This window comes from Cajanus cajan, chromosome 7, assembly GCF_000230855.2.
Source record: "Cajanus cajan strain Asha chromosome 7, NIPB_CcT2T_4, whole genome shotgun sequence".
Taxonomy (NCBI): domain Eukaryota; kingdom Viridiplantae; phylum Streptophyta; class Magnoliopsida; order Fabales; family Fabaceae; genus Cajanus; species Cajanus cajan.
In genome coordinates, this window is record NC_138523.1 from 3,081,970 (window position 1) to 3,154,058 (window position 72,089).

At 30.2% G+C, this 72,089-nt stretch overlaps 5 protein-coding genes across 5 annotated transcripts in view; 2 read left to right on the top strand and 3 right to left on the bottom strand.

The window, feature by feature from the left end:
• Window positions 1–5,389: 5,389 nt before the first annotated feature.
• On the bottom strand, window positions 5,390–21,617 carry BLI (protein BLISTER). Its single transcript, XM_020366969.3, has 13 exons — window positions 21,150–21,617; window positions 18,030–18,753; window positions 17,365–17,891; window positions 15,882–16,001; window positions 15,088–15,153; window positions 13,468–13,578; window positions 11,618–11,694; window positions 10,503–10,570; window positions 9,251–9,355; window positions 8,413–8,588; window positions 8,173–8,241; window positions 6,487–6,642; window positions 5,390–6,053 (listed from the first exon to the last, which is right to left on the bottom strand). The coding sequence occupies exons 1-13, from the start codon at window positions 21,225–21,227 to the stop codon at window positions 5,973–5,975; spliced, it is 2,358 nt and encodes a 785-aa protein (XP_020222558.1). The 5' UTR covers window positions 21,228–21,617; the 3' UTR covers window positions 5,390–5,972.
• Window positions 21,618–32,717: 11,100 nt separating this feature from the next.
• On the bottom strand, window positions 32,718–35,079 carry LOC109805056 (GRIM-19 protein). The gene is made up of 3 exons (XM_020367007.3): window positions 34,735–35,079; window positions 33,111–33,182; window positions 32,718–33,018 (listed from the first exon to the last, which is right to left on the bottom strand). The coding sequence occupies exons 1-3, from the start codon at window positions 34,947–34,949 to the stop codon at window positions 32,874–32,876; spliced, it is 432 nt and encodes a 143-aa protein (XP_020222596.1). The 5' UTR covers window positions 34,950–35,079; the 3' UTR covers window positions 32,718–32,873.
• Window positions 35,080–51,806: 16,727 nt separating this feature from the next.
• On the top strand, window positions 51,807–56,691 carry LOC109815627 (chaperonin CPN60-2, mitochondrial). The gene is made up of 17 exons (XM_020380389.3): window positions 51,807–52,050; window positions 52,310–52,334; window positions 52,445–52,576; window positions 52,900–53,059; window positions 53,282–53,457; window positions 53,574–53,669; window positions 53,935–54,039; window positions 54,175–54,261; window positions 54,338–54,427; window positions 54,535–54,615; window positions 54,696–54,764; window positions 54,975–55,052; window positions 55,167–55,262; window positions 55,360–55,563; window positions 55,984–56,089; window positions 56,193–56,271; window positions 56,348–56,691. Exons 1-17 carry the CDS (start codon window positions 52,013–52,015, stop codon window positions 56,460–56,462), a joined length of 1,737 nt encoding a protein of 578 aa, XP_020235978.1. The 5' UTR covers window positions 51,807–52,012; the 3' UTR covers window positions 56,463–56,691.
• A 1,805-nt stretch (window positions 56,692–58,496) lies between these two features.
• On the top strand, window positions 58,497–59,633 carry LOC145949611 (uncharacterized). Its single transcript, XM_083060093.1, has one exon. It carries the CDS (start codon window positions 58,497–58,499, stop codon window positions 59,631–59,633), a length of 1,137 nt encoding a protein of 378 aa, XP_082916219.1.
• Window positions 59,634–64,662: 5,029 nt separating this feature from the next.
• ING1 (RING/FYVE/PHD zinc finger superfamily protein) overlaps window positions 64,663–72,089 on the bottom strand; it is an 8,184-nt gene continuing 757 nt past the window's right edge. The window contains exons 3-7 of the mRNA XM_020348550.3: window positions 70,202–70,389; window positions 69,642–69,705; window positions 69,390–69,495; window positions 64,995–65,157; window positions 64,663–64,912 (exon numbers count right to left, since the gene is read on the bottom strand). Of these exons, the coding sequence (XP_020204139.1) occupies window positions 64,802–64,912; window positions 64,995–65,157; window positions 69,390–69,495; window positions 69,642–69,705; window positions 70,202–70,389 (632 nt within the window). The 3' untranslated portion in view covers window positions 64,663–64,801. The remainder of the gene's footprint in view (window positions 64,913–64,994; window positions 65,158–69,389; window positions 69,496–69,641; window positions 69,706–70,201; window positions 70,390–72,089) is intronic.

Here is a 72,089-nt window from a genome sequence, read left to right on the forward strand (position 1 = left end):
TGTATGTGAAGTAGAGGGTGTCACATATTACATTGGATTGCTTTCTTGTATGTCACTTATTCAAATGTTATTTTGGCATATAACTTGTCTCGTCATTGATTTGAAGAATTGTGTTTACCTACACATGTTGATTTTTAAAGTATTGCATTTTGTTCATTGGTTATAATTGAAGATTCCTTAAGTTATTATGCTATATTCAATAATTTAGAGTCATATTATTATTTGGTTCAAATTTGGACAATGAATGAATATGGATGTCAATCATCATGGACTAAATATGTATCTATGCATGTGTTTGACTATGGACAATAATACTTGTTACGTGTGTATTTTACGATGTATGGTATCGTTTTCAAAAACATTAACACTAGACTGATGGTTAGGTTGAACAATATGGAACATATACTTGAGTGCAGAACATTTGATATTATACAAATGGATCATGACATGTTAGTTTGCGAGAAAGCTTTATTGTGTCTTTAGTTTGATATTAAATGTTTACAAGAATATAATAAGCCACTTATTCTAACGTTATGCAATTTTATTATTTGGTATTTAATGGTTGTACTAATTATTTTGTGTTTAATAGTAAACATTAACGATGTGTTTTATATTAAATGTGTATGATACATAATATTCCTAAACAAGTCAATATTCATAAATATAGAAATAATTGTTGCTTAATAAAAGTCATTACATATACCCAAAAGGGCAAAAGATGATTACATTAAATAATACAAAAAAAAATCATAAGAAACAAGAAAGCGTTAATTGTTATGATTTATGTGTGATTCAAATGTCATGGTTGTTTTGTTTGTTCATATTTTGAATCTGCATTATCAATAGTGTCACTTTCATCTCAAGTTCCAACTTCTTAACCTTAAGATTTTGAAGTTGTGCATCCAGAATATTGACGCTATGGTAATTGAAATCCTTAATTTTCTTTTCAAACACACAAAACAAACGGCAAATCAAAATTAGTGCAACATCTTCCACTACTTCACATTCATCGATGGAAATTTTGCCAAGCAAACATAAGTCTCATATTCTTTTGTGCACAATGTCCCTATAAATTATATTTGTTATTTTCACTAAGTTTAGTTTATGTTAAAATGTAATTTCTTCTACCTTTATGACTTTGAGTTCATTTATTACATCGAGATTATTCAATTTTATATTATAATATTTGTGATGGTATACAAGAGAATGGGTGTCACATTATACATCTCTCAAAATTTTCTATGGCAATATGGTATAAAAATATTTTCCATCAAAATGCCACACAAAATACTTTTAAGTATTCAAATGCTACACAATCATATTTATTCATTAGCATGCCACAATTTTTCTATATAGTGAGAAGTGGAGTGTAATAGACCTGACTTCTCAATGTGATTTTATTTTTACTTTAAATTTTATTTTGTAACAATGTATTTTTGATATATACAAATATATATATAACAATAAATAAATAATAAATTAAAATAAAATCATTTATAAAATAGTAAATACATAAATGTAAATATTTTATTAATTTTTAAAAAACAAATCATTGCAAAAAAAATTATAAGAAATTGTAGACAATCATTTTTTTACTTACTTCAATTTTTTAAACTTGTTGCAAAGGTTAATTTCTGAGTAATTTGCTTAATGTGTATCATTTTTTTTTCAAAAATGATTAATACTCATAATTTTTATGGTAGTAAATTCAATATAATCAATTTCACGTCTTCAATTAGTTTTAAAAAGTCTTCATATTGATGTCCAAAATTACATTAAAAAAAAGTGCAATACTAAAAACTATTCACTTGAATCAAATTTCATTCCTCTCTCCGATTTACAAATAACAAAAAAAAACTTAACATATATAGTGTTTCATTAGCATTATTGTTTGACGAAGATCAGTCGTTGGAATATAACAAAGATCAATGATGTCATGTTTAGAAAATGCGAAGAAATTCTAAAGGTCGCCCAAAATCTACTTATATATATACTGAGATGGATCTCACACAAAAGAATATAGTGTGTGTTTGATTTAGAGTTACATTCAACGTAACCCAAAAGCATCACATTAGTTGCTTTGATATTTTTGTATTGGAAAGATGAAATAGTCCATTTAACACTAGTTAAACGGTTTTCCAAACACGCTTATAGTGCATACATTAATCATTCTCGCCAATAACCATTGCACAAACCTATTTAGCTATGCCTTCCATTTGCACCTTTTACTATTGCAATATCCATGAAAGACTCAAGGTACACAAAAAATGTGCAAGCTCGCTTTGGGAAAACACTTCAACCAAACCAGGTGCTTGATGTGGTTGTTTTTTCAAAATTTGTTATAATTTAATGTTAATCAAACAAATGTATACATCGTCTATATGTAACGTTGTTGAGGAAACAGTTAAAATGTCAACAAGTTTATTCACTACATGGAAACATGATTTGGAAAACACTTTGTTCATAATGGATCAATTTGGACAACAATTTGCATGTGACCTCGAGGTCAACAAGGAGACAAATAATTTCACCGGATACTTCATCAATGGCATCAAAGTTGTCATCAAAAAGCCTTGTAATAAGAACAAATGTTACGCCATATTCCATTATGTTGGCGAAGGAAGGTTTTATACTCGTTTTGATCCACTACAAGACTCTTTAAGCACAATTTAAGCAGTCAAATATGACATTGTTATATGTGACAGACCATCAAATTCACGTGCAACTACGGATCCTATTATTTCATGGCAAAAGCCACTAACAAAAAGCACAGTTAATCATAGTAAGCACAGTTAATCATAGTGCATCTTTGGTATGCTAAATTGCATTCAAAGTTATGTTTTCATGTTCAAAGTCATGTCTTACTATGTGAACGGATATGAACCAACAACTACCCCAGGTTGTGCACCTCACTTTTAGGAAAAATTCATTCCACCATGTCTTCATCAGTTATGCATGTCCATGTTTATTAACATAACTAAAAAAATTATTAACCATATTCAAATTACAAATTTTTATTATTAATATTGGATTATGGTTAATAAATGACTATTTTTCTTTCAATGACATTAAGTTTATCTATCAAATATATGTTGCAATCTTGTATGGTCTATAGACAATTCCAACATTTGTTTGCAACGACGAATTCACACATCATCCTAATCGTGTAGCAATCATATTAATCAATGGGAAACAAACTAAATGGAGTATCCAGTGGTGTCCAAATCAAAGGAAATTTGGAAATGGATGATATGAATTTTGGAGGTTTACAAACTTAATCATTAACGATACTAGGTTTGCTTTAGGTTGGACAAGAAAATGATTTTTTAGGGAGAACATGGGCAACATATCCAACAATCAAAGTATCAAAGCAAACAACTTTATTTATAATATGAATTAAAGTAGAATTTAGAATAATTATATACTAAAGGTATGTTCCATAATGACATTGCAGAAACTAATCTATTAATTAATATTTTCAACTATATAAAAATCGTTTCCAATATTTTAATATAAAGTCATGTTAGTTATTTTTTGATTTAACGAAGTTGAATACATTTTTGTACTAATAATAATGTCTATAAATTATTTAACAAGTTCACTATAAAAAAAATTTATTTATTTAATATCAGGACAAATTATATGTCAAATATGATTGACTAATGATAATGACACATTCAAAATTGACATGTTGTCATAGATGTGGTTTAAAATTTATTTAATTATTTACAAAAGAATACGGACCTTATTTTGTACATTCAAATCGACACACAACTCGAGGTTAACATTCAAATCCTTTTAGAATTACTAAACCTAACAAGTGGCGACAAGATTTTCATATCTATCGATTATTATGTATTTTGTGATAAAAACGGCTAACATAATGAAATATATACAAACCCTAAAAATTGAATTCTTTCAACACTAAATTATTTTCAACATCATTTATTAATGATAAATAAATAAAAATTTAAAAAAAAATTGTACGTATAAAACATCATATATTTAATTATTTATCAATAATAATGTCATCATGGTCAAAAAAAATTTTTTAAAAAAACCATACTTTCATTTGAAGTGACTAAACTAATAAATTAATAATTTATTTTTTATAATTGGAATTAAAAGTTCAAATAATATATTATTGTTTTCAACTTTTGTTCATAATTTTCTTAATAAAAAAGCAAGTAAACTTATCGCATTAAATGCAGACACTAGTTTAACATACGCACACACGGAAAAACTCATATTATATGTTGTTCCATTTTCCCCAATCAAAATTTGTTTGCCAATTACTTCTTTGTTTCCTTGATGGAAGAAAAATGGAATCATTGGCTAGCGTCCTCAATAATCTCAAATCCAAGTAAGCATCAAGGTCAAAAATGTTTTTTACATTTATTATACATTAACCTTTGACCTCATTGATGCGTCTGAATTTTCTTTTCAATGTAATGCATTGGATAATACTAACTCTATGAGAATGCAACAACTCATGCCTCTTGAATTAGGGTCCAACACTAATGATAAAGTAATAGTTCTTCATATATCAACTGAATCCCTTAAAGTTCTGTAAAGCTTACATGAAAATAATATTGACATTTAAACATCGACGGCAATATTTGTTTAATGTCATTCTTCAGCAAGTCCCCTATGATGCATTTGTTCGTTTGGAAAAAAAAGGTTAAACAAAGCAAAAAGATTAAACACTTCATATTGAACTAAGTTGAATGTTTTTGAAACAATAATCAATCAGTATATTTCTTAGACAACAAGGAAGCAAGTAGATGAAATAGATGAAAAATGTCACCTAATGATGTGGAAAATTGTAAAACTTGAAGGACAGTTTGATATTGGATCAAGGACTATTGTAAATAAATGTAGCCCATCAAGGATAAGTGTTAAGCATTAAACATTAACCCCTAAACCTCCCATGGGTTCTTCCCAAACTACTCCTAAGCGAGTATATATGAGGAAGTTTGGGGTATTCTTTATTTGGTCAAAATTAACTGCTTGTAATGAATTATAATTTTATGTGACTAATACAAATTAGACAAATCCACAGGAATCAGACCCTTCATCAGAATTGGTCGATCGAAACTTAGTTTTACACCAAATAACAAACCACAATCACAAAAAACACCTTATTTGGACACTAATGACCATCAATCCATTGACATAACTGCAAACCATGATACATCAAATGACACCGTAAATGATTTATTGGATGATAAAAATGTTCAAGAGCTACACTTGTTAGAACATGTTATGCCACCAGTAAAATATATCACATTCATATTTCATTTTTAAGTTGCACACACATTTATATTTATGTGTCTAAAACTACTCCTCCCATGAATTGTATGAAAGGAAAAGCATTATACAATATGAATAGTATGAACTTCCCAAATTGGGTATGGTCATAAATAGGTGCTGGAAAGTTATCTCATGAAATCATATCAATATATCATCTTTTGCACTTCTATCTAGAATATACATTCAACAAATGTTATAAAATCTCATGCTTTTTTGTAACAATTGATCTCGTCTCCCCCACTAGGCTTCTAGGTACAGTCTTCCCATAGCCAAATACTACTATACCCACAAAATTTGGAATTCAATCAAAGTGATAAAACCGCAGAACATATTTTATTGTCATCTTCCAAAATAATTGCAGCCGAAATTCACCAATCAATAAGCAGCAGCAGCAGCCCAGAAGAGAGTCATTTCTTTTCAAGAATTTGTTGTATAATTCACTCAAAATTTACAGATCGCGACCTCCACTGTGTTAAGAGGAGGTTTCAAGAACAAAAAGCAACTCAGTAGACTTTGATATGTTACTCGAGGGTCTGGGGTTGAAATGTGCTGATTCTTTCTTTACCTTGGTGGCATACTGGGGGAAACAGCTTCATGACCCATCATAGCAGCTGTGTAAGACTTTGGTGACAACAAATACAAGTCCACTGTAAATCCAATCAAAGAAGTTTGCTGGTTCTCCGTCTTGAAGGTCCACCAGGAAAGAGCTTCATAATCCATCCCAACACCCTTTCCACAACCTAGTACCACAGAAAGAAATATCAATTCCCATTTTTTAATATCAAGTTTTCTAGTCCTTATAATCTCAATAACCATTACTAGAAGTGCATGTTTGGTTTCCAGTTCAAAAACTCCAAACCCACGTTGAATGCAAAAGACAAATTTTTGCTTCTGAGTTTGGTGCATTGGAATGCATAAATTTTCATTTGCATGCAAACGGATTCCCAAACACACTAAATAGTTTTTCAATTTTCAGCATAGACCAACTACTTCCACCTATGTTTATCAAGATACTTGCACTCCTCACAGGTGGTGAAGCTTTGAATTAAAAAATAAAAGCCCGGAATTCATAAAGTCTTCAGAAAAACGTGAGGATAAATGATGCACGCTAGACATGCAGACAATAACAAGTTTTCATAATTACCAAACTATAGTAAACTGAACATAGGTTACCTCATCACCCTCATCTGCATATTGGGTGTTCTCATACGATGCACGAGAATCTGGTTGTTTAGCAGAAATATTTTCATTGATCATGCTTTGAGCAGTCAAAAGCTCTAATCTTTGTGTCTGGACCTCTAGTTTTCGGGACAACTCCTTATTTATTTCCTTCAATCAGGAAAAGAAATTCTACATGGTTAGACTAAGATACAACCATAATGCCAAAATAGACCAGAATGTGACAAACTTATGCGAGAAAATTTTCTAAATTTTAACTACGAATTTTGAGAAGCTGCATGTCTACCCACGTATTTAGTGGCAATACATTTTTGCCAACAATTTACAGGATTTTAGATACAAAAGATTGATGTGATTGATATGGGGTGTAAAATCCAAAACACAAGAATGTAATTCATACAAATAATTATATCCAGTTTAGACTGATAACATTAAGGCTACTAACCTTATTTGGAAAATGTAACCAAAAAGCAAAAGAAGAAATGAATTAAGAAACAACCAACTAAGAAAGCCTTTAACTATTTATTCCGTTGAGAAAAAAAGAATTTAGTTTGGTTTTCGCATTTTTTATTTTTTTAAAATGGTTCCTATAACCACTTTGTGTCATGCATTGGGCTATAGTTATACCACGTCCACAACTATTTCATCTAACATGGTTAGATGCATGCCATATAGTTAAGTAATGATAACTGACAAGGATTATTTTAAAAGAAAATTAAAATTTGCAAGAACACACAAAATAATTGAAAGGCCAAAATTAAATGAAGCGATATACTAAGACAAAATATATTTTAACCCTAAAAAATGTTGGGAAAAATAGCATGAAGTATTTAAGTAGTCGCACAGCACCCGTTTATCATTAGCCAGATAATGATATCCATTTAGTCAATTAAGGGTCTCTCTCTTTGTCTACATATAAATATACATATACATATACATATATATATATATAAATATATATATATATAAAAGAAAGGATTCACTTCCTCCAATAGTAAATTTTGGTAAACTTACTTCACTCGATAATTTATTCTCTATCAAATTTCAACAACCTAACCATTAAATTAAAAATTCTTAATGTATAAATCAAATCTACAAATTTATAAAAAAATTTAAAAATCATATGATACTTCGTTATATAAATTTAAATCAACATATAAAATGTTTTAATGATTTTACCCATCAATTTGAATTAATGAAACGGTGTATCAAAAAGTTTTCAAATTTATTAAAAATTTGTATACTTGATTTAAGCATTAAAAAATTTAATTTAGTAGTTGAATCGGTGAAATTTGATGTTGAACATGAATTATTGGATAGAATAAGTCTTTTATATATATATATATATATATATATATATATATATATATGAATGTTCTAGATTTGGTAATAACATCCATTATGAATCCTATAATAATTAAAACATGTAGGTCTTGTTGATTTAACATAGGGCCAAACAAACTCTAATATTTTAGACAATATTGTTTCTTTCTAATAATTCTCAAAAAGGCAAAAAATTTCACACCATGGCAAAAACAGATGTAAGATCATTGAAATTTATTTTATCAAAGTGCTGTCTCTACGGTGGTATAAACAATAGCAAGTTATGCCAAAAACTATAGAGTAGAATAAGAAAACAAATGCTCCTTGATTCATATAATTGCATTCTAATTGAATTACCTTCATCCTGGAAGACTCGGATGATTCATAAGCCAAGGCTTTAATCAATTCTTCTTTCTCCAATGCCAGCTACACATAGAAAAGAGGTAGACAGGTGAATATGTGGGCTTGTTTGACAACAATTTCACACTACACTAATAAAACATGGAAGCCGGATGCGTGACAAGAGAAATATTCCAAATAGTAATGAACAACGAGAGGTTGGGTATATATTATACACTGAAACAGATCAAATCCTACCTCGGAAATAAGTGCATTAATGTTCGCAACCATTCTCATCTGGTCGTGAGGAATATTCACAGGAGAAACTCCAAAGGATGAGCGACTAGTTTCAGGAACTAAGGACAAACTAGAGGCCTCAGCGGCATTATCATTGATTTCAGGGTTGGAAGTGTTAGAAGCAGGATCTTCATTTGCTGCATTACATATAGGTATATAAACATAACTAGATATTACACCAGTGAAATACTAAAAGTAACACTGAGTATTTTAATCAAGTATCATTCACCAGTCATGATTCATGAGAATCATGAGTTAAATCAAAATCCTTGAATGAAGAGAACAAATGATCCAAAAATAAATTTTATTTGTCATGTGACACAAACCAAATGAGGGAAAATACCAACAAGTGTTATTGTTTTTATTGGCTGTAAAGATTTCAGAAAGAGTACAAGTTTATACATGCTGGAAAGATATATACCAGATGTTGGTTATGCACACAAGTACAGGACATTCTTGCAATTAAATGAACCTAAGCTAGGTATAAAACATCGTATGTATTTTACATAAAATGAAATGAACCTAAGCTAGGACTCGGTATGTTACATATATTCATATGCTATGTCTGCATAACAACTTCATAGACCAGTCATTTTCTTCTTTCTTTATTTTTTCTTTCTATTTTAAGCATATTTTGTCAGTGGATACTCAACAGAAGCATTTCATTTTCTTATTCCCACTTAGAATAATATGCAAACTTGCTCAATTGATGCCAAATACACAGCATATATAAATTAAAAAACCATAAAAAATATCAAGAACAGAAAAAGTAGTAACGCTAAATTGAGGCTTAACAAACCTAAATCCTCTGTAGAAGTAGAAATATCCCTTTTACTTGTTTGACTCTCAATAGACTTTCCAGTTCCTGAAGCCTTTCGCAGCTTAGATAGCAACATCTTCTTTTCTGTATCAGTGCAATGATAAAGAAAGAACATGGAGTTGAGTTCATTATATTTTACTCTAACAAACAAAATTTGCTTGCAATTTTCATATTTAGTGGTCACAATGAATGGTTAACTAGGATTTTTTTAGCATATCTCTATTATTTTCACTTCATAAGGAAAAGAAAAAATTATTCAAAAGAGAACAAAATGAATTAATTACATGATATAAAGTGAACCTGATGGTAGTAATGTGTCCCTGAACATGTAACATTTGTCACTAAGTACACTAAAGACCACAATTGTAGAACACCACTTTTGTAAGATTACCATCAACAATGCAATAATATTAATAGAGTTAATCACCTATACACTGCCAATGTAAAGTTTTTTTACACTGGCAACCAATTATATCTTTTAGAGTTAATTACTTATACACTGTCAGTGTAAAGTTTTTTTACACTGGCAACTAATTATATCTTTTAATTGTGTCATGCACCGTTAAAAGTAAATGTGTTTACAGTGACATGGCACAATTAAAAGATATAATTGGTTGTCAGTGTAAAAAAACTTTACACTGGCAGTATATAGGTGATTAACTCTATCTTTTAATTGTCATGTCACTGCTAAAAGTAAATGTGTTTATAGTGACATGACACAATTAAAAGATATAATTGATTATCAATGTAAAAAAACTTTACACTGGCAGTATATAGGTGATTAACTCATATTAATATCAAGGACTAGAGACAAAGAAAGTACTCGAACAATTAGAGCTTGAAAAATAGATATATATATATATATATATATATATATATATTATATAAAGAGAGAAGCATCATATATGATTATTCCTGTAAGCACTTTCACAAACTAAAGCATTTTAAATTAGGAATTAATTTGGTATGTCAACAAACAGGATAGGAGAAAAACTGAAAACAATACAAAAACATTGTTCTATGTTTTATTCACCAACCTTATAAGCTTCAAAAAAGTATAGACACCAACCTTATAAGCTTCAAAAAAAGTATAGACACCAACCTTACCACCACCAATACAACATCGGCTAATTGGCAGGCCAATAAGAAATAAAAATTACAACTTTGAATGAAACACTAAAGACTGTTTTAATCAAAATGTATAAAGAAAATACAGTTAAAGTCTGATTACCCTCTTGAAGAGCATCGATGGTTGACTGCAAATCCTGGCGGTCTTTGTCTAGGCTAGATATTTTCTTTCTGCAATATTTATTAAGAACAGTTATTTTGATCAGCCCCAGAATGAAATAAAGGAAATATTTTAAAATGCCCAAGAATCAACAAAGGAAGGAAATGAAGAGTCAACCTTATGTCAAATTTCATCAGAACGAGGAAAAATTGTATTTAAATTGGAAAATAAAATGCGGCATTTTTAACCAAATTGTATGATATCAATCCCAAAGTAGTTGTGAAAGTTCAGAAAAGGTAATTTGTAGAATAAATCTGACATGTCTGGCTGCCAACCCAACATTGGATCAGAGTCATTCTGCCAAAGACAAGTACTGAAATGTGATATGTAAAGTGTTACTGTACCAATCACCGTATAGGAGAACATTCCCAAACATATACTCATTGTTTAAAAAATAGTTTAATAAAATTCTCTCAATACAACAAGAAATTTTAATATTTTATTAGGAAAAGAAAGCAGTTAAGAACTTCAAGGAAAAGAAATCTTCATACAAGAAACAAATGCATGGAAGGAAAAACAAAAGTATGAGCAATTGTTTTCAAAATTAGTTCTTCCAAAATAAAATCCACTCATGTAACTCTACACCAATTACCCAAACACGTATGAAAAGTAGTGTATGGAGAGGTTTCTTAAAGGCTTAGGCAGACAATAAAGGATAAGGGGTGGCTTCACTTGTTTTTTCTTTTCATTTTTTGGCTCAAACATCATAACACAATTCAACTCTGCACCAATGACCTTTTTCAAATTTATTTCATTCTTTTCCCAAATTCTATGCTTTAAACTCTGTGCAATGATTTCAAATGTTCTGAGATAAAACAAATTACCATCAAATTTAGATATTAACAACCACAATAGTATTCAAGTAGAAAAATTGCAATATAACAAGAATATTTAATTAAAAGTCGACCTGCAAGATTAGATACAAGGCCAGACTATAACACAAATATCCTTCAACTAAATGCCATCTTTTCAGGCAGAATCCATGGTTGAATATTCAACAAATCACAGTATTGTCATCTATAGTTCATTTGCTCCATACTTACAACATTAAAAATTACCTGTATGAAGAAATTTCTGCTTGTGCATTTTCCAGCTGCTTCTCAAGCTTTAGCTCACTGGATCTTAGTCTGAGTGCCTGAAATGTTTGTGGAACATAACAAATTAAAGCAATAATCTAATATATTTCCAAACCTATCTGCAAAAATCTCCCTAAAAGAGTTCAGATTATACAGACAATTGTGTGTTTAGGTGGATAGACATCACATAAATACTCTGTACTACAGGTTAAATTGTTGATGCAGAAATATTTTTTTTAAACAAGTTAACCTTTTAGGACTAGAAGGATGGACACTGCACTGGTCCACTTTACATTGTATTGAAATTTAATTCAATTATAAATTATTAAAAATGGGGTTACTACCCATTATAGAGGCATTATTAATTAATCAAACACCAATTCTCCTAAAGATTTCACCATTCTGGTGGAGGCTCATGAATGGTAGGTTTTATATCTATATTTCTAACATTCATATTTTGGTAATTGGTAAATTGTTACACACAAATTTACTCCACAGTACAAATTTTATTTCTCTGATATGTGCTACAAATATTCCAAGCTATGATATTTTTACCTTTTTAAGTCTGAATCAAATCGTATATATCAAACACGAATCACTATCTTGCACGAAAGTATTTCTAGGAATTTTTCTTCAATGAGAGTTTTTAGGAATTTTTTTAACTTCTTATCTAATTCAATTTTTATTTATCATAATTATTTCTGAATTAAATTTTAATATTTTTTAAAATAGACTATCAATAAATAAAATAATATTGTGCTATAATTTAAATTATTTATCATAAATTTAAAATATAATTTATATGTTTAAAATATTTATTTATACAAACTTTAAATATAATTTATATAATCGAACATAATATTTATTTGTATATATAATTTATTATAAATTTTAGTTATATATAATAAATATTTAGTTTGTGCATTGCACTGGCTAAAATACTAGTATACTATAGGTTCATAGAACATGCATTCATAACACACAACACAAGACCCAACCTCTAATGTAAAAACATATTCAAAGAAAAATACATACAAAAGCAATACACACATGTAGAAAAGATGAAAATAGCAAAACACAAAAATAATATTTAAGTTTAAACACGATGCCCACTTATAAATTTATAAATACGGTACAGATGCACTGGCAAGGGCCCAAGCAGTCAAACACCCAATGGATAGAGCAGAATCCCCCAGCATGCAGAACAAAAAAGGTGTACCTAATCACTTCCACAACAAACATTTTCACTATAGTAATGAGTTGTGGTGTCAGTGTGATGCAAGTGATTTGAAGGTCAGTTTCAGGTCGGTTTGGCTCTTTTGGGGATGGTGCAACTTCCCATGATATTTTCAACTGGTTCCTAGGATAGTTGGCTTCTCTCATTCCAGCCAACAAGAACAAAGGTTTTAATCAGGAGAATCATTCCAGCCATATAAATGTATGATTCTGTGTGTCGACACACAATTTTGACAATGTATTATATATTATATCCGAAGATTTAAGCATAATGATGAAACAGTCAAAATAGTTAACTTATCTGTTTCATTACGTTTCACAACAATTCCTTCAGCAAATCATTAGAAAAAATTAATAAAATCTTATTTCTTAATTTGTCATTTTGATCTGTTTTGAATAATTGAATAGCATTTTAGTTGTCAATTAATTTCAGATGATTGTAGAGAAGTTAATTAAATGCCAGAAAATGCCTCAACATGAAGACAAAAATTCAAAATTAGTTTCAGTTATCGATTTGATTTCAGATAAACGATGGAGAAAATTATATTTTATTCTCAAAAGTACAAATGGCAAAACATACCAAGAAAATTCAGTACCTTCTCCTCTAAACCAATAACTTCAGATGCCAATAACTTGGCACGCTCATCAGCTGCATGACATTCTAGTTGTGCATTTGTATATTCACTCTTGATAGACTCAAGCTCAACCTGTTGACATGAAACCATTCCATTTTCAACAAAAGAGAATCAAGTCAATCAAAACAATCAATGTGATAGAATTTAACTTCAACTACACAGCTTAGTGCACTAAAAACTCTAGCTCCAAAACATGACCATGACAATCCTATATGTTGGGGAAAAACACCACACTGAGAAGAAATCATTAATGGCCATTTTGGTAGGATAGCAAAATGCAAAACGGAACCCAATATCAATTATTCCAGATAATGAAACTACACAAAAGATTAGAGTCACAGGCAAGTTAATTTAACATGATCACAATACTTTTCCGCTAGAAAAAATTACTGTGGAAAGCAACTCTCATTGACTAATGGAAAAACTGTATGAGAGGTACTTGATGATCGTAAACAACTTTAGCTGTCTTAGCAACTTTCTTAGAAAGTATGGTGAGCCAAATAATCCTCAGTAGTGCACCATTTCAAGATACCGAGATATCAATTGAAAAATGGAAGGGCTTTAAAAAACTGAAAACAGTTATTGTGTATACCAAAATATATTATAAACATTCCAGACAAAATGATACAAAGAGCTTAAGAGCCATCCAATTAATCAAAACTTAGGAAGCACCAACACTGCCTAGCAACAGAGGTGTCGGAGGTGTCTGACATCTACACACCGCCAACATGCAGTTGACATGTGTCAAACACATTTTTGTGGGTGTCTAATTTTTTTTTTTTTGGGGCTTCAACACAGCTCGGACACACCTTAAATGGTTGGACAGTGGACACCGTAATAGACACAGTTACTTCTTTATAACCAATCTTTTTAAAATTATAAATACAATCATAATAAATAAATCTCCTATTTTCCTTTTTAAAGTTTTTTTTTTTGGGACTCTTTATTAAAGATCTTAGCAAGTTGTTTGTTAAATTTTTTATGTAAAGCGACAAAGTTCTAGCATTGTGAAATTTTCTTTTTAATGATAGTGATGGCTCTTAATTACCTAATGTTGATCAATTTAGTAAATTTTATGATATATATATATATATATATGTCGTGTCCTATATTTTAGACTAGCCGTGTTGATGTGTCTGCGTCAGTGTCGGAGCCAGTGCTTCATAGATCAAAACCATAAACTTTCCATTTACTAAAGACATGGGACAGGAATCAGAATGAGCTCAATTCAACAAACTCTGAAGCCATTGCTTAATTCGCTGCTTGATTATCTCTGGATCATGTTTTATATGAGGCTAAGTATATTATTTGAGTTGAGCTTAAATCACTTAATATTCAGCTTGAAAGATTGAGCCAGCTTGATTCTTTTTTTTTAATTTTTAATAACTTAACAAAATTGTAATAATAATTATATATATATATATATATATATATTCAATATATGATTTAGTAATATAGATGGAAGCAAGTGTGCAAATGAATTTGCCAAGCTAGACTATGTATGAATATATAATGAAATACCAGCAGTACAGCCAAAATAATTATGCAGTTAGATAGGGATTAGGTAGAGTTTATACAAACCAGATGAGCTTTGACATCTTCGTGTAACTTCTCCATGTCTGATTTTAATTGGTTGACAACACTTCTCTAGAAAAATATGAAAACAAAAATTGTGATTGCTTCATATCCTTACAGATATCTATTTTCCCACTAAAGTAAACATGAAGCACCAATTTAAATTCAAAACAAGGTTTTAAGCAATGCTGAAATAACAAAGATCAAAGTATTAACACAATTAGTAACAAACTAACCCACAACTAAGGGAAAAAACTACACCAGCCTTGGAAGACATTTACACTATTCCTGTAACCTACAACTAATTAATTTCCTTTTATACACACACAATCACACAGACGAATATGTTCAAATGTTTGATCACATATCAAAGGAGTACAATACAAGTAACCCGAAAGCCGTATAAATAAGCTAATTTTAACTTTTGGAGAAGCTTATTTCACCTTTAATTCTCTTGTAAGTGTTAATAGATAATTTATTTAAACAAGGCCCCAAAAGTCATAACAAATAACGACAGCTCCTATAACGGAAACCTGTTGCTCTTCATAATAAATTATTAAATAATTCAACATGAAATATCACAATATGTTCAATGGATAAACACATTACGTTACATAACACCGAAGCATGTTTTATAATTAAAATTATAATTTTTATTTATAAAAAATAAAAAAAAAGTTGTCACTACCAATGATATAGGTTTTAAAAGGAAAACAGATAACAATGTGATAAAATTAAAGATACAATAGTGCCAAAGTTGAATAACCTTCAAAATGATATACTGTAATCCAGAAACAAACCTGTTGATTATAATTATCAGTCAGGGTTGAATTTTCAGTAGCTAGTGACTCTGCTAACACTCGAGAAGCTTCAAGAGCGCGTTGCAAAGAAAACTTCTCTTTTGTTAGATCTTCAATATGCTGCAGAACAAAAAAGAGGACAAAATATAAACTAATATAACATTTATTGAGAATTTGAGGCATACAAAAGACCTACCGAGCAAACACATAGGCAAAGCACAATGCATGACTACAAAAATTTCACCAGAGAAGAAAAGATAGACTGAAAAGGTACAAAAATTAAAGAAACAAACATATTCAGTTTCTATACTTGTGCATGACTGAGAGAACACCAATTGATAAAGTAATAAAATATACTCCCTCTATCCCATTCTAAGTGTTGCATTAGAAGAAAAAATAAGTCCTAAAATACATGTCATATTAACTTTTCAATGTAGTATTAATTACTTCTTCTCTATATATACCCCTAATAATATTATGTAGAAAAAGATTTTTGTGTTGCATTGTTTCTAGCAAAGAAGATTGATCATAAGGCTAATTTTGTAAAATTATAATTCTCTTTCATCTATTTATTAGCTTTTAATGATTTGTGTAAAATAACCCTAAGATGATACTTATTATGGGATGGAATGAGTAATATTTACACACAATACAGCAATAAACCAAAGTCTCCTATCACACACAAGATGGCAATACTTGCTGTCCCAGAGAAAAGTCTCCTACAGAGTATTCTCTGTCCACAAAATGCAAATAACTTCACACTGCCCAATTACACAACCTACTATCAGATGCATACTCCTAATACATAATTACCAACAGTTATTAACTAACACACTTAACTGCCATCCTGCAGTTTCTGACACAAAATTGTTTCCTAAAGCAGTTATTTTCTACACAACTGCCATCCTGCAGTTTCTAATACAAAACTGTTTTTTAATAGATTAGCAATTACAGAACAACTTATTTCTTATCACATATACTCCTACTAATTAACTACATCCAATCTATTAATGAAACTAACTTGGATCTTAGTTCCCAATCAATGACATATACTAATTACTAACATTCTACTGCTAGAACAGATGAACCAATATGATGAACAATTTATACCTACATTCCTTTGTTTTAAACTAGACATGCATAAACATTACAATCATGAATCATGTAAGGCTGCATCTTAGTTCTAACAAATTGACATTGCTTTCACAACTTAAGCAGAAAACCATCAAAAAGAATTCTCCAATTCCAATTAAAATACATTTTACCTCATATTTGGCATATCAGAGATATCCCTCGTAACCACATGTTCTTACAGCTACAAACATTACTGTAGCTAATAAATCAAGCACAAAACTCAACCATCAAAACCAATTCATTTTTTTTTAAGAATAATTCATCAAAAACATATGCAAAGTAAAGCACTATAACATCACACAATAGGTATCAAGAAAGTAACGTCATGACCATAACTAGCAGAAATCACCTGTTCTAAAGCAGCAAAGTCTTCATTTTGTGAAGGTGAGTAATAATCATGCTTCTTCTCCATGCCATTTTCCTTGGCACTTATCATCAGTGCACCTTGATTGTCATTATCAACAACTGAAGGGGTTGTCAAGTGTTCAAGTGGACTATGAACAGTTGCAGTTGTAAATTTGGGGAAAAGTGGCACAGTTTTAGTCTCTTCAGATGGCTTGCGGAAAAAAGCAGATTCTGATATATCATTGTTGCTTGATTCAAAATGATTGGACATAGAGGAATCTTGCTCAGATTGATGAAATGGAGACCCCGAAGAAGGTCTGGTGACATTAAGAGAATCAAGAAAAGATGGACGGGACCTCCTAGAACTAGATTCCGTTGACATTGAATGTATTGGTGTATGATTAGAAGAATTTCTTGCTTCATAACCTGTGGAATCATATTTTGGCATAGTTGCACCATGACGACTAGGTGGATTATTATCGGAGCTAGTAACTGTTTCTCTAAACTTGGAACTGAAAGAATCATTGATACCTACAATACAACATATATTATGCACAACTTTATCAGCAAAGAGCACTGTGGAATTGTTAGGTTGTATTGAAATGTTAATACAATAAACAAATTACAAAATTTTGAAACAATAGAAGCAAAGGAAAAAAAAATTGTTACCTCCAGAAAGCAAACTATGTGAGTAGCCACTATCTAAAGAGCTAGAATTTGTTGGCTTCATTTGCTGTAGAGCATCCACAGAGTTCTGAGGTGTGATTTTTGAAGAAAAATACGAAGAGAAATTATCAGTAACCGCATAATCCTTCACAGAATTGTTACTCTTGTTTGACTGGTTGTCATTCATCCAATGAAGACTAGATTGACTAGCATTACTATCAAACTCTTGACTTTCTTGCGAGCGTAGAGGAATTCTTTGGTGGTTTGGTGTCCCATATGGAATTCCATCAACACCAACGGCATGAATTCCATATATATCATTCAGCTTATTTGTCTCATTGTTTTGACTAAAATCTGCTGATGCAGTAACAGAAGAAGCACTATATCTCTTACCTTCATCAATATTGGAATGTGCCTCCACCAGATTTGGAGATGATTTATTAAGATCATTCCTTGCAAGAAAAGCTCTACCAGCCAAAGACCCTTGATTACTACTTTGGCTAAACAGATTCAGGGTCTTGTCATCACTTGTCCCCAAAGTTGAATTGCCAATAACAGCCCCTCCAACACCATCAGATGTGGTAACTCCATCCAACTCATTCACACGTACATTTTCAACTTCAAAAGATTGTTTTTTATTCAAACTAGCATCAGAATTGTGAACTTGGCTAGACGATGCAGTCTTCTTGGCCCGCTCTGCAGCTTTCTTTTTACGAAACTCCTCCAGCTGCAAGACCCAAAAAATATACTTGAGATTGACAGAAAAAAGAAAATAAAAGATTTCAGTTTAAAAGTAGTACAAACTACAAAGTAACAAAGCACAAAATAATTTAGATAAAATGCAATATTAATAAGTAGTCAAACTGCATAGAAAATATAAGGAATCCATTAGAGATAAGAAGAGTGTTAGCAACACACTCTTATTGACAAAAAGTTCATTAAAACCTACAAAATCATGAGAGATTCATTAAATAGGATGCAAAACCGATCAAATTTAGTGATTTCCAATAAATTACAACCAATAAGAGGGAATGTGTTAAAAAGAGTGTCAGAGAGTATATTCCTATCACTTCTCTTAGATATAAAAACCACTCATGTGTGCCTTTACATTGAGCTTCGGCTTTTGGTATAGTTCTTGACATGGAATCAAAGCATCTATGACCATGTGGTCTGCAGTTTGATCCTTGTTTCTCCGACCAGATTCATCTAATTAAAAGATAAATTTCAACAGAGTTAGGGTAGATCTATCAATTGCCCACACTTCAAGCCCAGAGGGTTATTGCTCAAGGGGATGTGTCAAATATAAAAAATAAAAAAGCACATTCATGTGTCTTTTGACCCAAGAAGTTAAACTTTAGAAGTTGAATCTAGACAGAAAGGCTGGATCATGCTGAACTATAAATGTGACAATGACACCAATATAGAGCCTCCAACTAAAAATTAGAATAAAAAAATGCAATTTTTATTCAAAGAGAGTCCTTTGTTTCTAAGTGTGATTAACTGAGAATTTCATGAGATTAAGAGGAAGTAATGAACATTTTTATATTGAAGAGATTTAAAATACCAAGAAACTTGGGTCTAATTAATGACTTATGAGACCTCCTTCCCTTTCAATAACATTTTGGGAGAACACATATTCTAGACATAGTGAACGCCTGAATCACTCCAGTAATAACTATAGAAAGGGACTGCAATTGATAAACTAAATCAGGGTGAGTTTAATAATATATACATGTTACATTTACAAAACATATATAGACCAACTTTTGAAAGAAAAAATAACAACTTCAGGCATTTAGCACCCAATTAAAAGTAAAATATTCTTTGAACAGATGAAATAGTTATCAAACCCAAAACTGCTATGGCAGGATAGCGAAAAGCAGTCGTGATAGCTGAAATAGCAGCCACGATCCATGCCACTCCAGGCATGACATCAAACTGCAAAGCAACAGGGTTCTATGGAGTGGCCCATGGCTACGGCACTCCACAAAGCCACAACACCATCATAGTGTGCAATTGACTACTATGAAAAGCCATTTTTCAAGGGAACAACAATCAATATACAACATTATTATTCCATGAATGGCTTCGCTGATTGAATGATACACGAATTACTTTATTATTTTCCATGGTCTATTTTTTAAAATTTATCACTTACCAAATGGGCATAGCAAATTTATCTGCTTGAATTATTTAGTTATTAATGAATCTTATTTTAAAGAACAAGTTTTCATTATGGGTTTAGTATGTAGGAAATAGTATTTTTCCATGGCACAGAATTCAATTTTTGATTCTAGTAGGATGGCTATTAAAAATCTTCAAACAGATGAAAAGTTGAACATACAAAAAAGATAACAGAATCCCTATAAGGGGGGAAAAATACTCTCTAAACTCATCAAACAAACACAACAAAATCCCTAAAAGTTCACTTCTCCTAAATTTCTCCCCTTATTATCCCTAAAACTGAAGGTAGCAACCAAGATTTTAAAACTGGCCTGCAACCACAATTTTGGCCAGAATGTTAAGGTTTTTGGGTGTCCAAAACAGCAATTGTATCCACAGTTTCCCGCAATATCAAGGAATGCAACGAAACTGCGACTGCAAAAACTTTGGTAGCAGCCTAAAAAGAAATTCATAAGTTGCGTAACCCAAAAAAAATGGATCCTCATGCGAGTAGCAACTAGATGGCCTAGCTCCCATGACCACCCTTAGTAGCAGATAACCCTCTTGCATGACCACCATCATTACTGTCACAAAAGACTGGAATGCAACGCACAATTCAAGATCTCAAGACTCAAATTCCTCTTGCATTCAGCTCTCCTCCAATCATTTTGACTATTTCCTTCCATTTACCATCCCAAACACAATCAGCTAAACAATCCCGGAGCTACAAAATGTTCATGATATGAGCAAAAATAAATAAACAAATAAACTCTACACAAGTCCAACAACAAAAATAAACTATATTCCAAACCAAATAACCCGCATTACTCCCAGGTGCACAAATGCACAATATAATAACAACAGAAACATCGCATTAAGCAAATCAATAACACATTTCCCAATCTTCAACAAGTCGATAATCAGAACATAAAAAAACAACAAATCAAATCAAATCCATACCCGGCGCTTGCCAGCTTCAAGATGCTCTTGCTTCCGCGACGAAGCGCCGGAATTTGGCAGCACCTGAGCCGACGCCATTAGAGAACGACGAACGATCTAGAACAAAAGGATATCAACAAATTCAAAACCTCAACGTGCAAATCGCCATCACCGTCGCAATGAACCCGAATCAGACGACCCCAAACCCTAATATCACATGAAATTTCCCAGATCGCAGAAATTGGGAACGGAAACAGTGCAACAAAAAATCGAATTGATAGGAATGGGGAAATATTTTGAAAGTTTGAGAATTGAAATGTTGAGAGGAAGAAAGGAATCGAAATTCTGTGCTGTGTGTTGGGATTCAGACAGAGGGTGCCCGATCTGATCGGAGGGAGAGAGAGATTTGGTTCTCTCTCTTCGTTTTGGTTTTGGGGTTTTCTTATTATTTGGCTTTTTTATTTTTTGTTTTTATTTTGGCTCTCTTTTGCAACGTTTTTGATTTAAGATGGATTCAGGTGATGGAGGTTTTCTTTTTTTTTGTACTAATTTCGGTGTGTAGTGAAAATGTTGAAACATTTCGAATGCGTCTTAACTATTTTTAACGGGTGCTGTCGTGAAAAAGAAAAAAACTATTTTTAATGGTTTTTTATCTGTTATTACATACAAATATAATTTTGATTTGAATTTTTAACTTTTTATTGTTATAAAAAAAACATTTTTCTTTATAAATGAATAAAAGAAAATATGTTACTACATAGCATCTAACTCTTTTTCCTGTGTAAAAAAAAATTGCTTTCAAAAGCAAAAACACTTTTTTACTTCTTTTTTTTCTCTTGATTTCTCTGTGACATCGTTTTTTTTATTGTCCACTTTTTTATTTATGTCTTATTTTTATTCAATTTTTTTTATTTGTGCACTAGTTTAATAATGTGTCCGATTGGTTTATAATTTAATATTTTTATATGTTATAGTTTTTAATATTTTTTATCATTTTAAATTCATAAGATATGTAAAACATATGTTGAAAGTATTATATAAATATTTACATAAAATACACAAATATATATACATATAATATACACACAAACAATTATATATATAAACTTATTATACGTTAATTTAAATTATTTAATAATGTATTGAATAATTTTAAAATTTTGTAAAAGTTTGTCCACTATATGTCCTACTATTAAATAGTTAATATGAACGTGTATTTCTATTGCCAATATCAAATAATTTCTAATAAAATTTTGGATTTAACGTAATTCACAATAATCTTAGAGAAAATAACTATAATTATAGTACCTTCCAAATCATATTAAAAATCACGTTTTAAATCACGACAAATGATGTACAAATGATTGTTGGGATGGAAAAAGAGACTAAAAAAAAAAACAAGTAGTACATGTAACCATCATACCATGTAATTCTCAAAATCATTTTGTCAAATTTGTGATACCTAAAAAAATTTGTCTCAAGATTCATCATTCAAACGTCATCTAATTTCTTCGAGGGCCACTTAATTCTAAATCATGGGGTTTTGTACTCTCTATTTTTTTTTTCATGTGCTTGGATTTAATTTACAGGTTTATTGCGGGAAAAAAAAAGGTATTCACTTAAAGTTGGATATTAGGGTGGTTCACCTTTGTAAGGTGGTTTATGGTATTAGGCATGATAACAGGCGGGGCGGAGGCGAGTTTTACATTCTTTACTTCTGTCCCTGCAGATTTAAATTGTCTCTGCTCCTGTTTTTAATATTTGCTGGAAGTAAAATATGAGTATCTATTCCTATCTCTGGCAGGATTTGAATTTTTTCGCCCTGCTCTTACCTTTTTTTTTCTTTTTTCTTTTAAATAAATATGAACAAATTTTAAAAAAATAAAAGAAAAGTAAAATAATATAAATATTTACATATAAATATTTTTAATTTTAATTTATATATGTATATAAATAATTTTTTAATTATATTATTAAGCGAGATAGGAGCGAAGGCGGGTACAGGGGCGGGGCGGGTATTAACATCCTCGTCCCCGCTCCCGCCCCCGCCCCCGATTTTATCAATCGAGTAAATCCGAACCCGATAAACACAGATTTTTTCTATCTAAATTAGTACAGGTTCAGCGCGAATACTCAGAACATGTTAGATTGTCATGACTAATGTTACTTCATTGTTTTAAAGGATTAGATTCATCTGAGATTCACAATGTTATTATATTCTTGTTGTACCATACCCATCCTCACTATCTTAGGCTTCTAAATTTTGTTCAACACTCTCAGATCAAAACTACAACCCTTAGGTGAGTGTTGCTTACATCCATTTTTCAACATACCAATTTCATTTATCCTTTTTGCTTTACAAAAAAAAAAAAAAAAAATTTCATCTTCGTTATCAATTGTGCTATCATAGACCCATTGCTTTATTAATTCCATTTTTTTTATTTTTCATTGTGTTTGTTCTCTTCTTGTTAGCAACAACCCCTTATTGAAGAAATCCCTATGACAAAGTAGAGTGCGAGGGCAATGAGCCATTGGGTGGGATTGTCTAAGCTATAGAAAAGGCGACGGTGGACAATGGGTTTTGGTGAGAACGAGAATATGCAACTCTAATACAGAGCATGGAGGTTGCATTGGTTTTGACGGTGGTGAAGGTTGGTGGAAGGGAAAAACAGTTGTTAAGGTGCAACAGAGTCTATCATAATTATTGGAATGATATTAATCTAACTATATTATTTGTGGTGCATAAATCGCATGAAGCACTTGTGCACAGGAGAATTCATCCTTTTTATTATTTCATATAGGTACAAAATGTTAACCACATATATATAAGATCAAAACTATATGAAGTTTTTCATTTAAATTTAATTTATTTCTATTTTACAATCTCTCATCTATAAATGTATATATATATATATATATATGAGTGAGAATATTTTAATATACACATAAAGTGATATGAACTTTCAATCTAACGGTTGGATTTATAAAATTCACAATTAATATAAAGTTAATATAAGATTATTGTGTGTGTATGTGTGTAAATCCATTGATATTATGTGTAAATCTAAAAACTTATACCAAATCTTATATTTTTAATAACTTTATATATAAATAAATTTAATTCATCCAATCATTGAATTATATAATATTGTATTCAAAATTATGTATATTAAACTTCACTTTATTTAAAAAATTTAAATATATTATTTATCACAATAAGAATATGATTAATTAATTTAATTTTTAAATAATTAATTACTATTCAAGACTTTAAGAATCTCAAAATATTATTAATTATTTACTAGTTATAATTAATCATCATTGAACAATTCAATATTCTTATATCATCATTAATCATATATCAACAATTAAGAGAATCACATTTATTTTTCTATCACCACTTATAAAATAAAATTATTCATTTCTACATATGTAGTTGACCATGTATAGTTATAAATCCAAAAAAAATTATTTAGTGGAGATAAATAAATAATATCTTCATCAAATAAAAATATTATACGTTTTTACAAAATATAAAATTTCTAACAGTGTATTCGTGTAATTGTATTGTTGTTTTAGTCTTAATGAGTTGGTTTAATTCACTAAAATTCATGATATTGAACAAGACAAATAAAATTATTCTACATTTAGTTTACAAAAATTTGATAGGACAAGATGAAAAAGAACAAGACAAAAGTCCAATTTTTAAAGTACTATTCCATATCCAAAAGTCTTTGATCCTTAACATCTTGGGTGCCAACGAATGCCTTTGGTTTCACCTTATTTGAACCATGGCTTTCTATCTTTAGGAAGATTGTGTTCAAGATATGATAATCTAAGTTTTAGTCGACACATATTAGCTCGTGCTTTATTACAAGTTGTCATTCCCATCATTCTTTTAATCTTTTAAGCAACATTTGAATCTTAAGTCGCAATGATGTCTCAGCCACCCCCCTCCCCCCGATACAGTGATTGATTCCATGTTCCCCCTAATTCCATCAGTTTCAAGCTTCCTTCTCCCAATTGGACAATAACTTCAAGGAAAAATGACTTTCTATCTTAAACAAAGTTCTATCTAAGCTCTAATACACACGAATAAACCTTTGAGACTTAATAATAGTGGATTGCTAAGAAAAAGGTAGAACCATAAATATTATCCAAAATAGTGAAGGGTGCTTGATAATATTTCATTCCTTGAAAGCCAATGAATACCAAAGCTAGTGAAATGGTAGCTACTAAAACGTAAACAACTCATTTTTCCTTCCCCTGAGTAAAGCATGACGGGCTCAAGTTACGACTACTTCATATGAAAGGAGAATAAGGGTATTAAGAAAAAGGATTAACAGGTTGAAGCCACTGGTTAACACCTATCTATGTTCACTCTTGGAAACGGGAAAATAAGCCTCAACCTATATGGTAAGGGAAAGAAAAAATGGAACAAAAACCATGTTATGTTAAGGGTGATACGACTTCCATTTGATATTGGATAACATATTTTTCTCAACCTCGACCAGTCATTTAGTCAACTAAAACTTTTTGTTGTAGTTCCATCAATGAGAGCAAAATGCTAGTATAACAAAATGTTAGACAAGTGTGTGTTTGCTCTCTTTAACTTTGAGATAAAGGCCCTAATTTGTATTTTATTTTTTTGCATTGAAAAATAGATGAGATTTGTGCTTCAAAGAGAATGGGAGTGAGACAAGATAGCGACAAGAACAAATAAAATTTGCTACAAAAGTCGACTATCAAGATTATTCCTACATAGGCATAGGTTTCCAAAGATCAAAGTTCAAACTTAGCCTGTGGGAAGGACAAGAAAAAAGGAAAACATTTTTCTCAATAAGTTGTATCCATTATACATTCACTAGCCTTTGCAAAGACACCCAATTAAGGGATGTGAAGCAAAGCATCCACCGAGACTAGATTGGAAGATAATCATATGCTTTATGAAAGAAATCGAACATCATTTGTTAAGCATATGAGATGGCTAGCAAGGTAGTTTCATCATAGTTCGTGACAATGTGAAAAGGATTTATGATCTTACTTTACGATTGAGGTCTTCTTTCTCCTCTTCTTCACTAGGAACCCCGTTTCATCAACCAAACAGACAATGGTAAATATCTAAGCTCTACTCTACTAGACTATATTGGGCAAGCACAGGAAATGGTCACACCTGGTAGCTTACCTTCATTATAGACTTTTTTTTTTATTAGGGAGGAATGAAATGCTAATCTCTTTCAAGGTTGACTTAAAGAGAGTAACTCCCAACATTAACAACAATTATAGAAATCTTTATGGGTTCAAAACATATATAAGTAAATGTAGATTATTATTGCTAGCTAACAAAATTATAAGGTCAGTTTTGTTGGCAGATAAGTGAATTCAATCGTCCATTCAATAGTCCTTATTGTATATTCCAATAGATTATGAATGAAATACATTAGGTATGTTTTATCAATAATAATAATAATAATAATAATAATAATAATAATAATAATAATAATAATAATAATAATAATAATAATAATAATAATAATAATAATAATAATAATAATAATAATAATAATAATAATAATAATAATAATAATAATAATAATAATAATAATAATAATAATAATAATAATAATAATAATAATAATAATAATAATAATAATAATAATAATAATAATAATAATAATAATAATAATAATAATAATAATAATAATAATAATAATAATAATAATAATAATAATAATAATAATAATAATAATAATAATAATAATAATAATAATAATAATAATAATAATAATAATAATAATAATAATAATAATAATAATAATAATAATAATAATAATAATAATAATAATAATAATAATAATAATAATAATAATAATAATAATAATAATAATAATAATAATAATAATAATAATAATAATAATAATAATAATAATAATAATAATAATAATAATAATAATAATAATAATAATAATAATAATAATAATAATAATAATAATAATAATAATAATAATAATAATAATAATAATAATAATAATAATAATAATAATAATAATAATAATAATAATAATAATAATAATAATAATAATAATAATAATAATAATAATAATAATAATAATAATAATAATAATAATAATAATAATAATAATAATAATAATAATAATAATAATAATAATAATAATAATAATAATAATAATAATAATAATAATAATAATAATAATAATAATAATAATAATAATAATAATAATAATAATAATAATAATAATAATAATAATAATAATAATAATAATAATAATAATAATAATAATAATAATAATAATAATAATAATAATAATAATAATAATAATAATAATAATAATAATAATAATAATAATAATAATAATAATAATAATAATAATAATAATAATAATAATAATAATAATAATAATAATAATAATAATAATAATAATAATAATAATAATAATAATAATAATAATAATAATAATAATAATAATAATAATAATAATAATAATAATAATAATAATAATAATAATAATAATAATAATAATAATAATAATAATAATAATAATAATAATAATAATAATAATAATAATAATAATAATAATAATAATAATAATAATAATAATAATAATAATAATAATAATAATAATAATAATAATAATAATAATAATAATAATAATAATAATAATAATAATAATAATAATAATAATAATAATAATAATAATAATAATAATAATAATAATAATAATAATAATAATAATAATAATAATAATAATAATAATAATAATAATAATAATAATAATAATAATAATAATAATAATAATAATAATAATAATAATAATAATAATAATAATAATAATAATAATAATAATAATAATAATAATAATAATAATAATAATAATAATAATAATAATAATAATAATAATAATAATAATAATAATAATAATAATAATAATAATAATAATAATAATAATAATAATAATAATAATAATAATAATAATAATAATAATAATAATAATAATAATAATAATAATAATAATAATAATAATAATAATAATAATAATAATAATAATAATAATAATAATAATAATAATAATAATAATAATAATAATAATAATAATAATAATAATAATAATAATAATAATAATAATAATAATAATAATAATAATAATAATAATAATAATAATAATAATAATAATAATAATAATAATAATAATAATAATAATAATAATAATAATAATAATAATAATAATAATAATAATAATAATAATAATAATAATAATAATAATAATAATAATAATAATAATAATAATAATAATAATAATAATAATAATAATAATAATAATAATAATAATAATAATAATAATAATAATAATAATAATAATAATAATAATAATAATAATAATAATAATAATAATAATAATAATAATAATAATAATAATAATAATAATAATAATAATAATAATAATAATAATAATAATAATAATAATAATAATAATAATAATAATAATAATAATAATAATAATAATAATAATAATAATAATAATAATAATAATAATAATAATAATAATAATAATAATAATAATAATAATAATAATAATAATAATAATAATAATAATAATAATAATAATAATAATAATAATAATAATAATAATAATAATAATAATAATAATAATAATAATAATAATAATAATAATAATAATAATAATAATAATAATAATAATAATAATAATAATAATAATAATAATAATAATAATAATAATAATAATAATAATAATAATAATAATAATAATAATAATAATAATAATAATAATAATAATAATAATAATAATAATAATAATAATAATAATAATAATAATAATAATAATAATAATAATAATAATAATAATAATAATAATAATAATAATAATAATAATAATAATAATAATAATAATAATAATAATAATAATAATAATAATAATAATAATAATAATAATAATAATAATAATAATAATAATAATAATAATAATAATAATAATAATAATAATAATAATAATAATAATAATAATAATAATAATAATAATAATAATAATAATAATAATAATAATAATAATAATAATAATAATAATAATAATAATAATAATAATAATAATAATAATAATAATAATAATAATAATAATAATAATAATAATAATAATAATAATAATAATAATAATAATAATAATAATAATAATAATAATAATAATAATAATAATAATAATAATAATAATAATAATAATAATAATAATAATAATAATAATAATAATAATAATAATAATAATAATAATAATAATAATAATAATAATAATAATAATAATAATAATAATAATAATAATAATAATAATAATAATAATAATAATAATAATAATAATAATAATAATAATAATAATAATAATAATAATAATAATAATAATAATAATAATAATAATAATAATAATAATAATAATAATAATAATAATAATAATAATAATAATAATAATAATAATAATAATAATAATAATAATAATAATAATAATAATAATAATAATAATAATAATAATAATAATAATAATAATAATAATAATAATAATAATAATAATAATAATAATAATAATAATAATAATAATAATAATAATAATAATAATAATAATAATAATAATAATAATAATAATAATAATAATAATAATAATAATAATAATAATAATAATAATAATAATAATAATAATAATAATAATAATAATAATAATAATAATAATAATAATAATAATAATAATAATAATAATAATAATAATAATAATAATAATAATAATAATAATAATAATAATAATAATAATAATAATAATAATAATAATAATAATAATAATAATAATAATAATAATAATAATAATAATAATAATAATAATAATAATAATAATAATAATAATAATAATAATAATAATAATAATAATAATAATAATAATAATAATAATAATAATAATAATAATAATAATAATAATAATAATAATAATAATAATAATAATAATAATAATAATAATAATAATAATAATAATAATAATAATAATAATAATAATAATAATAATAATAATAATAATAATAATAATAATAATAATAATAATAATAATAATAATAATAATAATAATAATAATAATAATAATAATAATAATAATAATAATAATAATAATAATAATAATAATAATAATAATAATAATAATAATAATAATAATAATAATAATAATAATAATAATAATAATAATAATAATAATAATAATAATAATAATAATAATAATAATAATAATAATAATAATAATAATAATAATAATAATAATAATAATAATAATAATAATAATAATAATAATAATAATAATAATAATAATAATAATAATAATAATAATAATAATAATAATAATAATAATAATAATAATAATAATAATAATAATAATAATAATAATAATAATAATAATAATAATAATAATAATAATAATAATAATAATAATAATAATAATAATCTATACATTTATACATATTTATACATATTATAAAAAAATATCAAAATCTTTAATTTCTTTTTTAATAATAATAATAATCTATACATTTATACATATTTATACATATTATAAAAAAATATCAAAATCTTTAATTACTTTTTTGTCTCCATTTTTATTAAAACTAATTTATCTCTCAAAACTCACTTATTTATTTCATTCTATACATTTAAATTTCACTAGTAAAGTACATATAAAAGAATGTAATTGTACGTGTATATGTTTCATAGAGAGACATCGTACTTATGATTTATTCTAATTTTTAAAGCTTTTTTTATGAATCAATTAATCACTTGTATGTAAATAACCTAAAACTGCTTCACACAATTTACTTATATTGTATTAGATTCAATGACATATTAAAATTAATATTACTTTTATCATCATAAAAGTTAGAAAAGTTTATAATGGACAAGAAGATCTAACATAAATCTTTATGCATCTATCTTATTATCTTACTACTAAACAAACTCTAATAAAAGCTTATTTCATAATATTAAACAACAATCACTACCAACATTATTTTATAATATTGCCTTAATCAAAAGTTATATTAAATTTATTATATATTTTTATATGTCTCTTCCTCGATAAATTTTTCATTTTTTTAATATCTTTTTCTTCTATCTCGCTTTCAAGTTTTAAATTATTTTTATTTTATTATTATATTGAAGTTATTTGACTATATAGATTTAAATTAATCTAGTGATTGTTTATGCCGTGAACTAGCATAATCATTATTTTTTTTCTTATTTCTTAAGTTTTGTTAACAATTGTTATAAATCTTATTAATTATTTTTATTAAAAACTCTCATTGAACATGTATTTTTATCAAATTATATTTTTTTTCTATGAAAATAATCCATACAGTATTTTAAAGCTAATAATTAAGATATTCACATTCATCCTTTTTAAACAATTATGAAATAAAATTATTCATATCAACATATGGAATTAACCATGTCCAATGATAGATTCAGAAATTTTCTTTAGTGGGGAAAAATATTTTTTCATCTAATAAAAATGTTATAAGTTCTTACAAAATATACAATTTCTAAGAGTATATTCGTTAATGTGAGTTTAGCAATAAGAATAAGAAAATTCAATAAGATAAAGTAGTCAAATTAATATTACATTTTACTCTGTTTTATTCTTTACATTTTATGTTATGGGACAACACTTTTTTTTTTTTATGGGGAAAAATATTTATTTTTTATGGGGACAAAAATTATTTATTAAACGCAATTAGATTAAATATATATATATATATATATATATATATATATATATATATATATATATATATCTTGTGATCATGTGTGATGCTTAATAACTTCATGTTAACCATGTCAATAACCTTATATTCAAAGAAATTTTTTTTTTTAACCTTTATTAATTATTATTGTATAGTTCTTCATAGGGTTAAAATTGTCTAAAATAATTTGAAAACAAAAATTAAAAATCGATATTATATATAACTATAAATATATAATAATTAACTACGTGTGCCTCCAACCTCTAATCACGCATATTTGAGTGTCCAGAGCCAAGCACTAGTCAATTAACGGTTTGAATAAATAGATGACATAAATAAAAAAAAAGTATATGCATATTTAATTAGTATAAACCAAACCAGATGGCTGCAAGTTAAGAAATGATCTTCTGTCATTTCATGTTCACTTCATATCAGTGACTTAGGAAAAAAGCAAGAAACAAAAACGAATTTCCAAAACGTTTAATGGCCAATAAGGAGTGAGAAATGTTGGAATTGACCCTTCTTTACCCCAATAAAGTTTCAGCCTTATTCTTCTAGAAATAAGCTATAAGATCTAGTACTCCCTATGACACCAGCAACCAATGCTGGTGTTACAAACTGTTGCACATTTCACCGCCTCTTCCCTCATTAGAGTTTTTAGTTTGGGGCTTGTTTTTTCCTCAGCTTACTACTGAAGTAGTGAAGTGCATACAGCATACTGCATAGCATACAATTTCCTATGCCAAGAATGTGCATTCATACTGATATACATCAGAGAATGGTGGGATTGCAAACATGAAGTACAAATTCAAAAGGCATTCTAGTTTTAAAATTTCGCAAAGCAATTACAAATGTTCCAGATACAACTTTATTTTAGAGGATACTGGACAAAAGTACCACAATGTAAAGAACATGCAAGAAGCAGACCAATTCCTGATACTGATGGTTGAAATAGCATCACCAGACATCAGGACGCAACTCACCACTTGATGGGGGCACCCATCTCCCAGAGTGATAGACACTTTCACCAACTTTCCAACCAGGCACATCCTTCATCACCTCCGCCTCATATTCAAGATATTTATGCCACTCCTTAACAAATCTAGAGAAAGAAATGGACAAAATGGTGATGTTAAATGGTTAGCACTTATCTGTGTGATGATGATACAGATTTGTTGAAAGCATCACATATACCTCTCATCCTCTTCAGCCTGTAGCAAAGGTAGTATGGCCCGGCGGGCAGAATATTTTTCTTCCTTCAGGGCCCTATAGGAAATGAAACTTTATGAAACTTCAGTTTTAATTTTTGGGTGGGAACTAAAAAGAAACCTAAGAGGTCTGCTTCTTCCTTAAACATATATTTCTACTTTCCATGTAACACCCCACCAATCCCCAAAACCAATCATGAATGAAGAATAATGAACAGAAACGGAAATCTGAGACTGTCATAGTGACATGTAAATAACCAAGAATAAGCACTGATTTCCAATTCTTCTGTATCTAGGTTTAGTACCTTGGATCCTTTTATACTTTTCAAATCAAAATTGGAGTGATAACCCACAGAAAAAAGGTTAGCAGTTAGCAAGGTCAGCACTCGTTTCTAAAGTGACACTCCATCGCTAAAAGTATTGCACCTATGTTTTATTCTGTGTGTAAATCTTTTTCTCAGAAGCACAAAACAGATGAACAATCTTCCATTATCAAATTAACTTGCAAGAAACTACAGGGTTCTTTGTTTCTACTTTCAAGGCAAATTCAGAATTGATTCAATCTAGTTTCCTATGGAAATAAAATTAATAAGAATATGTAATATTTTCCTGGTCAACTGCCACAGCCCATCAAAGGAAGGGAAAAAGACTTTTTAACTTTTCCTGCATAGTGCATACAACGTTTTCACCTGAAAATATTTCTTGGGAAAGTAATTCACCTAATAACTTTATTCAAGAAGCTATTTTCTGCTGAAAACATTTTCCACTATCAAAATTCTGTAAAAATGGGTCCTTGAATATTTCCTAGTTACTGGATTAAGTAAAGCATTATTCTGCGAGATTACTTGCATGAGTTACAACTTATAACCAAACCAGGTTGCTATGGAAATTCAAAGTGGAAATCAATGAAACAACCAAATCATAGAGAAAGCCAACAAACCCAAATTGGTCATTAGTTAACATAAATTTAATTCAAAAAAACCATTTTGAAATGAGAGAAAGAAGCAAATTCCCACAGCAACAACCCATCACTATAATTAACCATACAATCACCATGACAAAGTTCTTTAATGCCTATGAATATGATTCATATTCTCAATTAACAAATCCCAAAAATTGTCAACAACACCTAAAATATGAAATTTAAAAACACACATTTCCAAATTAACAATTCATGACCATAATTAAACGTACAAGTCGCTCTACCCTGGAATATTTCCTGATCAGGATTCGATTAACAAATCAGGAGCTCAAAAGTCCCAAAAATTGTAAACAGCACTTCAGATAAAAGATTTAAAAAACACATTTCCAAATCAACAGGTAGTTCGATGTGAAGTGTAAAATGATACAAAAACTTATCACACCTAATAATTTAAGAATTAGGTCAAGCAGCAGCACAATCCCAAGCAAAAAGGGAATAAATGAAACAGAATATAACGAAAAGATTAAGAGATGCACAAAGTTGTTATTGCCAGTATGATCAATGATCGTCAACGAGGAGAACTGAATAAAAAGCATTAGGGATTGGATTCATGTTGGAGTGATTGGAATTTGTATGGAGAATGAAATTTGTGAAGAGAAAATGAAAATGAGAATAGCAGAAAAGGGACCTTCGGATCTTGTTGCCCTGGCCGACCTGGTACATGCCCCAAGAGAAAACGCCGAAGGCAGTGAGGAAAATAGCGACGGCGCTGGGGCCCTTGTTGGGGATGCGGCGGGCGAACCGGATCGGAGCGAACCCGCCCGGCGGCGGACCGTCCTGGAGAACCGGCATGTCCTTCACGCTCGCCATTCCCGGCTTCTTCCTAATCGTAGCCTCCGTCATCTTTCCGATCTCTTCCTCTCCTACCTCACTCGGTCGAATACAATACAATAACAACTCTCGCTTCAATTTCTTTCTGTCTCGCTCTCTGTGGTAAAGGGAACTGGGAACCTCGTTCGGGTCTTCAATTCGGGTTGGATTTGGATTCCATCGTTATTCAGTAATAAAATAATCCGCTTAGTTTGGGTCGGTTAGAGGTTGGGCCTTGGCCCGGCCCACAATCGTCAAAGCTTGCTTTGCTATGTAGTCATGTACTAATCCTCTTAGTTCGGGTCTGTTAGAGACCCGGCCCAGAGTTATCAAAGCTTGCATTGCCATTTAGTTATGTGCTATTGGAATTCCTTTTTATTTAAAGATAAACCTTAAATTCTCAAAAAAAAAAAATTGTATCTACCTAATATAAAGCTGAAATTAAGTTCTGAAAAAAGCCAAGCTTTTTCTCCATATATTTAAGCTAATTATGTACTTAGCATGTGTTAGATACACATGTCAAGTATTATTTTAGGTTAAGTTGGTTTGACTTGTATTTTTTTTTCTGTCATTTTTGGGTCTAATCTATCTCATGTCAGACCATCAAGTCAAATTAGTCTAATTAAAAATACATTTAAAAAATATGATCTCTAATATCTTGGTACTTAGGAGGTCTAATACATTTAATAATTTAAATGATTAATACATGAAATAGCTTTATATGTATATAATTTCTCACAATCATTACATTTGCATTTATCCACCTCATCAATTAAACTAATCTTTTCATAACGATTCTATACATCAAAGGTATTAAGCTTATTTTACTTAGCCTTTTTAGTATCTTGGTTTTGGTCATTGATAGTTCTACTCTTGCTTTTATTACCAATAATAGTAATAGAAGGATTAGTAACAACGATAAACTTTCTTTTTATGTTAGGTGAAGCTTCTATTGTATTTAAATCATCATACATACTATAGAAAATTTCATCAACATTCATAAATGTAAGATTCAAAATTAAAAAAACTTTACTCATTCAGTTTATAATTTCCCAAATGGATTATAAAGCAATAACAAGCCAACATAATTCTTAGTTCAATTCAAAAGCAACAACAAGTCAAAATTCAATTCATAATTCTCAATCCACACAACACGTGTTAATATTTTGAGGTAAATGTACCAAGTCTCTATAGTATAGTGAAATAGGGTTATCTAACCTTAGGGACTTATGAAATAAATATGACTTCCTTTATACTAATCGATACTTGTTGAAATAAAATTTGTAGTAGTTTGGATCATCTAGTTTTTACATAAAACAAAAATAATTCAAATGCTAAATATCATGCAAATCACTTTGAAATAGAAAAATGTCAATATATAAATTCATTGGGATTAAATTTCATCGATCTCACTCTTATGTATTCCTAATTCTTCTTACGTCTAGATTCTATTATCAAATACCATTGAGTTCTATAAATTCATTCTAAATCAATTCCTCGATAGTTAGAAATTCTAAAGTGTCTAACTTAATAAATGATTCCTTACTTTATTAAGTTGGATACCTCACATTAAGATTAGGAACTTTTTAACTAATAATTCCAAATCTATTCCTAGCTTTTGAAACTATTAGGTGATTTGATCCACCACTAGATTCAAAAAAACGTTTTCCAACCGAAATCTAAATCCCAGATAAAAGATAAGTGATCAATTTATCTCAACATTAAGAATAGAATCAAAATTACTGATACTGAATAACAAATCATTAGATATATATGAATTAAGAGGAATACATAAGAGTTTGATTATTACATTCAATCCCAACTACAAAAGAGATCAGCTCCTCATGGTGGACGAAATCAATCTAGAAAACATAAAGAAGTATAAAAGAAGAAGAAGAATCCCCATAACCCTGTCTCTAACTGTTCTTAGTCTTTTTGCTTTGTCTCTCCACTCCTCCATCTCTTCGATGTTGTTCCTTTTCTTTTTCTGGGCTTTATATATGTGCTAGAAATAAAACAGAGCATGGAGGAGAGAGAGGGAACCACTCAACGCTTCTAAAATAGCTAAGTGATTTAGAGAATCCATCACTTTGAAAAAAACCCAAGGGCTAAGTCCTTTTGAATCGTTGAGCGCCTAGGAGGTCGAGACTGAATTTCACCACTAGACCAAATCGTTCAACCCTTTAAATGGTTGAGCCTTTTAGTCCCTTGTTCTAATAATGCTCAGCCCTTTCAAAGGGTTGAGCCATTTGCTTCCAGAGTTCCTTAAAACTTCCAACTTCCTATCTTGCAAAAACAAGGAGCAAATTAGTTACAAAAAATTATCAACTCTTCAAAAATTACTTCACTCTAAACCCTTTTGATTCTATTTACAATTACAAATGTTTAGCTACTCTTTTCATAATAAATTGCTAGATAAGTGTCACAAATTGATAAATCATTTAGTTAAATTTGACACTTACCAACAAGCCTTAAAAAAAACTAAAATAACATACTTGGTATTTTGTAAGAGTTGGAACCATCGCTAGCACTAACAATAAATGATGACTAAAAAGAGATTGGATAAATGTCACAACAACAAAAAAAAAACTTATTAGCGAAGTAAATAGATTTGAACATTTGAGTAGAAGAAAAAAAAACCATATCATAAAGATAAAAAAGGTTTTTTACATAGTGAAATAGTACCCTATAATTTTGTAATTTGAGCAATGACAATAAGTCATTATTGTCACTGCATGAACATAGGTGTGAGTGTCAATGCGTCTTTGTCTTATTCGACAAATAGAACAAAGATGGTGAGTCACGAAATCAAGCCATCAAAAGGGCAATGGGATTTCGGGAGTGACAAAACTCTCACAACAACTAACCCTAACTTTGAGTTTGTAACCACAACTTTGTAAGCAAATACAAAAGAGTGAAACATTATTACTATTATTATTATATTTTTCTCTATTATTCATAACACATTACATATTGATGTTAATTAAATTATTTCAATTATTAGTTTAATGGCCAGTCCTGTAACATCCCAATTTTTTTATTATTATTATGGATATTTTCGTAAATTTATTAAAAGTTTAGGGGTATTTTTGGTTACCAGAACGGGCCGTTCCAAAGGTGGAACGGGCCGTTCCAAAGGATGTAAATATATTCTGCGTTGCTTCAGAACGGTCTTGGAACGGGCCGTTCTCCAAGTAGAATGGGCCGTTCCGGTTTTGGAACAGGCCGTTCCAGTTGAAAAATTTATGTAGGTTTGAAGGGCCCAGAACGGGCCGTTCTGATTTTGGAACGGGCCGTAGTGATAGGTGGGTGAAAAATCCTATAAATAGGCCTCAAATCCTCTCATTTCTTGACACCTCTCATTCTCACTCTCTCTTCTCTTCTGTTCTCTCTTCCTTTCCTCTTCTTCTCTCTGAAGACCAAGAGGAACTCAGAGGATGAGATTCTGCCCCAGTTTTAGTTTCGTTCCTGTTTAAGGAAAGAGAGGTGGAGGTTATGCCCTAGTTCCTATTTATCCAGGTACGGGGGAAAAAGGAATTATTTATATGTAGAGTTGGGTAGAGGAAGAACCCTAATTTTATAATTATTTCTGTTTGGAGAATTCTTGGTTTTATGTGATTCTATATGAATTTAGGATTATGAATGTATGATTTATTTGTAAAAATGATGCTCTGGGAGAGAGAACAAAATTATAGAAAAGTGCCTGTAATCTAGGTTTTGGGAAAATTGGAATATTTCTGTTTGAGAAATTGATGATCCTAGTAGATTTTGTATGTGTTGAGGATTAGAAATACATATTTAATTTGTAAGAATGATGATCTGAGAGGGAGAACGAAACTGTAGAAAAGTGCCTATGAGTTAGGTTTTGGAACAATTGGGGGTTTCACTGTTGGTGTTAAAATTATATTAATTTATGAATGTTATTATTGTATTGATTGATAAGAATGAATGATCTTGATGTGAATTACTTGAGGGGTGTGTAAACCCTTATTTTGTTGGGCTTATCTGTTGTGTATGTGAGGTGGAATTGTGTACGTGATGTGAATTTGAATTATGAGATGAAATGTTGTATGGATGTGATTATGATTGTGATTGTGGTGCCTCACATCAATGACTAGGGATGGCACGACCCCTGGGTAAGTGGTGCTACAGGGAGGGCGTGACCCTAGCATGGTGTGGGATGAGTAAGACAGTTAACACACACCACTTATGTCAATTATGGCAGCCCTTACATAGGGTTAATTGCAAGAGATTGTGTGGATTGTAATGTGATTGTGGTTCCTCACACTAAAGGATCAAGGATGATACGAACCCTGGTAGTTGATGCTTCAGGGACGAGCGTACTCCTGGATGATCAGGGATGATACGAACCCTGGGTAGTTGATGTTTCAGGGACGAGCGTACTCCCGGATGATCAAGGATGATACGAACCCTGGGTAGGTGATGCTTGAGGGACGAGCGTACTCCTTAATGACTAGGGATGGCACGGCCCCTGGGTAAGTGATGCTACAAGGAGGGCGTGACCCTGGTTTGGTGTGGGAGGCAATTAACCTGTATCACTTGTGTCAGATGTGGCGAGGTCTTGACATAGTGTTAATTGTAAGATTGGTGTGAATTATGGATGTGGAAATGATATTGTTAATTGTAAGATTGACATGAATTATGGATATGGAAATGATGTTGTAAATTGTATAATTGGTGTGGATTATGATGGATTGAGATATGTATGTGAAATGATATATGTTAAATGTGAATTGAGATGTGAAGATGATGAATGATTGATATATATATATATATATATATATATATATATATATATATATATATATATATATTAAATAATGAATTATGATGAGATTATATTGTGATGTGTTTGTATGTACTTTGCATATAGATATTTTCTTTCCTCACCGTATAAACTGTGGATATTTTAGGTGAAGAAGATCCGGCTACGAGTGGCATCTAGAATGCCAAAAGTTAAATTATGGGAATGCTCTGATAGTGTGACATCGGGGTAGAGGATTTCTATGACAGAATATTTATATGGATTTGGTATTGTAATAAATGATTTTAAAATTGTAAACTCTTAAATTTTACCTTTCAAGTTTTATTTTTCAGTCATTTTCTTATATTGAAGAAAGAACAATTTTGAAGTTTTATGTTAACCCTTTTACGAACCCTTTGAAAGTTTATTCTTCTTAATTAAATTATATTATATATGTGTTGGGGTAGTAAGGGTGTCACATTTAGTGGTATCAGAGCAGGTCGGTCTAATCGACCGTGAGTTATGAGTCTACTATGTTTGTTTGGTAGATGAATGATGAAATGAATTGTGAAACTTATTGATATGTTAGTATAATGATTGATTATGTTTGTTGTTATTGTGTACTCTAAATGTTTTGCTTTAGGATGAGGATAATGATATGATGATGATGTTCTCTTATGTTGTTAGTGTCGTACCTATGTATTGTTTTCTAAGAATTTGACTGAAAGACATGATATAGCTTAGTTGATAATTACTCATTGGTTTTGATACTTCTTACTTATGTAAGAAGTAGTGGTTGAATAGTATCGCTCGTGTTGCGAGCACATGTGCCGGTAATAGTGGACGGAGCCTTGTGCAAGCCAACTAGAACTATTAGAACCTTAGATGTGAGTGATACATTGATTTGTCGAGTGTACTAAGAGTTTGCGATTGGTGGAGTTTCTGACATCTATAGTTGTAGCGGTTGAATCTAAGGTGGTTGTCTCCTTGGTGAGAGATTGAAATGACGGTAATTCCCTTGAGTGTTAGTACTGGCATGTTAACCATTTATGGTTTAGGTAGCATGTGAGTTGTTTTGGTTAGGATTGTAATGAGAGGCTTGAATGGAAATTGAGGTGTGAGTTTGGAAGAGTTGAGGTATTTTTATGGCATTAGATATATTGATACACTATTGCTATTTGGTGTAGAAGATATTTTCACTGTAGTTTTGTTGTGACAGTATGAGTATCGTATTGACAGAATTAGATTTTTGTGGTCTTCATGAAGAATGTGACTTTGGATATTATATTTCCAATGGAACTAGAAAAAGATAAAACGGAGGTCTAGAACTTTAGTTATGACTGTTTTGGTGATCAGAAGTTTAGTTGTAAGCGCTGAATATACTTGAAGTGATTTTTGAATTTTTAGCTAAGAAGATGATATTTTTGAAATCTTATGTCTTCATAAGAGTGGTAGCTTATTCACTTAGCTTTCGTTTGAGGTAGGTCTGAAATCATTTGGATGAGTATAACTCTGTGTCAGGTAGATATATGCTGCCATGATGTTTTTGAGATTTTAGGCATAACAAGGATAAAAATGGATTTGGTGATGTTTTGAGGTTTGGTCATTAAAAGGTTGATTAGAATGATATGATTGATTCATGTACATGATATATGGTGTAAACGATGATCATACATGCTTAGGGATGAAGGAGGTATTCTAATATGATTTGATATGCGAGTATGTGACCTTATGGATCAATTAGTGGATGTTTGTGAGTTAATGAGATTAACCTTAGGATGTGATATCATCATATTAGATTTAAGTATGAAGATATATCCAATATAGATTTAGACTAGATTATCTAAGTATGAATTAGGATTGTATGAGGAGAGTATTTTAGGCCATGTAATTTCTTGCGGAGGTATAACGTAGATCTACCTAAGGTAGAAGTTGTGCTTAAGTGAGAGATACCTGAGTCAATTAGTAAAATTAGGAGTTTTATTGGATAGTTTATAGGAAAATTTTTTGAGTAAATTTTAAGATAGTTGTTCATGGTTTAAACTGCTATCACTACAGGAATCGCTTTTTCCTTCTTTCCTCTGGTTATTAAGACGTTTCAGTTCACTAGGATGTCTCTTGCCTACCCTTGGAATCAGCAGTAGTTCGAAAGGTTTATTTATATTTGGAATTCCTGGACCTATGTTTATTTTTTTTTAAACTACCCAAAGCATTTTTTTGATTACTTCTCTGAGTCACTTACTTTTACCTTTGACTGGATTGACTAGGAAAGAGTTGCCTTTGTATGGGATAACAAATGAGAAGGTAGTTTTTAAACTCTTAAGGAAAGATTGACTAGCGTTAATACTATTAGATTTTAGTAAGTCTTTTGTGATATATAGTTATGCTTCTAAAGATAGGTTTAGGAGGAGTGTTGTGGCAAGAAGGAAAGGTAGTAGGCTATGATTTTAGGCAATTGAAAATTCATGAGAAGAATTTTCTTATCCATGACCTTGAGTTTACAACTTTAATATTTATACTAAGATTTGGAGACACTACGTATATGATTCTAAGCTTAGGTATTTATTGATCGTTAGAGCCTTAATTATCTGTTGACTGAAGGAGTTAATTAGGTGACAAAATAGATGGTTTAATTTCTAGAGGATTAATATTTCAAACTTAGTTGTTAATTGAGTAAAGCTATTATGGTGACCGATGTTTTGTGTAGGAAACCTTTATATTTATCTTCCCTTATGATTAGAGAGATGAATCCTTTTGGCTCAAATTAGAGATTTAAGATTGACTTATAAGGTTTCCTTTAGTAGTGTGAGACTAATTATGACTTGAGTAATGAATGGATTGTTGAAGGAAATTGGAGAAGCATAATTTTGGTGACAAGATATGAGACTATGAGATAAGGAGATGAATAAGAGTTTGAATTGGGTATAGATGGAGTAGTAAAATTAGTGATCTGATATGTATATCTAGTTAACTTATGCTTAGGTGCTTGATCTTTATAGATGATCATAGAAGTAAAAACAATATTGTGGCAGATATCTTGATTATGATGATCACCAATTTATTATTATAATTTAAGGATTGAATTTGATTGCAGAATTTAGAAACTTATGCTTGATGTGTAAGATTACCCCTAGGAGCATTGAACTATTTATGTTGAAAGTAACTAGCAGATTAATGGATGAGATTAGAGGAACCAGGAGTTAAGATCCTTTGTTAGTAATCCAAGTGAGCAAGAGATTAGAAAGGACATAAAAGACCCTTGCGAGTGGAGGTTGATGGTGTTTTGGAGTTCAAGAATAAAATCTATATGCTTAGTAAACCCAAATTCAGAAAGATGATCTTAGAAAAAGGACGTAAGAGTACTCTTAGCATTCATTTAAGAGCTACTGCGATGTATCAGAGTGGTGCAGCGGAAGTGTAGCGACCTAAGATGAAGAGAGGAGTAAAGCAATTGTATACTCGTGGTTAGTATGCTAGAAGTCTTTTGGAATTTTGTAGCACTTAGACGCCCCATTTTGGAAGTGAGATAGTGAGTGGATAGACCTTAGTGGTGGGTTTGTCTAAGACGCTTAAAAGATGGATTTTATTTGGATTCTAGTGGATAGACTCGCCAAGTTTACTTGTCTTACCCTTATAAATCCTTTGATGAAATTGATAGAGTTGTATATCAGTAAGGTAGTGAGGTTGCATAAGGATTAGAAAGTAAGAACCGAGGAGTCTACCATTACAAAAATTTCGGGGACGAAATTTCTTAAAGGAGGGGAGTATTGTAACATCCCAATTTTTTTATTATTATTATGGGTATTTTCGTAAATTTATTAAAATTTTAGGGGTATTTTTGGTTACCAAAACGGGCCGTTCCAAAGGTGGAACGGGCCGTTCCAAAGGATGTAAATATGTTATTCTGCGTTGCTTCAGAACGGGCTTGGAACAGGCCGTTCTCCAAGTAGAACGGGTCGTTCTGCTTGGAGAACAGGACGTTCTCCTTGTAGGCCGTTCCAGAGGGAGAACAGGCCGTTCTGCTGAGTTTTAGAACGGACCGTTCCAATTTTGGAATGGGCCGTTCCAGTTGAAAAATTTACGTAGGTTTGAAGGGCCCAGAACGGGCCGTTCTGATTTTGGAACGGGCCGTAGTGGTAGGTGGGCGAAAAATCCTATAAATAGGCCTCAAATCCTATCATTTCTTGACACATCTCATTCTCACTCTCTCTTCTTTTCTGTTCTCTCTTCCTCTCCTCTTCTTCTCTCTGAAGACCAAGAGGAACTCAGAGGATGAGGTTCTGCCCCAGTTTTAGTTTCGTTCCTGTTTAAGGAAAGAGAGGTGGAGGTTATGCCCTAGTTCCTATTTATCCAGGTACGGGGGAAAAGGAAATTATTTATATGTAGAGTTGGGTAGAGGAAGAACCCTAATTTTATAATTATTTCTGTTTGGAGAATTCTTGGTTTTATGTGATTCTATATGAATTTAGGATTATGAATGTATGATTTATTTGTAAAAATGATGCTCTGGGAGAGAGAACGAAATTATAGAAAAGTGCCTGTAATCTAGGTTTTGGGAAAATTGGAATATTTCTGTTTGAGAAATTGATGATCCTAGTAGATTTTGTATGTGTTGAGGATTAGAAATACATATTTAATTTGTAAGAATGATGATCTGAGAGGGAGAACGAAACTGTAGAAAAGTGCCTATGAGTTAGGTTTTGGAACAATTGGGGGTTTCACTGTTGGTGTTAAAATTATATTAATTTATGAATGTTATTATTGTATTGATTGATAAGAATGAATGATCTTGATGTGAATTACTTGAGGGGTGTGTAAACCCTTATTTTGTTGGGCTTATCTGTTGTGTATGTGAGGTGGAATTGTGTACGTGATGTGAATTTGAATTATGAGATGAAATGTTGTATGGATGTGATTATGATTGTGATTGTGGTGCCTCACATCAATGACTAGGGATGGCACGACCCCTGGGTAAGTGGTGCTACAGGGAGGGCGTGACCCTAGCATGGTGTGGGATGAGTAAGACAGTTAACACACACCACTTATGTCAATTATGGCAGCCCTGGCATAGGGTTAATTGCAAGAGATTGTGTGGATTGTAATGTGATTGTGGTTCCTCACACTAAAGGATCAAGGATGATACGAACCCTGGTAGTTGATGCTTCAGGGACGAGCGTACTCCTGGATGATCAGGGATGATACGAACCCTGGGTAGTTGATGTTTCAGGGACGAGCGTACTCCCGGATGATCAAGGATGATACGAACCCTGGGTAGGTGATGCTTCAGGGACGAGCGTACTCCTTAATGACTAGGGATGGCACGACCCCTGGGTAAGTGATGCTACAAGGAGGGCGTGACCCTGGTTTGGTGTGGGAGGCAATTAACCTGTATCACTTGTGTCAGATGTGGCGAGGTCTTGACATAGTGTTAATTGTAAGATTGATGTGAATTATGGATGTGGAAATGATATTGTTAATTGTAAGATTGACATGAATTATGGATATGGAAATGATGTTGTAAATTGTATAATTGGTGTGGATTATGATGGATTGAGATATGTATGTGAAATGATATATGTTAAATGTGAATTGAGATGTGAAGATGATGAATGATTGATATATATATATATATATATATATATTAAATAATGAATTATGATGAGATTATATTGTGATGTGTTTGTATGTACTTTGCATATAGATATTTTCTTTTCTCACCGTATAAACTGTGGATATTTTAGGTGAAGAAGATCTGGCTACGAGTGGCATCTAGAATGCCAACAGTTAAATTATGGGAATGCTCTAATAGTGTGACATCGGGGCAGAGGATTTCTAGGACATAATATTTATATGGATTTGGTATTGTAATAAATGATTTTAAAATTGTAAACTCTTAAATTTTACCTTTCAAGTTTTATTTTTCTGTCAATTTCTTATATTGAAGAAAGAACAATTTTGAAGTTTTATGTGAAACCTTTGACGAACCCTTTGAAAGTTTATTCTTCTTAATTAAATTATATTATATATGTGTTGGGGTAGTAAGGGTGTCACAAGTCCAACCTGAACCTATTTGGTCTGTGAGGCTTAGCAGACTAAACCAAAATAATATGATTCTGTTTAAACTATTATTTTTAAGGTCAACCTGGCCTTATTTGTGGGTTAGCTAGGCCAAACTCAAATTAACAACTCTAATGAGCACTACATTGACTAGTGTGACCCGACCAACTTTGTTCAATAAACTACTTTTCCATCTTAAGAGTTTGTTGTTAATATTCTTAATAAGTTCCGCAAATTCCCCCTTGGATGCACAACCATGGAAAATTTTGAAACCAATGTAGTAGTCCAATCTAGAGGTAAACCTAATGTTAGAGGTCGTTGTGATGAACTCCTTTTGAAAATTATTAACACCGCCTAAGGTAAGAGTTCTAGACTTTTCTATGTTCACCTTCATACCCGAGATTGCATAAAACTCCTCTAGCACCTTAGCCACCAACAAGGTATGTGACACCTCTACCTTTACAAAGAGTAACACCATCATTGGCAAAAAAGAGATGAGATAATTTTGGCCCATGTTTAGGCAATTGAATAGGCTTCCACCTAACTGTTTGTATCTCCCCATCAATCATCAACCCCAATCTTATCATAAACAAAACAAAGGTAAGGGGATAAGGGATCCCTTTGTTGTAAACCTTGTAAATTACTTAAACCCTGTTTCCTACCACCATTCCACATAAGAGACACATTAGTAAAAGTAATCCTATCCATAAATAAAACAACAATAACCTCTGAAAACCATACAAGTCTAAGAGCTTGCTTAAGGAAGTCCTAATCTATCCTATCATATGCTTTCTCTCAATCTAGTTTAAACACCAACCCCCCCTCATTTCTTATTAGATTTCTTTATGCATGATATACCACTTCTCGTAACACCAAAGCATTATCTCTAGTACTTATGTAAAAAATAAAACTACTCTGCCAAGGACTAATGAGACCCCCTAGAAACTAACGCAACTTGTTGACCAAAACTTTAGATAAAATCTTATAAATCATGTTTCAGATCACTACAATCACCTCAAATTACAAAAAATAATAATAATAATAACTTGTATTTTTTCTTCAAGATACATCGATACAAACTAAAAGTGACAAAAAAAGTCTAAACAAATTTATTTTAGACCCAAACTAGTCCAACTTCTCCATTGCATCAAGGTGCTTGATCCAAGTTCAACAAAAAGCACAATTACACAACTTCTTTTCAAGAACCACAATATGAATAAACACTCCTTAGACCAATGCGTTTGAACAATGCTTAAGAATTGATGAATATAGTATTCCCTTGGTGCCTTTAGAGACAATGTGCTCACTGCTCAACAAGCTTAGTAAGGAGGACACCTAAAACTCATAGAGGTGATGTGGACCTTTAAACTAATTAGAAACGAAAAATAAATCTTAAAATACTATGCATTTTCTTTCACAAGATACTAAAACAAAAGCTCCTATATCTGATTCATCCTTCTATGATATTGTTGGATTTCTTTATAAACTACGTTCATGGCCTGAATAGATGTGGATTATTCACGTCTTTGATTGTTGCAGTTGAGTTTTTTAATGAAACTGCTTGTAATTTGGTTGATTTGCTCCACCATTATAAACATTCAAATTCATTGATTGAATGTTCACAATATAACAATATGCTTGAGTAACTTTTCTTTCAACAACCTCAAATTTAACTGAATCTTCCATCTTTTTTTTTCACTTTTACAATAAAATCATATCATCTTCCATCTCTTTTTCTTGTTTTATAACAAAATCATCACTCCCAGATGAAGGGGATGAGGAAAAATACAGTAACACCAACTTATTGTGGCCATACATTATAAAACTCAAAATAGAGCAAAAAAGTGTCAAAGATGTAACAAACTTCTAACCTTCTATTCCATTTTCTCATCTTTAATTCCTAATTTTGACTCTCTCACAAGTTCCTCAACTAATCATGGCCATCACACACTCAGGAAGATCTCACCACTTACATCTGACATTGAGAGATCAAAGATAGGGATGTTTGAAACTAAACTAACTCAAACAAAAAATTGCAAACATAAAAGAAAAAAATTGAAAACTAATAAAGAATGACAAATTGACGATTCAATTTGATTTTTAAATTCCTTAAACCAAGTGATTTTGGTTTAGTTTTTGGATTGAAATTTTGAACCCACTCCAAATCAAATCAAAGTGCACTTATTTGTAATTTTTTTTTCCAAATGCATAGTGCAGGTATACAAAATTTACACATAACATAAAATGTGTTTTTATAAAATTGTAAGCTACTAAAAAATATTTTCCCTTCAAATATACGTTATAATATTTAAAAGATATTTGATGTAATTGTAAGCTACTAATATGAATTTCAGAATGGAAAAATATGAATTATTTATAATATTTGAAAAATTAATAATTTTTTAAGTGAAAAACTACATTGATGAGAAAAATATTTAATATGATAATATAAATTATATTAAAGAAATATTTTTACTAAATAATAAGATAAAAATTGGTGTTAAAATAAATATATTAAATGATCAGAATATTTTAATATTTGTATACTTTTAATTTTACTTTTGACATACGATCTTAAATAAATAACATAGTATTACATATTTTTAAGTTATTTTTAAATAAAAAAATTTTAAAACTACAAAAATTAAACCATAGCAAACCACAAAAGTTTGATTTGCTTTAGTTTGGATTTCATAATTTATTAAAATCAAACCAAATCATACCAAATCGTACTTAATTTTCTTATTTGGTTTGGGTGACTTTTAAGACAAACTTAGCCAAATCGCACTGCAAATACCTTAGTTAGAGACCTCTCTTGTGCACTTGTGCCTAATGTGACCTTGATCATGCCTAACAATATTTGTTTGGCTTTCGTGGCCTTCTCTAAGCCTAACCCTTGACACGTTAAGCATGCACCCAACTCTATTGTAGATTCTACTTTATCATAGATTCTACCCTTTGTAGAATCACGAACTTTGTGAATTAGAATTCCCTAGCCTTTTTGAATTCATCTTAGCATCTTTTAAACTCCAATTAAATGACAACATATGTCTAATTTACACATAAAACATAATCCTCGTAAATAAACTCATTCATCCAATTTGCATAAAACCTCAAGTCATCATGCAACCTTAACCATCCAACATTAATCACAATTAATTATGAAAATTCACCTCATACTCAATCGTGCAATAACAATGACATCATACAATTAGAGGTTGTCTTATTACCCATACCTCTTATTCGTGCTCACAAGTGAGACATCTTTACTCCCCCTCTTACCTTAGATGGTCATCTCCAAGCCATAGGCATAATCCTTGTTAGTTTTGAGGTTACTCATTGGAATTCACCTTTACAATTTTCTCTGCAACTATTCTTTGGGGTTTTAGAAATTGATGCACAACCTAACTAAACCCTGTATCCAAAATTTACGACTTTTCTCTAATCAACAGTTATCTTCTATTTTATTTTAATTATTAAAATCATCTTTTATCATAAACTCAATTAATATATTAATTAAGTAAATGATATAGATATTAAAACATCTAAGTTGAGTTCTACTAAAACGAATTACCACCATTTTGTGTATATTAATATACTCATTTCTTGTAATAGTTTTTAAAAATCAATTAATATATTTTTTAAATTTTATAAACACATTATTATTCACAAATATATTATAAATGTTTTATAGATTCAACTAAATATTTACCATCAATGATAAGATAACACTGATGAATTATTAATGTATTTGTTAAATTTCACTTATGATTCAATTTCAAAAAGATTAATTGAAGAGTTTAATGCAATTTCATGGACAATAAGACACCAATAATATGTTAATGGACATTTGGGTTGGATTTAAATATATCCTACAAACCCTAGAAGTTGCTTCTTCTAGACCTTTCTCTTTCTCTTTCTTTTTTATTTTTATTTCATAAACCCCATGCAAACTCTCTCTTTTTACATTTGCATTTCTTTGCTACATTTTTAAATCTTTTATCTCTATCGCTTTCACATTCATATTTACTTATAGTATTGCCTTAAAAGAAAGGTTACCCTTCAACTCTACTTATTACCCATATATTATAGAATTGTGTGCAACATCAATTGGTGATAAATTAATAAAATTATCGGTCTTTTGGTAGAAGATACTAGATTGAAAAAACAATCTCACGAGTATTAACTTATATCAATTTCTTTAATAGTCCTTTTCCATAAGATTTTATCTTAAAAAAAATAATTATGTCATTCTCTAATTAGTCTTCTAGTTGTGTTGTAAATGGTTTATTAGAACACTAAATGAAATGTTTTGAATTGAATATGTAACATATTTACCTCCATTAATAATGAGATATTTTAAAAATATTTATAAAATTATAAATGAGAATCAACAATATATTTAGTGATTTGACAAAAAAACAAAATGTTATTTCAAGCACTTAAATCCATTGTTATCAAGTGTAGTCTATGTGAATTGTTATACCATGTATGGAAGTAAATACGAGAATTTACAATTAAATGACTTAAATATGATTTTAGTTTATGTGAAATGAAAGAATTTTGATTTTGATCTTTGTAATTTTTTTTGTTTTATATTTTTGATCCCTTTAAAATGAGTAAATTTTGATTTTAATTTCTTGTAAAATATTTATCTTTAATTTTTATACTTCTCAAATCTAAAATCATTATTTTTTTTAATCTAACGATAATTTTAAGACAAATAAGTAATATTTATTTTAAGAACTTATAAAAATTTTTGAGGTGTTACTTGACCTTTTAATAAACAAATACGAAGTAAAAAGTGATTACATAATAAAAACTTTAAAAAGAATAATTCTAAATTTTAGATAATGAATAATAAAGAATTTTTTTATATGAACCAAAATTAAAACTTGTTCATTTTATAGAGACTAAAAATATATTTAAATTTAATTAATTATAATTGTGAACAATCTAATGAGAATCATACAAATATTTTTAATTTATCATTATAATAATTTTAATATAAAATATTATTCTTACTTTTCTTCTAAATTATTTTATTGAATATTACATTTTATGTAACATATAAAATATAAATAATATATAATAAATAGAATGAACAACTTCATGAAAATATGAACAGAAATTTACACACTTAAAAAATATTTATTTATATTAATTTGGATAGAATATTTTCATAAAAATAAAATTGAATTTAATTAACATGAAAAAACATTAGCTACCTCAAGTGTTGATGAAAAAATTATAATTATATCAAATTGTGTAAAGAAATAAATAAAAAATATAGAGAAATGAAAATTACAAATAACCATTGGCCAGCGGAGACCTGTGAAAAACAAGAGCTTGTATAAATAAAGATGAGAAATAAACAACACATGAGAAATTAAAGGTTAAAAAATGGACAACGTGTGAAAAAAAAATTTTATTGAAAAAATAAATCATATGAAAAGATGTATGAATAAGTAAAAAACAAAATTTTTAAAACAATTTCAATAAAAGTAAAGTACTTTCATTTTATTTTAAAAAGATTTATAATGCTATATAGAAGGCATGTCCACTTTTATTCGGTATTTTTAGTTTTTACATTGAAAAAGTTTTTCACCAAAAATATCATATCCAAAAATAAGTATCGTTGTCTGAAATATGGACACTCACATTAGTAAATATGATAAGACAAAATAATCATTAATTAATGTATATACTAATGTTTTAATTTAAAAAATATTAGCAATATATTTTTGACACATTATTTTGAATACTATTTAAAATTGATTAAAATTTATTAAAAAACATAAAATTTAATAAGTCTCATATCATATTCAATGATTTTCTCAACTTTGTAGTTTTCAATAAAAATATATATATTGAGAAGAATGTGTTAAAAAATATATTATTAATGTTTTTCATATTTTAAAAGTAAAATATTTATTATATATAACTAAATTTTATAATAAATTATTAAAAAAACTATATTATAATATAGGATAAGATCGAATAATCATTAACGAATGTATATATATGTTAAATTGCATAAGTGACTCGAATTCGAAAAGGAAGAATAACTCAATTGCAAATTTCGTGGGCAAAACGATAAGTTAAAGTAGTTTGTTGGGTTTAACTTGAAACTCTAAAACCCTAGTAGCCGCTTCTTCTAGACCCTTCTCTTTTCATTTCATAAACCCCACGCACACTCTCCTTTGCATTTGCATTTGCATTTGCATTTCTTTACTGCATTTTCCCAATCTTCTCTGTCTTTCATATTTACATCATGTATCGCTTTGCTTCTAGTCTCGCCTCCAAAGCAAGGTCAACCTCCGATACCACTCTTGCTTTTGTTTGTTCACTTTTTTCCTGTGTTGTGTGGAAGTTAAATTGTTCATCTGGGTCGCGCAGAAAAACTTGTAAAACGGATCAAAATATGATTTTTTTTTAATTACTATTTCATTGGGTATCGTGTGTTTGATCCTTACTTGTTGGGTGCTTATCTGTTATTTGGAAGGTAACACGTGATTGGGAACAGTGAAATTGTTGTTCTGACTGTGAAATGATGTTTCATTGGTTGCAGGATCGCTAGGAGTAGCCGCCAACAGGTGGAATGTTTTAAATGGCTCCATTTCTTTTGCTGTATTGAAATGTTGGCATTTGGAAATGTTTTGGAGACTGGTAAGGGTGAATTTTTATTCTTTGTTACATGCTGTAGGTTGGAAGTAGGTTGAGTTGGAGCAGGAACTATGCGGCTAAAGACATTAAATTTGGTGTGGAGGCTCGGGCTCTGATGCTTAAGGGTGTCGAAGATCTTGCTGATGCTGTCAAAGTAACCATGGGTCCCAAGGTAATTGAGTGGATTGTTTATTTGCTTCTTGTGTATGTTATTTATTTTTGTTTTTAAAGTCATTGTTGTGTTGGATGGAGAAAATTATTGTTGGTAATGTTGTCAAAGTAACCATTAGTGTATGTTGCAACTAATTGTATGATTGGGATTGCTGACCTCGGATGTTTACGATGTCAATTATTGCTTTTATGTGGGACAAAAGTCACTATTTGACTTAAGAATGAAAGATTTTAATACTGGTCTGTTTTGAGTGTGTATTGCCAATTGCCATTGTTCAGTAGGTGTTGTTCATGTTGGTTGACGTTGAGTTTATTATCATTTAGGGTCGTAATGTGGTGATTGAGCAAAGCTTTGGTGCTCCTAAAGTAACCAAAGATGGTGTAACTGTTGCAAAGAGCATTGAATTCAAGGATAAAGTTAAGAATGTTGGTGCCAGTCTTGTGAAGCAGGTTGCTAATGCTACTAATGATGTGGCTGGTGATGGTAAGCTGATATATACAAAGAAAATTGTACTTGATAGTTAAATCTTCTCCATTGACTACTTTGTTACTTTCAAAATACTAGAGTGCATGATCCTGTGATCATTGAAAAATTAACTTGTGTATCATCTTAGGATGTGCTATAGATGCAAGAAGAATATAAGATGACAATGAGCATGCTGGTATTACGACTGAATAATGAGGGAGCATGTCAATTGTTTTGCAGGAACCACATGTGCTACAGTCCTTACACGTGCAATATTTGCTGAAGGCTGCAAATCAGTTGCGGCTGGAATGAATGCAATGGACCTGAGGCGTGGTATAAGTATGGCTGTTGATGCTGTAGTGACAAACTTGAAAAGCAGAGCAAGGATGATTAGCACATCTGAAGAAATCGCACAGGTTTATTGATCAAACTTTGTTATTGCCTCTCCTCAGTCCTCGCATATTGCAAGAGATGCTAATAAGGACTGTTTCAGTTTTAACTTTAATTTCTATTTTTGAATTTGCATTGATAGGTTGGGACAATATCTGCTAATGGAGAAAGGGAAATTGGTGAGTTGATTGCAAAAGCCATGGAGAAAGTTGGCAAAGAGGGAGTAATCACAATTTCAGTAAGTTTTATCTGATTATTCTATTGTTGATCACTGTTGTAATAGTGTTATCTTGATAATGAAATGCTGCCAGAAGCTTCCTCTGAAGTGTTCTTATTTTTCCCTTACCCCCCCTCCCCCCAAAAAACCTTGTTTTAGATTCCATCTTGGTCATATGTAATGAAGTCATTTCTTATTCTTCTCTTATCCCTGACTCCTATCTGCTTTGAAATTTTATCCCTTTTATATTTGTATCTTACAAGGCTTGATCATTGAACTATTTCAGGACGGCAAAACTTTATATAATGAGTTAGAAGTTGTTGAAGGAATGAAGCTTGACAGGGGCTACATATCTCCTTATTTCATAACAAATGATAAGAACCAGAAATGTGTATGTTCTCTCTTTATTTCTCTATGTCACAACATAAGAAATTTAGAATATTTATAGCAGTTTGTCAAATCCCTTATTCATGAACCTTTCATTTGTTTTATATGTGCTTAACCATGCCATGTCCTGTGCCTATAGGAACTTGAGGATCCCCTCATTCTAATACATGAGAAGAAAATCTCAAGTATAAATGCTGTAGTTAAAGTCTTAGAGTTGGCTTTGAAGGTGAGCAGTATCATTCACTTTCTTTTGCATTTGACTTCTAAATTGTTGATATTAGCTGACACATACTGATCTCCAGAGACAAAGACCATTATTGATTGTAGCCGAGGATGTTGAAAGTGATGCACTTGCAACTCTTATTCTAAATAAGCTTCGTGCTGGCATTAAGGTTTGTTTTACCTGTTTGTAGGTTAGGTTTTTATGTCGTAGGTTCCTAAAATTTTGAATTAGTAGCTTTACAGAGCCTGATGTTATTTATATGATGCTTTGCTGTAGGTATGTGCTATCAAAGCCCCTGGTTTTGGTGAAAACAGGAAAGCCGGTCTTCAAGATCTTGCAGTACTAACAGGAGGAGCTGTAAGTTTACTGTTATCTGAGGTTACTGCTGCATTAAATTTTGTGAACTTGTTAATGATACCTTTTCTGTATCCTTATAGCTTATCACTGAAGAGCTTGGCTTGAAGCTTGAAAAAGTAGATCTGGATATGCTCGGCTCTTGCAAAAAAGTAAGATTTTTAGCTTCATTTTAAAGCATTTGAATCAGCCATATAATTTTAGTACGTTTTCCCTCTTAATGTTCTTTAATTGTTCTAGTAGAGAATGTTGACTTTCCTGCAACAATCTTGTTTAATCTTGGAATGAATTCATCCATTATTAACCTGATAGTGTATAAGGTTATGCGGCCAAGTAAATAACTTTGGTTCTTAATGTTGTAGATAACAATTTCTAAGGATGACACTGTCATTCTTGACGGAGCAGGTGACAAGAAATCAATTGAGGAAAGATGTGAGCAGGTTTGAGTTAATCTATAGATTTCATTTTACCATGGTTCATGTGCTGTATTTCCATCCTATGATTTGTCTGGTTTAATGATGCACCTGACTCGTTTGTGATGATTTTTGATACAGATTAGGTCAGCAATTGAAAATAGCACTTCGGATTATGACAAGGAAAAGTTACAGGAAAGATTAGCCAAGCTTTCTGGTGGTGTTGCAGTGCTTAAGGTATCATACTTATGGTCATCTTGGTTGTTAATGGTTTATCCCTAGTGAACATCCCACTGAGGTGATAAGATTAACATTTGAAACTGTCCTTCTGCAGATTGGTGGAGCCAGTGAGGCTGAAGTTGGTGAGAAGAAGGATAGAGTGACAGATGCCTTAAATGCAACTAAGGCTGCCGTGGAGGAGGGCATAGTGCCAGGTGGTGGTGTTGCTCTTCTATATGCGTCAAAAGAGTTGGATAAACTTCAAACTGCTAACTTTGATCAGAAGATTGGTGTCCAGATTATCCAAAACGCTTTAAAGGTTGGTCTCCTCTGAATGCTAGCAAAACTCTTTTTAATACTCTTTATTATTAGCTAAAATTTATTGGAAATTATTAATTGTGGGTCCTGCCACTCTTAATGAGTCTCATAATTTAGTGGTAGGACTCATCAAAATTTGTGATTTTCAATCACTAGTAAGGAGAGTATTTGTAAGATTGTTACTAGCTTTTCTGTCTGAATTTTTCTGATTTCCTCTTTTGCTCCTCTATATAGCATTTGATCTTTCACTTGTTAACTTGTGCATGGAAAACATAAACCATATTTTTTTTCCTTACCCTAATGTTCATTCTACAATATGATGGACTAGATTTTTCTCTAAGATCTAGTATAGTTTTACACCAACTTAAATTGCTAATTTGGGTTGTCATTCTTTTATTTCTTGTACCCAAAAATAATGCAGACACCTGTGCTCACAATTGCCTCAAATGCGGGAGTTGAGGGCGCAGTAGTTGTCGGAAAACTATTGGAACAGGATAATCCTGATCTAGGATATGATGCTGCCAAAGGTCAGTTATTTTCCCTGGTTGTGTTTTCATTCCATGTCACAACAAATACTGATCCTGCTGAGTGCTGATATATTTATATGGTATTTTCCTGCTTCATAATTAGGTGAATATGTTGATATGGTTAAATCTGGAATAATAGACCCCTTAAAGGTGATTAGGACAGCCTTGGTTGATGCAGCCAGGTAGGATGTTTAATAATTTGCTAAGGGTTAAAATATTTGTTTGTTATGGAGTTATCTTATGACCCTTTTTGTGCAGTGTATCATCTTTGATGACAACTACTGAAGCTATTGTGTCTGAACTTCCAAAGGATGATAAAGATACTCCAGCTATGGGTGGTGGAATGGGTGGAATGGGTGGCATGGATTATTAACCAGCTTCTATTGATTTGATTGCACCTGAAAACAATGGGATAGGTGCTGAACCAACACTTACAGCCTTTTTTTTTTTTTTTTTTTGTTAAATTAGTTGTTGTGTGAAGGCATCATTGTAATCATAATGAGAGATCAAGATGTAGGTAACAAAATGTGACTGCAATAATTCCAATTATAAGATATTTCGAACCATTTTTACTTCTCAAATCAAGGCATTGTTCTCGATAAGTTGTTGGTTGAATGATTTCCGACATTAACCCATTGTTTTAGTAGAGAATGGCAAGAAAGAGAGGACTGTGTGTGTAGTATATAATTTGAAATGGTTTCACTTATTTCAATGCACAAAACGTAGAACTCTAAGGTAAGAGCATCTAAAATGAGAGGTGCTTATAAGCAACTTCATCTACTTTAAATGGGTCTTACTGTGTCATGTTATTTATAAATAATTTATATTATATTTTTATAATTTTTACTTTAATGAAAATTATTTATAAGCATTTTTACTTTGACAACTCATTATACATTTTTGACAATTCACACTATACTTTTTGATAAATTTTAAAAAAATTAATTATTATAAAAAATATATAAATATGAATAATAAAAAAATACATAATAAAAAATACAATAATAAAAAAATTACATAATAAAAAGAAATAAAAAATTATAACAAAATTAAAATTTATAACTCTTAACGTCTCTTTTTTAATTTCTCATTCTTTTTCTTTCTCTATCTCCAACTTTCTCTCTTTCTCTTTTTCACTCATTCTTTTTCTTTCTCTTTCTTCGACCTTCTCTTTTCCTCTTTCTCTTGTTCTCTCTCGTTCCCTCTCGTTCTCTTCTCTCTTTCTCTCGTGGGTGTGGGTGGTTGGTGTGGTTGTCGTTGGTGGCTGTCAGTGGCTGACCCGGTGCGAGTTTGGTGATGAGCGTCCCTTCGTTGGAGGTGAGCGATGCTGGTGTCAGCGGAGTTTCGTGGTGGCTAGTGCTGGTGCGAGTGGATCGGACAGAGACGAGGAGCTCGACGGAGACGCGGTAGCTGGTGCTGGTGTGAGTGGATCTCCGCGGTGGTTGCTGCTGGTGCAAGTGGATCTCCGCAGTGTTGCTGGTGCTAGTGAGAGTGGAGCGGACCGAGACGAGGAGCTTCGCGGATTTGCTGGTGCTGATGCAAGTGGAGCTTGTGTGATTTTTGTACCAATTACACCTCTCCATTTCACATTTAATAGTGCTAAGCACCGTTCATTCTCCAAGAAACGAAGCTAAAAAAATTAGAACTTCTCTTGCCTGATCCATTAGAAATTTCTTGTAAGCACGATTACTTATTTTTAAGATACACTATAAGCATCCCCGCTTGAGGTGCTCTACGTTACATTTGCAAACACACCCGGAGAGAAGTAAGAGAGGTTGTAGTTTTATGGTAGTTTTGGTTAGAGCAACTCCAATGGGAGTTGCTTGGCTCATCAAGCAACTGTAACATGAGTTTCTTACCATTGGAGAGGTATGAGGTGGCACCCAAAGTTTCTTGCAGAGGAGAGAGGGTTTCTTACTGAAGCAACGATTGCTTATTTTTGTGAACTAAAGGAGGCGTGGCGGAGGTGCAGTGGAGGTGCGCGGTTGGATAGCGGAGGCGCGCCGGTGGACAGCGGAGGCGCGCCAGTGGATGTTCTACCGTGGGTGGACGTTTTGGCTGGACCTGCGCGCAACGGCGGCGGCAGTAGACGGAGTTGGAAGAAGAAAAGGTGAAGAAAAGGAAATGGAAAAAGAAATGGTGAAGAGAAGGAAATGGAAGAAGAAAACCCTCTCGAAGACAAGAAGAAGAAGAGACCGTAAATAAGAAATAAAAAATACAAATTAAAAAATTAATTAAAAATAAGGAAAGATTCGTTGAAGTAACCGTTGAAGAGCCGTTGGAAAATTTTTTTTAAAAAAAAAAGAAAAGAAAAAAATCATTATAAATATGCATCAACCCAATTCAAAAATTTGGACCTCTTTAACTCTCTTCTACTTCTTTTATCTTGCTTGTTTTGCTCTCAAAAATGGATCCTAACCAATGCAATCATCAAAAAATTTTAAATTCTTTCCAAAACCAACCACCACCGACGAGTGCAAATTCTCAAATTCCTCCGCAATATGTTATGTATCCACCATCTTATTTTAGTGAAAATTCTCAAAATCCACCACCTTATTGGTCAGCACCACAATATTATATGTTTCCAACACATCCACCTAGTGGTGATAATTCTCAAGGACCACAATTTTTTAGTCAACCCCCACCTCTCACCAACCCAAATGCATGTTATAGGCCTTCTCCTCTACACAATATTGACACTCCTAATAGTGAACCTGAATCACCAATTGGTCTCGATGGAATTCAACTAGATGGAAGTGCAGAGAATTCGTCAACAAAAAAAATTCGTGTTCCATTCACAGTTCAAGAAGATATTATTCTCGTGAGGTCATGGGTCAATACATCGAAGGATCCAATCATAGGAGTTGATCAAACGTTACGACAATATTGGTCGAGAATCACAGAAGCATACAACAACGATGAAGACCGTGGCGAGTTCCCAGAGAGAGAATCGACTCAACTAAAAGCATGTTGGAATCGAATTCATCCTGCAGTTCAAAAATTTATTGGTTGCTACAAACAAGCAATTAGTCAAAAGAAAAGTGGGAGTTCAGAGAAAGATGTCATGGCATTCGCACATAAGATTTACACTCAAGATACAGGTAAAAAATTTGATATGGAGCATGCATGGGTCATTTTGAGAGATGAACCTAAATGGCAATCTGGTTTCGTGCAACACAATTCAAAAAGAGGGAAGGTAACATCTGCAGGTGGTTACTCTTTGTCTTCCAACACAGAGACACCCATTGAACTTGATGAATATGAGATACCAACGCCAACATCCCGTCCGATAGGACAAAAGGCAGCCAAAAGGAAGGCCAGAGGAAAAGAAACTTCCAATACTAATGTTGTTGATTTTTCTGGCATAGAAAATGCAATAAAGGAGAAAAATGCCTATGCATCAAGACTAATTGAGTTGAAGGAGGCACAAGAAAGACGTTTGACATATAAAACCATAATGAAGGATACTTCCAACATGAATGAGACTCAACGTGAAGCTCATGAAAAGTATTGTAACTATCTTAAACAACAATATGGGTTTTAATTTCTTTTAGGGTTTAGGTAAGTATTTGAGTTTTAATTTCTTTTATTATTGTAATTCAAATTGTGTTGTTGTAAAACTAGTCGTTGTAAAACTAGCCGTTGTAAAACTAGCCGTTATAAAACTAGCCGTTATAAAACTAGCCGTTGTAAAACTATTTATATGTAGACTTTGTCATCTAATCCTACTCATTCTCACATCTTCTCTCACACAAAATCCCCATATATTCTTCTTCGATTTTTAGATTGATATGTGATGGATCGAATCAACAATTTAGATGATCCAAACATCAATTTAGATGATCTTTTGGATCAATTCATAGATGAGGAACTACACGACAACACCGACGAAGAATTGATCCAGTTGATGATACAAACCTATCAACAACAACTTCCCAACACCACAAGGTCAAACCAAACAAGGAGGGTAGTTCATCGAAATCGTGAGGAAGGTCATGAACGATTGTTCAATGACTATTTCTCTGAAAATCCAGTATACACAGAAACTCAGTTTTGAAGGCGGTTTCGCACGCGACGACATGTGTTTCTCCGAGTTGTAGATGCCATAAGAAATCATGATGAGTACTTTCGAATGAGGCTCGATGCAACACGTAGAAGGGGCCTATCACCGTTGCAAAAGTGCACAGCTGCTCTTCGTATGTTGGCTTATGGGACACCTGCTGACTTTGTGGACGAGTATATTAGAATTGGTGAAACCACTGCAGTGGAATGCTTACAAAGATTCGTGAAAGGAATTTGTGAAATATTTAGGGGTGAGTATCTGAGATGCCCTAATAACGAAGACATTCAACGACTACTACGGATGGGAGAGGCACGTGGGTTTCCTGGAATGCTCGGTTCAATTGACTGTATGCATTGGGAATGGAAGAATTGTCCAGTTGCGTGGAAAGGTCAATTTTGTCGAGGTGATCATGCCAACCCAACAATCATTCTTGAAGCTGTTGCATCACAAGACTTGTGGATTTGGCATGCATTTTATGGAACTGCAGGTTCGAATAATGATATTACCGTGTTAAATGCATCTAATGTTTTTAACGAAGTTCTTTTAGGAACTGCTCCGACAGTGCAATACACTGTGAATAGAACCAATATAATATGGGTTACTATCTAGCAGATGACATATATCCAGACTTTGCTACATTTGTCAAGACCATCTCCATGCCACAGGGGGAAAAAAGGAAATTATTTGCCCAACGACAAGAATCAACGAGAAAGGATGTAGAACGTGCATTTGGAGTGCTTCAATCTCGATTCGCAATCATACGAGGTCCGACACGTTTTTGGGATGCCGAAATAATGAAAAATATAATTTATGCATGTATCATATTGCATAACATGATTGTCGAGGACGAGTGAGACACCTATCAAAATTATATTGATTATGATGGTGTAGATGATGACATGTCAAGATCTGAAATATCTATAGGTGCTCATCCCAATTTTAGAATAACATACCTTCAAAGGAGAGCAGACGTTCATGACAAACGAATACACCGCCAACTTCAAGCAGATCTTATTGAACATATTTGGGAATGTTTCGGAAATAATAATGATGAAAATTAATTTCGTATAATGTTTATGTATTTATTATTGCTTTATTTTATTTTTAATTTCTACTTATTGTGTATTTTTTCTCATAATTCATTTTTTTTATTGTAGTGCAATTGTCCTTTTTAATAAAAATTTTAATTGGTTCATAAATGATTTGAAAAAAAATTCTAAAAGCTGAATTTCTTAAAGTTTATTACCATTGGAGTAAAATTCTGTTTGAGTTGCTTAATGCTGACATGGCACAGTGAGGACCACTTTTTTCAGTTTCCAATGCATGAAGCAACTCAAATGAGTTGCTTCCATTGGAGATGCCCTTAGGAAAGAAACTAGGAGAGAACAGTGAGTGTAGGATCCACTTTACTATTAAACTGCTTTTCGTACGAGAAGAAAAATGACAAAAAGGAAAGGATTTTGGCCAAAGTTACCTAACTAACCTTGCTATAATTATATAATTGGTATATTATGAGAATTAAATTTTACAAGAAAAAAATTGGCAAAAAGTATATTTTTAATGAATATTCATTTTAAAAAGATATATATATATATATATATATATATATTTATTTATTTATTTTAAGTATGATAATATGTTATTGTTTCTTAAAATTTTATGTTATATTATTTATATACACACATATTTAGGGTATTATCTTACAAGTAAATTCCTATTTGGTCTCAAGACTTTTCTATCCAATGAAATAAGTAGAAAAAAGTAGTAAGAAAGGCTTTTTCTAAACATATTAATTTTCTATTCATCTTCTCTATTTTATTTCTTTTTTTTTTTCTCTCTACTTTATTCTTTACCCGAACAAAACATAACAGTTTGATCCATCTACATTGTGTGTCTCGTGTAATTTCGAGAAAAGAGAAGTATGAGAAAGATGTGTTTTTTATTTCGAAAAAGGAGAGAAGTGGGAGAATAGAAAGAAAAAATCAGTAGGACCTATGATAAAAAAAAACTTCTTCATAGACGATTTCGTAACAAACTTGAAAAAAAGTTGTATATCTCTGGTTTCGATTCTCATAAAAAAAAAAACCTTCAAAAAAACGTGGGATCTATAAAAATTTATTCTTATTATTTTTTTAATTCTCTTTTATTTTTCTTCTGCTATTTTCTATTCAAACACCTATTATTACCTAAATTTTGTTTTGGAATTTATAATGATTTTGGAATTCAAACACATGTAGTTTGACATTTATACTCTTTAACTAAATATTTAAATTTAATCTTTGTTTTGGTCATAAAATTGTAATTGAAGATATCATTTTGCCTTCAGAAAGAATTATACTTTCTTATCAAATATATATTATGTGACAAGATTTTCTTGAATTAAAAGAAGGGGGAGATTTTTTAATCTTATTCATTAACATTGATTAAATATTCCCTTTAATTAATATGGTATTATTTTAGTAAAATTATTATTTTTTTCTTCAAAACAATTTAATAATAATCAGTTTGAATCCAATTTTATTTGACTCGGAAATTCCTAATTTTTTTTTTCAAGTTACAGAAACAAATAAGTTATTAGTGAATGGTGATTATAATTTTGAATTAATTACTTGTTTAGCTATTGCAAAAATTTTGTTATAGAGGATGGCGTAAAATGTAATTATTTAGTAATTCCTCTCTTTTAGAAAACAAAATAAAGATTTTATTAAACCTTTATATAAAATTAATGACAATTAAAATCAACGAACTCGAATATTTTCTAATGAATTCTTTAATTTTTATTTTTCATTTGCACTTTCAGATAGTATATAGTTTCTAGTTTAAAAAAATATTTTTGCAAAAGTTTTGTTGTTCCAAGAAAATAGTTAATGTACATTTATGAAGGGAGTTTATTTCTTGTTCTAATATTTTTATAACAATGATGTTTTTATTTATCCATATAAATCAAACACATGTTTCAAGAGAGTTTATACTTTATTATTGAAATTGTTCATGATATCTTTTTATAGTTTCCAGAAACTGTCTTAGTCCAATTCTTCATAATTGGAATCAAATAATTAGTAATTCTGTCCTACCAAAAATGAGAATGGTCTAGGATTATAAACTTAAAATCTAAATTCCAATTATTTTGATTCCAAGATTATAAGTCCGAGATTATAAAGTTGTTTCGTATTGGACCTGATCAAAATAGTCATATACATTCTCATTATGAGAAAGGAGGTCCAACTCAATCAATTGAATTAGACTCCCTTAATTTATGTTTTCATTTAATCACAAATTGTTATGAATGCTATTTTTTTAAAACATAAATCATTTTGAACTCATTAAAAATTAATCTTATGAAATTAAGGTCACCTAAAATTAGGTTTACAAAGCCAATAAGAATGAAAAAGTTATTAGTCAAAAACGGTTGTTAGTAATAGTAATCTTGAGTTTTTATTGGAGGGATAAACAGATTAAACACTCAGGCTTTAGTATATATCAAAGCAGGTAAAAAGAATTGAATTCCCAACAAGCCAGTGAGATTTGGAGCGAATTTTAAAGGACACTAAAAATTTGCTTGAAAAGCTGGTCGCAAATTATGGGGCCGTACCAAATTGTGGAAATCAGTAAAGCAATACAAATTATAACACACTTGTGGGATGAGCACAATCTGATCAGCTAATACTTTATCTAATAAAACATAAATATTAGCAAGACATTTCTTGGCACTCTTTTAGTCCTCCTTTTTACATATAATTGATTTAAATTTATGAAGGTCTTATTCAGTATCTGAAACTCATTTCCTATTATCAACTAGTTATTAGTCAGGGTAATACTGAACATAATGAATATAAGAAAAACTAACCAGATGTCACCTAAATTGTTTCTATCTTAACCCAAAAATAGATAAACGAAAACTTGGAAAGGAATCCTTGTAAGTGTGAAACACACTCTTGTCCATCGTACTTCTTAAATCCTGTATAATCATACTCAAGCATTAACCTTAGAAATTCCTAAGAATGCAAATCATTACATTGTATGTCATACAAGAATTTTCGTGCTTTTTCAAGTCAAATCTACACTGAGGAGAGCCTTTCTATAGCTCGGAAAACCATATGTACATGCTAATAGTGTGTTTTCGTTCCAAAACAAAAGCAACCATTTCTTCCTTCTCATCTCACCAAACAGCTTTGAAATATGTGAAAAAACACACCGTAAGTCATTGGAAATTTGTACTTCCCAAATAACAGCTACAGAAGCAAAGTTTCTAGGCCTTGACACATTAAAAATAAACAAAACCCTTCTAGAGATATTAAAATATAGGATTAAATGTATTTTTAGTCTTTATATTTTTGTCAATTTGTACTTTTAGTCTTTGAATATTTTTTTTTTTACTAGTTTTAGTATCTGAACTTTTCTCAATTTTCATTTTGAGTCCTTTCCTCCTGTTAATTGTTTTGGTCCCTGAGATCAAGATTTTTTTATTTAAGGAGAAAAAACTTTAGGGACTAAAACAAAAAAAAAAATATATTCAGAGATAAAAAATGAAAATTAATTAAAGTGAATATTAATTAAAGTTCAAATACTAAAAACATATTTAATGGTTAAAATATATATACACATTCAATCATTTTTAACATTATTCTTATTCTTCTATCAGCCTCATCTCATTTGCCTCGACGACGATTCTTGGTTGCTGCGCAATTCGAACAGTACCATTTTCCTTTTGGTTGTTCTTTCAGACCAACACAACCAAAATGAAACCACTCTATTTTGCACTGCCAATTAGAACAGATCAAGGAAATATGTAAGTAATGTAAGGAAATATGTAAGTAATGGGGAAAAAGACCAAACACATACATTGGGGTTATCGCATGCAACCATTGCTCCATAGCTAACTTGATTACAAAAGCAGTATGTGGGTTCATTTGGATCAACTGGTAAATCTAAATCCATGCCAGTTGGGTTTGTAGTGGTTTGTGCTTCTGTTGCTGCTGCTGCAACCAATGTTGTTTGTCGCGTTCTGGAATAAATTCAAAAAATGTACGTCAGATTGTAAATTTTTTGTGTCAGCTCTAGCTTTCTAATGTTTGATATGTTAACAAACATGAAGCATAAATGTATGTATTCGTCATGGGAAAACCGGAGAAAGAAAAGAAAAAGCTAAAATTGTAAACAAATACCATTTCCTCACTTCATAAACTTCCATATCAGGAGGCATTTGGTACACAATTTTTTCATATCCGAAATGATTCTTAGGAAATGTATATTCCAAGAGTCATAATTTCTGAGAATAATTAAAATCCGTTTGGTTGGTCACAAAAGTTTTTAAAAATATTTATAAATATTACATAGAAATCAAAGATTTTTACTATAGTAAATAGACAAATAAAGATAACTTAACATTTTTCAAAGATTTTTACTATATTAAATAGACAAATAATAGTAACATTAAATTTTTACATGAATAAAACTTTTCATTTAACTTAGAAATGTTAGATTCTCATCCACCTTCATAGAAACAATTTCATGGGAAACATACATAAAAAAAACATTTGAGTTAATAAACCAAAGGTAGGTATTAGAAAACAGCAGAGAGAGATTCGCTGTATTATTGAGAAAATGAATTGTATTCTGTGTTTACAATAGGAGAGCAACTATATATAGGTAGTTGCTGAAGCGTACATGACACACCTTAGAGTAGTGTACTAAAGAAACTTTATAACAGAAAAAATAAGAACCTAACAAAATAAAGAAAAAAATACAATTCAGTAAGCTAAGCAGAAGAGCTTGCGCACCCTACTGTAATAACGTTAAAACAGTATACTAACATATTCTAACAGTAGGAAACTAACTATCCTATTAGAGTATTGTATAGAATCATTACTTGTATTCGTACAGTTAGTTACAACTGTTGCTGACTTAGCACAGTTAAGGTAGAGAGTCATGCTGATGGTGACTCTTTTGCGTTGCAACTGCTATGATGCAGTGTGATCTTGTATAGCCGCTTGACCGACGAATAAGGTTTATTTTACATAATGTTATCTATTGGATGTAGTTGTATATATATTTGTACAGGATATGTATATGACCGTGAGGGTTTTATTTTCAGTTGTTTATTTTCTACCTTATACAAATATAGCTTACATATCTGTTGCATGATAATTCTAGGTTATTGCTATTATTTCTTTTCCACTACGTAGTAACTAAATTGTAGTGTGATAAGCAATCAAGTCGTTACACAACTATGACTAGGGATGAGAATAAATCATGTCTTAAACAGGGGACCTACGACCTGACCTATTTAAAACTTGCCTTGGCCTAACCTAACATATTTAATAAAAATGAAAGGTTTAGACTTTTAAAAAAGCCCATTTTTGAAAAGGTTGGACTTAGACTTATTAAAAAGTTTGTTAGCAAGGTTGTCAAACTCGAGAGTTTACGCAAACTCGTAGAGTTCTCATAGACTCAACTCGACTCGTAGACTCGTAAGAGTCTACCTAATATTAAAAAATATTATAAAAAATGAACACACACTATGATATTGCTAATTCAACATTCTAAGTCTGAAATTAAACACTAACAGACCAAATAAACACCACAAAACAGCACAGCAAACCTGAAATTAAACAAACAGGACTTCAAGATTAAACAAAAAAGCCCAGCAGAGTGTGCTGGTTTAGGCAATAAAAACAACACCTATAAATTGAAAAACGTGGCAGAGGTGAATAAACGGTGCTGGACGAGCAGGAAAATGTGAGCACGAACAGCTTGTCGAAAATTGCAGGGACGACACCAGAAGCTGCAAGGACGGCGCCAGGTAGATAGAATGAAGTCGGACGGTGTCGTGGGAGCTCGAAGCCTCGACCAGAGGCAGATCAAAGAACGCGGCAGAGGGAGAGTGCTATTTTCGTATGTGGAAAGTGAGAGATTGAAGAAAATAAAGAGGAGACTAGAAACCATCTCTAAAACGACGTCATTTTGGGCATTTAGGGGGCAAAAAATTAACCTGAATCTGACTCATGGACTCGCCCACAGACTCGCGATTCTGCCCGAGTCCAGCCGAGTTTACCCGAGTCTACCAAAAAACGATTCCAGCAGCGAGTTAACCCGTTTTCCTACCCTAGACTCGTAAACTCGTACGATTCTACGAGTTAACTCGCGAGTTTGACAACCATGTTTGTTAGGCATGATAGGTCAACCTATTTATCTAATATGATATAATAAAAAATATATACATATTACATTATTAACAATATAATTAAATAAGTAAATTTGTAATACAAAAGACAAATTATCAATATTTTTGACATTTCTGTTATACTTAAATGTTTTACATTCTTTGTTCAGACGAAATCAAGAAATAGAAAATAAAAAATTTAGTAACAGCACCTTCATCCGCTCTTTTCCTCATTTTCATGGTTAGTTATTTATTAAGTATTTTTCTTTGGATAAAATTATCTTCTTTCATCACATTGTGCATGAATTGTTCATCTTACGATAATTTTTTATTTTCATTTTAAAATCTAAATTTTAATAATAATAGAATAAACTATTTTTTTATCACATAAATTAAAAAAAGATTCACATATTTAAAAATAGATTTGTTAGCTTATTTAAAATTAAATTTATTGACTTATTTAACGTTAATGTAAAATAGGCTAATAATAGGTCATATCGGTTTTTAAAAAAGTTAGGCTAGGCCTTTAAAAATACTTGTGTTTAGCTATCTATGGGGACCGTCACCTCTGCCTTCCTCAAATGCACAGCAATTTGATATGTTATTGGCCCAATTAACTGAGATTCCAAAGGAATTGGCTTTGAGATTTATGAGTGGTTTGAATGATGTGATCTTTAATCGAACCTTTTTAAATAATATGATTAATATCCCTAAATATTTGGTCTTTAATCGAAGCAAATGGCATTATATGATCCATGTAGCCAACCTCACCTAATGAGAAAAGGCTTTTGTTGTGGTGGTTTGAATGATGTGATCAGAAGAAAAGCGAGGACTTGTGATCCACCAGAAACAGTGCCCAGAGCTTTTCATTCAGCTATAAGGATTGAGAATGAATTATATGGCCAATGTTGGTTTCAGAAAAAGAACTGAAATCCTCAACTTCCTATTTGGTGTGGTTTGCCACAAGTCAAGTGGAGCAGTTACATATTGATACAAGGGAGGAAGTTATACACAGAGAACACTGGGTCTGACCACTAGCTGTTTTGGGCATAACCCATTGAATTCAGGTCCTAATTGAGCGTAAGAACATGTTATTTCTTCTATAAGTGCGAAAGTAAGTGGAAATACAGTGGGAGCAGGTGCAAGTTCTGCTGCTAGTAATTCATAAAATTTGTTGTTTAGAAGCCATGGCATTAGGCCTTTACCTTATCAAGACTCGAGTATCAGAGAATGTTAGGAGATGATGGTCGTTGTTTTCAATTTGGCCAATCATTTGGGATACTTCGCAAGTGTCCTAAAAGGATGTATGTTACCAGTGCTTATTATGGGGGAAAATGGTGATAGGAGAGGAGAATTCATAGGGGTTGAATTGATGAAACCAAATTCAAGTGCTGATCCGAGTATCAGAGAATGTTAGGAGATGATGGTCGTTGTTTTCAATTTGGCCAATCATTTGGGATACTTCGCAAGTGTCCTAAAAGGATGTATGTTACCAGTGCTTATAATGGGGGAAAATGGTGATAGGAGAGGAGAATTCATAGGGGTTGAATTGATGAAACCAAATTCAAGTGCTGATCCGCAAGGGATAGTTTCCTTATTCTAGCCTTGAGGACAAGGCTACTTGTGTACCGGGAGGCTTTGATAGTCCAAAATCTGGTTTAGTTATAATTTTGTACTATGAAGCTATTAGGCAGTTACTTTTATATTAATTTTGGATTAGGCAGTTATAGGTTACAGTTGACAGTTTTAGCGATATAAGTTCAGTTACAGACTAGAAAAGTAAATTAAGGTATCATATTGTTGTACCTTGTGTTTTAAAGGAGTAAACTCCTAGTTGGGGAATACTGTGTTTGTACTCAAATCTAGCCCAAAAATCATATTATTTCTATCTTTATTCAGAATTCAATGCATTTATTTCTTGAGCCCAACACATACAGAGTACCATAAAGACAGGCATCTTATTTAGGGAATGTGAGTATTTGACAATTGAAAAGCATAAAGGATAAGCTGAAGCATCACACAAGTGATAAGCTACTAGAAAATTGATCAAAATTATTTCAAGAACAGTTACATACTTTTTTCGCCCTCCTCTACCTGTACCACTTTCATTACCCCTTCCAGATTTGGTATTACCATCAGGACCTGAAGCAGGCACTCCAGTTATTGCAGCATTTTCTCTTTCTGTCATAAATCATTAAAAAAAAAAAACTTTTACTCATACAAATAAGATTAGTTAGTTGCCAAATACAATATACTTCAACCTTATCAGAAGACTATAAACGACAATTACAGATTGAGTCGCACATAAAGGGTAGGAAGAACAGTACCACGCCGAATCTCCTCGTCAAACTTTTTCAGATACTGATCAAGTTGCTGTATGTGTGTATCTACCTGCAAAACAATAATGAATATGTAAATACTAAATCCTTGAAATCAAAGAAAACAACCAGTTTTACATTAACTTCACTGAAAAAATTATGCCAATATATTCAATTCTTCAGCGGAATTTATCTTAACAAACAATAATACATGCATATATAACTCCTTTAACAAGCTTCTATGTGTTAAGCCAAATGAGGTAGAAAAAAATGAAAATAAGGCATTAACATCATACATAAAGTTGTGAACCATGTTGGTATAGCAATTTCAAAGGCAGTGAATACCTGAGTGTAAAGAAAATCATTGACAACACAAAAAAAGGGGAAAAAAGAAATAGTTAAGAAGCAAGATATAGATAGCAGAGTTGTGGAAAGACAATCCTTGATCCAGCTATATCACAGTAGGTATTACCAAAAAAACCACAATATCGAAGTCAAGGCAGACATATTCAAAGCCAAACATTAACTACGGTCTTAAAAATGTATGTAACAAGATAAGTGTGGACTACCAAATCATATGCCTGGACAGCCAGGGCTACTTTTTCATCAGCAACCCTGATGCTATGCTTTTGCTCATCAAGCGCTTCATCAGAGAATCTAATAACTGAAGTATCAGGTGTGATGTTTCCAGACCTAACTCCTCGCCTAATATCTTCAATTTCTTGTTCACAACGCTGCTCATTTTGCCTTTGAATATCTGTTTACACACATAACAATGCATCTGGTGAGTGGAAACCTCAGACAAGACTCACATGTGATATGATACACTAGAAATAGGACATGCCCAACTATTTTTCTTTTTTCTTTTTCCCTTTTTAACACAAGAATGGGCATTGCAGATACTGATCACAAAAAATGAAAAGTAGTGCACTGTGCATTGAAATTAATATCTAATACCCAATTCTATTTATGGGTGATAATAAATAACATATACCATATAAATGAAAATAACATTGATAGACATGTTCAATCAAATTATCCATAAATAAGTTGTAAAAAATTCTGATCACAAACTTATTACAATGTATTGAAATTTGAAATTGCCATTGGACATTAAAAAATCTAGTCTAACCAATGTTTAATGTTAGAATTGTAGCATTTAACAGTGTAGTGGCACAACTGTGATGGGTCTCTGGAATCTTATTTCAAATTTTGTTCAAATCCTTATTCACACAACATGCACTACTCTCTCATCTGTTTTGACACGAACCGCCAACACTCCGGTGCTTTCTGGTATTGTTTTCAGCCAATCCCAGCATTTTCCAGCCAGGCCTGGGCATATCCACTTCTCTACTTTGAATGTACTCTGTTCTGTCAATTGTATACACATGTTTTATTTCTAGAGAGTGAGCAGACACCAGCATTTACTAGTTGTTTTAACTTTTAAGAGATATGATTCATCTTAAAAGGCTCATTATCATATAAAAATTGTAAAGCTTAACAACTTTGAAGGTGAATATATATAAATCTTAACCTTAGTTCTCAATTTAGATTTTTGTCATGTTAACTATATACAGGTCATGTCTCCGTGTCCGTGTCCAACATTCGTGTCCAGAGTCGAGGCTTCATAGCCTTCTGAGGTAACTCATACCCCTGCCAGCTATAGCCGAAAGGTAAGAAAAACTAAACAGCAATGCCCCCCTCCCTCATGAAGCTAACCTCTGATATTCGCTTTTCCCGTAACTAACTCTGCCCCACTACATGCACAATCTCTATTTTACCCTTTCTAGAATATACTTTCCATATTTTAGACCCCTGCTTAGAGCATCAATTGGGCCCATAGAATCAATTGGACCCATGGTATTTCAGACCAAACACGCAGCTATCAGCAATTAATAACTTTGCTTCCGAGTTTGTCTATGGTAAGGATTCACATATTATAACCAATGACTGACACCAACCTAGCATCCTGCACCTGATTACTTCCACAACATGTGGTGAGGCAAATTGATCTCAAATCAATAACAATCCTTATCCTTATGGCTGCTAACCAAGGTTTTCTGAAACCTGGAAACCATGGCAGAAATCACCATCGCACATCGGACAGAATAGTTCCATCATAATTCAACCATTATCATACAACTGAATCACACTAGAAACACATTCTAAGAAAAAAGTGCACTCAGTTACCCCGACACAGACGATGATAGTCAGAGCCACTAAAATTTACTATACTCACTATAACCCACATAGCATTTCTTAAGAATTGGTTTTTCTTATCTTGTTATATGATAAGTGTGATCCTTGTAGCTGGCCTCACCTAATGAGATAAGGCTGTTGTTGTTATCATGATATATGATCAAAGAACCAGGAAAAAAGAAGAAGAAGAAATGGCATACTCTCCGTACTCGAATCTAGGAAAAAAAGAAAGACAAAAAATTAATTCACGTTGATTAA

Bases quoted from the DNA above. Each gene is read 5' to 3' on its own strand.
- BLI (XM_020366969.3), bottom strand. From the start codon at position 21,227: ATGGCGTCGGCTCAGGTGCTGCCAAATTCCGGCGCTTCGTCGCGGAAG. The intron at 16,002-17,364 runs GTGATTTCTGCT...TTTGTTCTGCAG, and splicing joins ACTTTGCTGCTTTAGAACAG to CATATTGAAGATCTAACAAA. The intron at 6,643-8,172 runs GTAATTCAATTA...TCCTGATTGAAG, and splicing joins CCGAGTCTTCCAGGATGAAG to GAAATAAATAAGGAGTTGTC.
- LOC109815627 (XM_020380389.3), top strand. From the start codon at position 52,013: ATGTATCGCTTTGCTTCTAGTCTCGCCTCCAAAGCAAG. The intron at 54,616-54,695 runs GTAAGTTTACTG...GTATCCTTATAG, and splicing joins CAGTACTAACAGGAGGAGCT to CTTATCACTGAAGAGCTTGG. The intron at 54,765-54,974 runs GTAAGATTTTTA...TTAATGTTGTAG, and splicing joins TGCTCGGCTCTTGCAAAAAA to ATAACAATTTCTAAGGATGA.
- LOC109805056 (XM_020367007.3), bottom strand. From the start codon at position 34,949: ATGACGGAGGCTACGATTAGGAAGAAGCCGGGAATGGCGAGCGTGAAG. The intron at 33,183-34,734 runs GTCCCTTTTCTG...CATTTCCTATAG, and splicing joins CAGGGCAACAAGATCCGAAG to GGCCCTGAAGGAAGAAAAAT. The intron at 33,019-33,110 runs GTATATGTGATG...TTCTTTCTCTAG, and splicing joins CAGGCTGAAGAGGATGAGAG to ATTTGTTAAGGAGTGGCATA.
- LOC145949611 (XM_083060093.1), top strand. From the start codon at position 58,497: ATGGATCCTAACCAATGCAATCATCAAAAAATTTTAAATTCTTTCCAA.